At 51.2% G+C, this 70,321-nt stretch overlaps 2 protein-coding genes across 2 annotated transcripts; both read left to right on the top strand.

The window, feature by feature from the left end:
• Positions 1-13,615: 13,615 nt before the first annotated feature.
• VAX2 (ventral anterior homeobox 2) lies at positions 13,616-39,272 on the top strand. The gene is made up of 3 exons (XM_007175561.2): positions 13,616-13,853; positions 32,466-32,653; positions 38,835-39,272. The coding sequence occupies exons 1-3, from the start codon at positions 13,616-13,618 to the stop codon at positions 39,270-39,272; spliced, it is 864 nt and encodes a 287-aa protein (XP_007175623.2).
• Positions 39,273-41,504: 2,232 nt separating this feature from the next.
• ATP6V1B1 (ATPase H+ transporting V1 subunit B1) lies at positions 41,505-66,226 on the top strand. The gene is made up of 14 exons (XM_007175560.2): positions 41,505-41,676; positions 48,533-48,588; positions 57,943-58,041; positions 58,251-58,344; positions 58,933-59,010; positions 59,866-60,005; positions 60,934-61,035; positions 61,595-61,692; positions 62,670-62,793; positions 62,940-63,090; positions 63,330-63,412; positions 64,258-64,362; positions 64,559-64,688; positions 64,779-66,226. The coding sequence occupies exons 1-14, from the start codon at positions 41,559-41,561 to the stop codon at positions 64,940-64,942; spliced, it is 1,542 nt and encodes a 513-aa protein (XP_007175622.2). The 5' UTR covers positions 41,505-41,558; the 3' UTR covers positions 64,943-66,226.
• The last annotated feature ends 4,095 nt before the right edge of the window (positions 66,227-70,321 follow it).

Below are 70,321 nucleotides of genomic sequence, written 5' to 3'. Positions count from 1 at the left end.
ATGTTCACCACGACTAAAATGATGTAAATTAAACGTGCAGTGAAAAAACACTGCCTGTCTTCCCTCCTTTTTTAAGGAATGAGGAGGAGGATTTTAGGTTTGGGCATAGGGATTTTTTTTTCTTCTTTAAATTATATTACCGTTGCTGTAACCTTTTGAACAGTGTGCAGAGGCTGGAAGCGGCATTAAGAAGAGTCTCAACATTGTTTATGCGATTTAATAACCGAAAGAGGTATCTTCACTTGGAAGAACGCATTTTGCACTTTGACCGGCCAGTGGGGGTCAGGGAGCGGGAATGAGATTCCCAGGGTCTTTCAGAACAGAGCCAGAGTGCACCTGGACGCAGCGGCAGGAAAGGGACCCCTTGCCCACTACCCACCGACCCCGCACCCGCGACCAGAGTCGGGTTGGGCGGAGCTGAATGTCTGTTGGTTGAGTGAGTGGGATTTCTCCAGCCATCGGTCCCTTTAGACCGGCTCCCAGCCTGCTTGTCCCCACCCAGACCAGCCGATCTGCCGAACAAAGATTCAAGAGAAATTGGGGAAAAGGCGGATCACCGTCGGCGGAGACCCGGCGGCGCTTTGTTTGGGTCGCGCGCGGCCTCCGGCTTTCCGGCCCCGCCCCTTCCCCCTCCCCGCGACCCCGGCTCTGGCTCCCGGGCTCCTGGGACCCAGTTTTCTTGGCTTCTCTCCCCTACCTGCCGGCTTCGTCCCCGCTCTCTTTCCCTTTCTGCCATCTTCACACACCCACCCTCCGCCCTCCATCTCCAGGAAGTCCAGCACCGCCTTCACCACCACCGTCACCCCAGGACTGGCAAACTTTGCCCCTGAGGAGCGGACTCTTCTGGAGAGTTCTCTGCGGAAAATCAGCAGAACCCAATCCAGAGAGGCCGGCTTTCGTGGAGATCAGGACATATGCCTGAGCCTCCCGGCTCCCTCTCTCCCGACGGCGCCGGCCTCGCCCTTGGGGAAGGGAAGGCGAAAGGCCGAGGCTGGGGAAGGGAGAAGCAGGTCCCTGCGGAAGGAGTGACCGAATGTGGGGACACTGGAGATGGCGACCGGGGTGGGGCCACTTCCACCAAGTGACTCTGAGAGCCATCCGTTGTCTGTTTATCTACCACCGCCAGAATTTGAGTGGATCACCCACTTCGCATGACGCAATATCCCCAAGTTTATTCTTCACCAGCATCCAGGAGCTCTTTCAGGAGAGCGAACTCAAGTAATATGTAAATACATTCTAATTCTTCTTAAAAAAAAAAAAAAAAAGAGCTTCAAGTCAGGGGCTCCCTGAATGACACACACACCGCCAACACTCACTTCTTTCAGGGAAGAGATGTCTCGCTCTTCTGTCCCTCCAGCTCTCCCTTCATACACTTTCAGGATTCACAGAAGTGTGGGCTGTGGGTGGTGTTTATCTTTACACATAGGTGTGACACTCCGCAATTGTTCCTTAGCAGTGGCCGCAGAAATCTGCCGCGGGAAGGGAGAGAGCCCCGCAAGAAATTCCTTAGCACAGCTCCGAGGAGTTTGTTGAACTATTTGCGTAAGAGATGTTCTTACCTTGCCAGAAAGAAAAAAAAAAAAGTTTATTAAAAATGGGGTTAAAATCTAAGAGAAAAGAAAACATCTAAAAGAAAAGTAGGCTAACCCTGTTCCGCAGATACACGTGCGCGCATCGAGAGATCAGATATATTTGCTCTTTATTCATTGAAATTGTCTGGGGCGGGTCTCCGGGCTCACCTCCCTGCCGGCTCATTCCCCGAGCCCGAGCCGCAAGCTCGGCGGGGTGCTAGTCCCGCGGCCGCCCGAAGGCGAGGCCTGCCCCCGGGAGCCCGCCCAGCCCTTCCGCGCCCTCGGACCTCGGGCTTCCTGGTCCAGCCTCCCCGCGATCTCAGTCCCCCCGCTGCCGTTCCCGCGCCCGGCCCGGAGCCCGCCTCTACCGAGGACCTTGACCTCGCACGGACCTCGTCGCCTCGTTTAGCTCTCCCTGACCTGCTTTTGAACCCGCTAATCCTGTCCCGAACTCTCGCCCCGTGGCGATCCCTCGCCCCGGCCCCGGCGCGCTAATTCCCGCTGACCCCGCCGCCCCGCCGCCACTCTCCGCTCTCCCGGCTTTGAAGCGCGCCGAGGGTTGCGGGTCTCCGAAAGCCGGGCGCTTTGATGCGCTGGTTACCACCAACCGGCCTCGCCCTGACCCACGCTTACGCGCCCTCCGAACGCAACAGCCGGGTGTTGGCATTCTTTCCTTCTCTTGCTTTCCCTTGTTTCCCCTTAGATTAATTCGTTTCTTTTAGAAATCTATCAGACCCACAAAGATCAAAATTTTAGGTAACACCCTAAACTGGCGACGTTGTGGGGAAGCCACAAGAGGCTGGCAAGCAGTAAGGGCGCAGAAAGGGTAAGGCGGAGGCGGACTGCCAGGAGCAAGCGCTGGGGCGCGGGCGAAGGAGGAAAAGGCAGGACCAAGAACAGAGGACCGGGTGACTTAATTCCTTTTTTAAGGGGGGGGGGGGGTAGATATTTGTCCGATACGGGACAACAACTTGGGACTTCCAGCGATGGGGCTGAGGGTCTGGAAGACACTCACTTGTCATTTTATAATCCTTTGTGCTGTTTAGAATTTTTTCCCTCAGATGCATGTTTTCCTTTCTGAAGATCAAACTGATTGTTTAAAGAGTTAATGAAATTAGTGCACACCGTATGCACTTACAAACACAAGCCCACATGCACACCCAAGGCGTGGGTCCGCATGTTTGTTTGGGGGGAGGGGGGTTGTTCGTATGCTTGTTTGTTTTGTTTTGTTTCGTTTGTTTTGTCAGCCAACTGAACCAGAAATGAGACCATGTGTTCCCTTTCTTGGCCCTTAGTTTAGTATAGGGCGGCTGAGGCTGCTCTAAGGCGTCTCTTTAAGGAGAGTTATTTTCAGAGGCGGTTCTCTAGCCAGGAAAACAAATCAGCTGGCATGCGTACCTCTGAACCACCAGGTGGATTGGCCTCGCAAGATCAAACTCCAAGGTCCCCTGTCCTGACCGCGGAGATTTGTGTCTGTTCGTTTCACAACTGTCTCCCAGTGCCTTGCACCGTGCCCGGCATATAGTAGTAGCTCAATAAATATTTGTTGAATGAAAAATATTCCAAAGAGTGTGGCAGCAGCTCCTGGAGAATTGCTCCCAGTAGATAAAAATTACTGGCGACATCTCCGGAGTAAGGGGCCAGGCTACCTAAGGGACGATCACGGGATCACGAGGGGGTCTCAGCTACTGGTCAGGGCATTCTCATCATTCCCACAGAGGCCAACAGTTAGCCACCCAACACCCACTGCCAGGCGGCTCCTCCTCTTTCCCTTCGGAAGTCCTTTCCCTGGGTCAGGTGATGGAGAATTCCTCCAGCCTCACCCTACCCCTGTCCCTAGGTAATCCCATCTTTCACCGCACTCCTAACTGGACCCGACCCACCCAGAGAGCAAGGAAGCCTTGGGCCCGCGAGGTAGGGGAGACTCCAGAGCCAAGGTGGCCACGGAAGGGGTGCCAGTGACACCGCTCTTCCTCCCTTCCCTGCCAAGCTCAGTTCGAAACCCCACCTACAGGTGACGCTGATCGCAGATGATCACTTTTTGGGACAACAGGGCCCAAGGCTCGCGGGTTCCCCTGCGCTGGGAACTGGGGTAAAAAGGCACCTGTCTACACGATACGTCGCTTCCGGCCAGCTACCCGAGGCACAAAGTCGGGGAGGGAAGGCGAGCAGCTAGCTGCCCTTGATGGAAGCATGGAAACGAAACGCTTCTTCAAACCTATTCTAACAACATTTAAGAAGTTGTTTTTCTAGGTGTGTTTGAATTGCATCATCCCACAAATTCAAAAGAAATCAAACGGTATAAAAGGCAGTCCCTGGGCCGCTGGCACTCTCTCCTGGGCGTGCCTCGTGGGAAGTGCCCGGGAAAGGGTGAAAGGCCTGGACCCTGCCCACCGCGAAGCCCCCTGCCTCTAGGCAGGACTGGGAACCTTCCGGGCTCGTGCTGCTGTTCCTCGACGCATCCCTGAGTCGTTCTTCCCTGGGCGTCTGGCGATCGGGAGAATCTGGCTTGGGAGCCACACGAGTTTATAGTGGCACGAGTGGCACTATAAACACGCAACGCTCGGCAGTGTTGGCGCCAGCGTTCCGAGCTGGAGGACTGAAGGCAGGGCTGAGTCCGGGTCTCACCGCTCACTGTCTTCTCTCAATGGCCGCTTTTGAAGGAAGGTTGGGCTACAGCAGCAAGATTCCTGTCCCGCGGCTCTGGCAGCGAGTCTGGTTTCTCTGCACCCCGACGCCGACTCCAACCGTGGAAGCTGAGGCTGAGGGCCTGGAATCTGGGCTCACAACCCACAGAGCAGACAACCTCCCCCTGTCCCCCTGGGCAGCTCGAGGAGAAGGACAACTACCAACTAGTGCTCTCGGCTTTAAGCCTTAAACGATAAAAGAAAGTGTGAATATTCTTTCCTCTGGCACCCACGGAGTGCCAGATCCTGGATAAAGTGCTCTACACAGACTAACTTACTCCTCATAACAGCTTCAGGTGGTTGGTACTAATATTATCCCCATTTAAGGGATGAGGACACTGAAGCAGAGAGAGGTTAAACAACCCATTAAGAATGAGTTCTCAGTAGAGCCAGGATTCCAACCCTGCCTAGCAGAGAGCCAAGGCTCTGAATCTTTACTCCAGAGTCTATAATTCCTACAAGTCTCCCAGTCCTGCCTTGCCCTCCTCTTTAGATAGAAGTGGAAAGGACGCTTCTGGAAGGTGATCGATTAGCTGGGGACACACAGCCAGTGGATGGCTCTTCCCTGAGACTCACCAGTCTCCTCCATCTGCTCCCAGAAAACTTCCTCCCTCTTCTGGCCAAGCAGGGCACCCTAGGCCAGGGGAGCACCCACATTCTCACCCAGGTAAGATGGAAACAACCCAGATGTCTGTCAGTAATGAATGCATAAACAAATATGGTATAAACGTACAATGGAATGTTATTTGACCATAAAAAAATGAAGTACTGATACATGCTACAACATGAATGAAACTCAAAACGTTAAGTGAAAGAAGCCAGACACAAAGGTCACATATTATATTATGATTCCATTTATATGAAATTTCCATACTAGCCAATTCCATAGAAACAAAAAGTAGACTTGTGGTTGCTTAGGGCTGAGGGGGCATGGGAAGTTATGGGTGATAGATAAAGGTACAGGTTTCTTTTTTTTCCATTTTTAAATTGAGATATAATTGACATATAACATATTTGTTTCAGGTGTTCAAGATATGATTCCATATTTGTATATATTGCAAAATGATCACCACAATAAGTGTAGTTAACATCCATCATAACACATGATTATAATTTCTTTTTCTTGTGATGAAAACTTTTAAGGTTGACCCCCTTAGCAACTTTCAAATATACAATACAGTATCATTAACTATAGTCACCAACAACTTTCTTTTTGAGGTGGTAAAAATGTTCTAAAATTGACTGTGGTGATGTCTGCACTGTATATCTGTGCCTATACTATATATTTTAGTATACCTGTGAATACACAAAAACTATTGAATTGTACACCGTAAAGGTGTGAATTGTATGATACATTAATTATATCTCGATAAAGCTATCACCAAAACAGCAAAAACAAAACACATACACAGGACTTCCCTGGTAGCACAGTGGTTAAGAATCCGCCTGCCAATGCAGGGAATACGGGTTCGAGCCCTGGTCTAGGAAGATCCCACATGCCGCGGAGCAACTAAGCCTGTGCACCACAACTACTGAGCCTGCGCCCTAGAGCCCGTGAGCCACAGTACTGAGCCCACGTGCCACAACTACTGAAGCCTGTGTGCCTAGGGCCCCTGCTCCGCAACAAGAGAAGCCACCACAATAAGCCCGCGCACCGCAATGAAGAGTAGCCCCCGCTTGCTGCAACTAGAGAAAGCCGGCGCCCAGCAATGAAGACCCAACGCAGCCAAAACTAATAAAGAAATTAAAAAAAAAAAAACACATACACAGTTCTAGGAGGTCAGTTCACTGTCCACATCAACCCAGGCTCTGCTCTGCCAGAGTCTACATCCTCGAAGTCCAGATTTCCTTCAGTCACCACAGAGGCTACAGCTCCCTGCGAGGGTGCTTTGCCCCTCAGTCCAAAAGCCCCTCCCCAAAGCTCTGGCCCAGGTGTACTTTCCTGTGTTTGGGAGGGAGCCGGGTTCTCAGAGTGAAGGAAGAGTGAGGGCAAGAGATTTTTGCCTTGGCTGAGCCCCAAGATCTGGCACCCAGGTTTGAATCCACTGTTTGACCTTGGTTTCGGTTTCCTTCTCTGCAAAATGGAGCAACTGAGTCACCACCCTAAGACTTGTGACTATTTCATGAAATTATAAGCCTAGCACAGCTTCGGACAGTTAGCCACATATCCCCTGGTAGAAAAGCAAATGAAGGTGCAGTCGTTTTAGGGGATGATCCAAATAAAATCAGAATGTGGTAGGAGTGAAGGGGTTTTGTTAAGAAAGAAGGAAAATGTTTTAGAAGATTCTCTCAAGTCACTGGTGTCTTTTCGTTGATTTTAACTCCGCGTGCATGTCAGGATCGTAATTTCCAAAGACAGACAAGTAGAAGAGGGCACTCCTGCTGCAGCAGGGAGAGGGCTGAAGAGAAGAGGGAAAATAAGGGCTTGTGAGAGGCAGAGGGGGTGGGAGAGAGGATGGGGAGGAGGATGGAGGGAGACTGCCATGGTCCTGAGACTGCCATGGTCCAGAGGCTGGCCTGGTGGGGAGGACAACAGTGCAGGGAACTGATGGCCCAGAGAAGGGAGGAAAGCTGAAGAACCTGAAGGAGAAAAGAAGCAAATGGAGAAGGAAGAGGCGGCAAAATCATCAGAGGAGGGGGAGCAAGAAAGATTCACAGAGAACTATGTGGGGAAGAGAAGCAGGAAGCCAAGAAACTTTTCTCGTGGAATCTGCCTGGAGGAAAGCAAATGGGAAGAGAAGATCGCCAAATCCTGAGTCACCAAGCTCCTGTCCTAGAACCTAGGGACATCCACCTAGCCTTACCCGGCCTTTTCCCTCACCCTTGGGTGGCCTCTACCCAAGAGAATCCTGAGTCCTATCGGGGGGAGTTTTCAGATCAAGTTGGACACTTCGAGTTGGGTCCAGTTGTGTCCTGCCCAGGCCTATTCACCCTCTCTGATGCCCCTCCATGAAATTGCCCCCACCCTCCAGCCCCAAGCATGCTGGCTTCCCCTCCCCCACTCCACCCAAGGTCTTGGCTGAAACAACCATTTCTCATTCCCTGATCTGCCACATCCAGACCTTTAAGCCCACCTTTCTCTCAGCCAGCAATGCCTGCTTCCCCCACTCTTGGCCCAGTTCAGTGGTTTCCAACCAGGCTTCACCTGGAAGCCTTTCAAACATGGGGAGCCCTCTCACAACCAGATTTTAAGCCACTTGGTCTGTGGCCAAGCAGAAATTTTATTCTCTGAATTCTCCAGGTAATTTAATACATGGCAGGTGTTGAGAACTCCTTTGTGTCCTCCCTTAAGCCTTCTTGGCCCTGGGCCAAGGCCAGAGTCAAGGCACAAGCCACCCACTGTGTGGTAGGTATCTGGAGAATCTCATCAGACCTGATGAGGGTCACTCCAAGGGGCTCCTCCTTACATTCTGGCCAAACCCACAGCTTCCCCTGAGCAGCCCTCCCAGACAGAACCCTGGACTCACAGGTTCAGGAAAGGCATCAGCAAGTTCTACCAGGACCAGGGTGGGTGGCAGAACTTGATGGCCCTGGAGCTCAAGACAGCCCAGCTGGGATCCCTGCCCAAGCAGAGGAGGGGACAGAGCCAAGCAGGAGAGTGCTGCCTTGGGGAGGGTCCAGGCTGTGCCTAGGAGGTGACTTTGGGAGTCCAGACCATATCCCAGGACTCAGAACTGGACAAGGTGGGGTGGGGAAAAGGATTCAGCAACCACCCAAGCTACCTGGAATGGGGAGCAACCAGGTGCCGGAGAGGAAATGCCAGGCAGCTGGACAGGCAGCCCCAGAAGGTGGTGCAGCAGCAGGTGGTGCAGCAGGAGGTGGTCCCCCATCTCACCTGTACCACGGCCCTGGCCCAGCCCACCGGGTTCCCTGCTCTCCCGACGGGGTGACCTCCACCCCCATGGTGGGCACCTCTAGCACCCCAAGCATCCTGCTCCCTGCAGAATTCTCAGAGTGCAACACTGGCATCCAGCACAGACAAGCCTCAGTCATCTTGCGTTGCCTGAAATAAGACAATGACACTGCAGTGACTGAGCCTGTGGGCAGCTACCGATCTAGGAGTGGCCTAAGCACTGGAATTTGAAGAGCCTCACTCTGGCCCTAACACCTCTCTCAACATCCCATCATTAGAACTGCCCTCCTTGGGTTTCAGCACTGCTGATGTTCTCAGAAACAGATACATTAGATTGTGTTTTACAAAAATAATAATGCTCATTATAAACAACAACAACAACATCCCACCTCCTTTTAAAATGCCAACCCCTCCCTACCTGGGGGTGGGACAGTGGCTCCCTCCCTAATGTGCCAGGGCAGGGATCCAGCTCCCAGGCATGTGGGGTGGGGCACAGGTGGGTTGAGGGAAGGAAGTGATGAATGAGCTATTTCTACAAGCTGGGTCTTGTGCCCCCCAGCTGAGTGTGTGAAGAGTGTCCTTCCCTGTTCACCCCAAATTCCCAGTGCCCTTCAGCTACAGAGAAACCCCCATCCCAGCAGTGATGGCTGAGCAGATTCAATCACCTGGGGGAACTAGATTCCCTGGGAGCAGAGCAAATGCTGCCCAGGATCTCCCACGGACATTTGGGTAGGGCCCCAAAACCAGCAGGAAGAAAGGTGGACAGGAGATCCAGAGAGGGGGTGAATCAGGGCAGAGGAAGACAGACCCCCTGAGCCTGTGGGCACCAGGAATGGGCTGGAGAGATGCACAGGCTGAGAGAGGGAAGTGGCACGGTAGAGACAGAGAGGCCAAGAGGGAGGACAGGAAAGAAAAGGAAGTCATCTGGGGAAGGCATCTGAACTGGCTGTAAGCTCAACTCAGGCTCACCAGCAGTCGTGGGGGAGTGGCCCGGCCCCAGCCTCAGCAAGGACAAGAGGCATAAGGAGTGGGTTGAGCTGGGACCAGAGGTCCACGTCTGGAGACCTGGTCTGGTACGCCTGCCAGAGCACCCAAGGGATTTGAAAGATGGAAGAATAACCAGACACAGGACCAGACCTTTGAGGTTCCAGGTTCTGAGCACCAGAAGAGGATGCTGAAGGCTCCTGCCAGAGGCCAGAGCTGCAGGCCAACTGGCAGTGGAGGACTTGAGGGCTGGGCAGGCAGGTATAGGTAGCTCCTGGGGGAACCCAGGCTCTGACTCCCATCCACCCACATACACACCTTGGCTCCCCTAGAACCCCACTTCTGATCCTAGAAAGCCCTGATGCTGGGTGTGAGAGGAGGCTGCTATTTACCCGCAGGTGGCTGGGACCCAGCTCTCAGCAGCCCAGCGGCTCGGGAAGTCAATCTCACCCATTGAGGCGCCAAAAGGCATGGAGAAGGTGGGTGGGGAGGGACTGAAAGGTTCTTGGAGAAAGAGTGGAATAGGCTTACTCCCTGGCAAAGTGGCAGGAGTTGGAAGGAATTGGAGACTTATGGTACTGAGCGAGGCAAGGGGGTTCTTTCCCTAACTCAGGGGGTTCCTTGAAGAGACTCTCTGGAAACCTAGTCCTAAGGGGCATCTGAGGGGAGCTGGGGTTGGTGGCCCCTTCCTGATGACCCTCTCCCCACTTCATCTGCTGTGAGTGGAGGACCTGGACCACCACGTGTCCGAGGAACTCCTAGTGGCAAAGTGTCACCCGACTTCAGCCCAGGACTCAGCAGCTCTCTGTGCCCAGACCCGCTCATCCCCTAATGCCCAAGGCCACTAATTCCCGGGGACCTGCTGAGGCCGGAAGGGAGACTGATAGAGCAGATCGAGCTGGGCCTCGAGCTGCCAGGGCCCTCCGGAACCCCGGAAGGGACGGATCAGTACCTGGGGTTTGTCTACACTCAGCCGCCTCGGGACCCGAGCCACTGAAAAAGCAGTTTAGGTTATCGCCCCGCCCCCTATCGGCTGGGATCGCCCCACATCTCCCAAGCTAAGGTTCTTCAATCGCTTTACAAAAAGGGTAAGGGTGTGGGTGGGGGCAGAGAAGCAGAGGAAATTCTCGGGGTTCCTAGCGCCTTGGCCGGGTCGACATGTGTCAGATGGCGGTTGGAGACTGGCGGTGAGGGTGAGGACAGCAGGCATAGGCCAAGGGCCCTCTGGTCCCCGCTGCCGGGTGAGGAATCCAGGATCCACCCGGATCCTCGAAAATTCGCGCCAGGCGGACTCAGGACATCTGGAGCTCTGCGTCCCACTTACCCTCCTGGGCGCGAGGGTCCCGGCAGAGCCAAACAGCGTTCCAACCTGTCCACAGGCGCGCACGCACGCGCACACACACACACACGCACACTCAACAAGACCGATCCTACACATCCCTGCCACGTGGCCATACAGAGCACTGGCGCTCCCAGCCTTCCTCAGCCGGGACTCACAGGATGTAGTCCGGCAGGGCACGGGTGGGAGCCCAGTGGACTCGCTTCCCGGGCGGGGAACTGGGCAGCCTAGGCAGTGTGCCCCAGGAGGGTTCAAGAGCCTGGGTTTAAGGGTCGCCCAGGCTCCGGGATCGGCTTGGTCAAGGTCTCTGCTGGGCCAGAGCGGGGGATTGACGAGGAGCTCCAGCCCACCACCATCCCGAGCCATACACACACGCACACCACAAACTCCGCCTCAGGGAGCAGAAGCCCTGCGTTCCTCACTGGATCCCCGCTCGCACAATTACGGAGGCCGTGATCCCATTTCCCAGGCCTGCAGAGGAGAGAGAGCCGGGACTTCTGCGGGACGCCAAATCCCTTACTGCCAAGAGAGAAGGAGAGGAAAGAAGAAAGGGCGCGGGAGGAAGACTGGGAACTCCCAAGAGTCAACTGGGGCTGGCCTGTAGCCCCCTCCCGTGCTCCCTGCCGGGCTCTCCCCAGACAGGAAAGGGGAGGCGGCCCCAACACCCCAGGTCACGGTTCCACGGGACCCTGCGGAAGGCCACCGGCGTCTCTAGGGGAACGGCCCGGCTCCCCCGGAAGTGTGTGCATGCCCGGAAGCCCATCGACTAACTTTGGAAGAGGACGCCTGGACGTAGACCTGAGTTCCTGGCACGTAAGCCATCATTCATAAAATGAAAATTTAGAGGGGTGAAAACAAACAAAACCTGGTAGGGTTCAGCAGGTGCTGTTCTATTTTTCTTCGAACAGAAACCCGGGCCTCCCATGTGGTCGACGGAACAGCGAGGACTTGGGGGCCGGGGAGATTCCAGCCGAATGTTTGCTTTCTGCTTAGAATTTTTCTACACCAGACACGTCTTACTTGAATAATAAAAATAAACTTGAGAGAGCCAGAGAGGAAAGACTGAAGTGCAGAGCGAAGATGACGGGCTGGATCAAGCGACCAGCGTCCTACGGGGCTGGGGTGGAGGGCGGGCGCCCTGGCCCATTGAGGCGGGGGGAGGTTCACAGAGGAGTCCGGCATCCCCTCCGGGCACCAGGCTCCGAGAGACCAAAAGCAAGTGCAGGGCTCACGGTGCCACGCGGCATGGGTCCTTCCAGCCGAGCTGGGTCCCTCTGGGTTACACTCCCTAGAGCCCTTCTGTAACTATAGCCCTCCTTTTTTCCGTCTGAGAGTTAGGGCGCCACAAATTCTCAGGCCCCGCAGCTGGTCCGCGCTGCTCGCACTCTGCACACCCTGCCCTACACCCTGGGCGCGATCCCGCCGCTCCCCTCCCCCACCCAAACTACCCTGCGGCCGTTTCCTTCCTTTCGCCCTCTCTCCCTCCCTCCCTCCCTCCCTTCCTTCCTTCCTTCCTTCCTTCCTTCCTTCCTTCCTTCCTTCCCTCCTTTCCATTAGTACGGACCAGCAGGCCTCCTCCCCTGCCCCCTTTACCCTCCCTTTTTCCCGTCCCCAACCCTGTGGGGAGGCGCCATTAGTCACCCAATTAAATAATTGGTGCGCCCCTCCCACTTCGCCTTCAGTTGGGGACATTTGAGATTGGACACATACACACGCTCAACCGCGCACATGCACACTGGACACCCACTAAGGCACTGACTCACACGCTGCTCACTCATTTACCCGCTCCTCCGGCTCAGGGAGTCATGGAGGCTGCACCAGCAACGCACTTTGCCACCCCACAGCCACTGGCACCCAGCACAGCCATGGGCCCTGCCCCCAGACGCTCTCGATCGGACCCTCGGACACACCGAAGCACCCTCGCTCGCTAGCATGCGGCGCAGAAAAGGGAAGCCAAGTCTGAAGCTATAGCGTTTTAGGGAAGGGCGTCAAGGGCCCTCCCGCGCGCACACACAGGTTTGCACACACGTCTTCGCTGGGGTCACTCAATCTTTTTTCCAAGCCCCTTTCTGAGTCAAAGGAAGGGAAATCCGGGCCTGGCCTCTCCAGGCGCTGTCCAAGGAGAAGCTCGACTCAGGAGAACGCTGGGATCCTCATAAAGTGCTTGGGACTCGGAGGGCCCAGGGACCCCATTGCTCAGCTTCAAAACCCAGCTCGGCTTCCAGCCGCGCTCACCTCCGCCCTTCCCCTCTCCCCAGCCCGGCGAAGCGGAACTGGGACCCGGGAAAACCTCCTCGGGGCCGGGAGTGGGGTGGGGGAGACAGGGAGATTTTCACCTTCTATCTCAGTCTGAGATCCCCCGTGTGAAGGCCTCAGAGCCGCAGGGGACCTGGGCGTTTGCAGCCTACCACAGTCTCGGCCTCACTCGACCCTCTCGGCTCCCGGACCCGGCTATCCGTCTGCAAATCTGTCTTCTCACCCCGGCGAGTGCGGGTCATTCCCTCAGTACCCATGCCTCACTGTCTCGGGCTCTTTTTACCACAGTCTTGGCCTTGCCCTGCAAGGAGCGACGGGAGGGGCCTGCCTTCTGTGTTCCTGAGTGTGGGCAGAGGTATGAGTCTGGAGGCGAGGGCGGGCCACTGAACCCCAGCCCCCCCACCCCGCCAAGCGCCCGAGCAAGACCAACTTCCGGTTTTCTGCTCGGTCTCGTAGGTGTCGCCTTCCTGGAACACTTGGGTTATTGATCCCGCTGAAAGGGCCGGAGTGCGGAGACAGCGCTTCCCTGGGGATGAAGGGAGTGGGGAGGGGAGTAGGCTGGTGGTCGGGGGAGGGAGTTGATAAAATTTAGGAGAGGACGTAGGGCCTCCCTGGCCTCCCTCTGCCGGGCTGAGTGTGGGGCTAGACTAGGGGTGGGGGAGCAGGGCCAACGAACCCCCATCCCCAGGCGCAGCTCCCTCGCTCACCGCTGGGAGTCGGAGAACCCCGACTCGAGACCAATCAGCAGGGAGGGGTGGAGCGGCCGGGCGGGGGCGGGGCCGGAGGAAGAGGAGAGGGCGGGGGGCGCGGGGGGCGAGGGGGGCGAGGGTGGGCGAGGGGGGCGGGGGGGGCGAGGGGCGGGGAGGCGCGGGCTTGGCCGGCCCAGGCTGGCCAGGCGGTGGCTAAGGCGAAGGTGGCGGCCGGCATGGGCGATGGGGGCGCCGAGTGCGACCGCGGCACCTCACGCCCGGAGTCGCGGAGCGGGCGCGGCGGGGACCGCGGCGGAGCGGAGGACTCGAGTGCTGATGCCGGCGGCCGCAGCCCAAAGGAGACTGCCGGGACTTCCGCCTCCAGCCCCGCGGGCTCCAGGGAGAGCGGCGCCGACAGCGACGGGCAGCCGGGGCTCGGAGAGGCAGACCACTGCCGCCGCATCCTGGTGCGAGGTAAGAGGACAGCTCGAAGCCCTGGCCCACCGGACGCCCCTCCCATCCCCTACTGGCGCCTCCGACCTTCCTGCAGCCTCCACCTCCCGATTCATATATTCATTCATTCAGTCATCATTCAGTCATTCATTCAGCAAACATTGTTTTGAGCGTCTATTGTGTGCTGGACATTGAGCTGAGTGCAGGGCACAAAGCGGAGCCCGGTACCGAAGAAATCCCCATTCCACTGCCTTACGATTCTCAGCTTCCCAGGCCCATGCGGGCGGGTCACTGTGGCGGGGGCGGAGTTGCGAGTGCGGGATGCGGAGAGCCGAGTCCCCGCCCCGCGTCCCTCGCGGCAGGTGCGGAGAAAAGCGTCACGAGCGCTCCGCGGGGTCAGGACGAGGAGGCACCAGTGTCCGGAGCCGTGGGAGGAAGAGGCCAGGCTCCGCTCAGCAGCCGGGGCGCTCCTCCGCCCCCTGCCCAGCCCTGTTTCCCGTTCCCAGCCACGCAGACGCACCGGGCTGCTCCCGGGAGAGGGTACCGGGACGCGGAGGGCGGCGTGCGCCGCGCTCGCCCGCCTGAGCTTCGCCCCGCTCTCCCGCCTGGGCTTCGCTTTCTCGGTTCCCACTTCCTCGCGGCGCCTGGGCCCAGCCGGCTCTCGGCGCGGCCTTCTCCCGGCCGGGCCTTTTGCGTCTCTCCCGTTCTCCCTCACCCTTCGCCCTCCTCTCTTCTTTCCTGGCCATTTCTCTCCGCCGAGCTCGCATTCCCTTCCTGCAAGCGTCCGAGTGCCCAGCTCTGCCTGGCTTCCTCGCCGCGAGGCTGAGGCTACCCCGGCCCCCAAAGCCAGCCTCACGCGAAGCTCTAGGCTCGCCTTTCGCCGGACCCGGGCCTGGCCTAGCGAAATGGGAGAAGAAAGGGAATCTCGGAGTCTTGCCTTCAGCCCGTCCCTAGGCCGTGGTCGGAGCCTGAGGTCTGTTTCCCCCATCATCCCCGAGTCCCAGGACCGGGAGACCCAGCGCCTAGAAGAGGCCACTCGAGAGTAACGGCTGCCCCGGCCTCCTCCTCCAACTCGCTCCCGGCTTCCTCCCGCTGCCTTTTTCTTGCCCCTTCTTTTTGAGCACCTCTCCTGCAATCCTAAGGGCCTAGAAAGAAATCAGCCAGAGCTGATTTCCTCGGCCACCGCCTAGGGAAGGGAAACCAGCCTGACTGACACTGGCTCGAGCTCACTCCAGCGCCAGGACCCCGAGTTTGTCTGATCTGGGCTGGGCTGTGTGTGAGCTACCCACACACAGACTGGGACACCTTGGCCTGGTCGGGCACAGCCTCCTCACAGCCGCTGGGTTTGGGTGGCTCTGGGAAAAGGGGCTAAGGTAGAGCATGGAGGCGGCCCAATGTGAAGTTGACTGATGACCATCTTGGACACAGACTCAGGGACCCTGGTCTTCAGAAAACACAGGAAACTCCAGGCCAGGTATGGTCATCCAGCGCTGTTCTGGGTCAGGCTTGGGTCAAAGGACAGGTCATGGGGAGGTGGTCCCCACCCAACAGGGATTCCAACCGGTATGTGAACCTGTTGGGCACCTGGGATTAAATTAGATCTCATTCCGTAGACTGTGGGATGTCCTGGGTACAAGGCGTTAGCAGCCAGCTTGGAGTTCCATTAAGGAACTCTGCAGGGCTTCCAGAAACAGAGAAATCAGCCCACTAAGCCCACACTCCCAAATTTAGGACCTCAAGTCCCTGCAGGACACTCACCACCTCACAATCCATCTATGGGTAGTCATTTTCTTCTGCCTGGACAATTGTGAGTTCTGTGTCTACCTACCACCCCTTCTGCTCTACTAACTCCACATGTAGATGGAATAGATTTTGTGTATAGATGTCAGTCAAATAACTCCCAGATGTAGACTCACAAAAGGTAGGAGTAAAAAATTACCCTCCAAGAGACCACCCACTCTAGGAGCAATCCACAGCCAGGAAGAGATGGACCCCCCACTGTATGTGGGGCAGCTTGTGTACATTGTCAGGTGTACTTTTACAAATGTGTGTAGGAAATACAGCAGTGCCATTACACTTATACAGTATAAAGGAAATAGAGCACAGAGGAGGTATTTACGCACCTAAAAGAAATAAAAGGTAAACAGGGCCCTCATAAATCCCTCTGTCCTTTCCATTTAATGACAAGGAGATTATTACAGGCCTGAGATACCAGGGACATCATTTACCGCTAATCCCTCCTAGCCAGGGTCACCTGTGTCACTCCGGCCCCACTGGGCCCAGGGCAGAGGCTCTGACAGATGAAAGGCCCTGCACTGGTGAAGGGAAGTCTGCAGCATCTTGGCCCCTGGCTGAATGTCCCTCCAGTATGCTCTAAGCGAAGAGTACATTTTACCCTTGACCTCCAAGGACACATCCTCCCAAAGTACCCTTGGAGGAAACCATAAAAAGGGGGAAGGTAGGCGGTTAGCATCTCAGCTGTCAGGTTGCTGGTGGGGTGAAGATTCTGGGAAAGAGCCCCACTCTCTCTGGGTCTTTCTTTCTGTCTCTTTTCCACTCAGCACTTGCTCCCTTGAGGGCTCTACCCCAGGGTAGCAGATCTGCTGGGGGAGTCCCAAGGTGCAGGGGAAGAAGAGGAAAGCCTGGTGCTGGAATTAAGCGAAGTTGGTTTGGAATACAGGCCTTACTACAGCCCTTTGAACTTGAACTAGTTTCTTTGCCTCTCCATGCCCCAGTTTCCTCATCTGTACAAAGAAAGCATAGTGCTTCCCTTGAAGGGCTATGCTAAGGGTCAGAGATGGTGTCTCTAAAACTGCAAACAACCAACAGGATCTCCATAAATATTCCATTGAATGAAAGGGGGGAGAACTCTGAGGAGACTCAAACTGCTTCAGGCGGTGGGCCTCCCTCCTCAGAGGCCTCCCCAACTGCACCCCCTGGGCCCAGAGGCTGTGTTAAGTGTTGGGAGGTGAACGGCCAAGGGGTCAAGGACCGGCTGATGAAAGGAGGCCCAGTGCCACCTTGCAGACCACACAGTGCGGCCTTCCCCAATCCCCTTTGAGGAACCCTCGCTCAACCAATCACTCAAGTTTCCCTGCCTCTGCAAAATGTGGGTCGGGGATCCAGGGAGGCCGACCTTGCTGCATCCCCTGCCTCAAAATGGAGGCTGCTTCGTGCCACACATGGGCACAAACAAGGCCACTGGGATGACGGATGTACACGCAACAGGCACCCCACACACCCCACCAGGGACACAGCTAGGCTTCCACAGGGACTTTAAAGCCGCCTAGGCTGCCCCACACCTCTGCTTGCACAGCCCGTTGACTGATGAGGAGAAGGGGTGGGAGATCCTTTTGTTTTATGTTTGGAAAGGACAAGCGGCGGGCAGGAAGCAGATGGAAGGAGAGCCATGGGTGTAAGTTAGCTGCAGCCTTGGGTGCTATGGCTTTTTCGGTGGAGCCGGGATCCCTGCAATGAGAAGAGGTGGGACAACTCTCACCCCAAAACTCCCAAACCTCACAGTCTACGCACACTCCGATGCACCTACGTGATTCTCAAATTAATCCAGAGTCGAATTCAACACGCCCTCTGGATAGAGCCGGGAATGGCTGTCTGCCAGCGTCACCCCACCCAGCAGATGTTATGAACAATGCCTAGCGCTGGTCCCAGCTCACCCAAAGCGTCCCTCTGACCTGCCAGTCTCAAAACCCCAATCGGGCCTCACCAACTCTGTGCTGCCACCTTGGCCTGAGTGGAGCAGGATTTAGAGGCTGCCGGCCGGGCAGTCCAGCACCTTGAGGCCTGCGGCACTCCGGGCCTGGCTCAGCACCCCTCTGTCCGGGAGCAGGGGGAAAGGAAAACTGTGGAATCCTTTGACTGAGTGAATGGCTACCCCCCTCACCCTGTAGCACCAACACCCATTAGCGGAAATGCTTTCATCTGGGAGCCTGATGTATGTGACCAGTGGCTGGGGATGTGGGAGGACACAGGAAGGCCAGGGCCTCTGGCTGTGGCTGAACAATTCCCTCTGTGGATGTGGGTTTGGGGCAGGGGGTCATTGAATTTAGTGGGGTGCAGCCCCCTGAGAATCTGAGTGCAGTGCTGGACCCGCGCTGCAGAAATGCATCGGTCGAAACACAGACAGCACAATGGTGTACACCAGGCAGGGCGCTGGATGGATGCTGCAGACATGTCTGAGGACGCTGGGCAAGGGGCCAAGCCCTCCGGGGCTTGAGCTAGTAGCAACCCATGGGAACAGACAACCCCCTTCTGCAGCCAGGTCTGGGCTCAGCGTTGACCAGCGTCGCCTCCCTTTCTACTTGGATTTACAGCAGCCCCTGGACCTAGGAGGACTCTGCCCAGACCTAGCAGTCCTCCCCCGGCAGATCGTGGCAGGTCCACAAGGGCACACCTGCCATCTTCCTGATGTGGTGTTTTGGCAGTGGAGTCGGTGAGGCAGAGTGTTGTATTGGAAGGAGCACTGGATTGCGAGTCGCAGCGCCTGGGCCCTCCAGACACCGGACCTTGGGACTATAGCCTCAGTATAAGTCTGTTAAGAGAGGAGATAACCCAGGACCAGCCCGCCAGGCAGTGGTTGAAAGGTTTAAATGATTCATGCAGGGGATTGTACTTTGGGGTTTTTGGTTTCAGTTTTAGTTTGGGGGCTTGTGGGGGGTATTAGGTTTATTTTATATTTTCCTGGGATTGTTTTTGTTTTATGTTTATGCTTTGTTTTTGGCAGAAGGACCCACATTCTCAGGCAGGTCTGTGCTGAGCCCTTTCATTTTTGCTCTTTATTTTTCTCCTTTATATCCATGCCCCCACCCCACACCCAACACACACAAGCAGAAGCAGACCTGCAGCCAAATGCATACATAGTCTTGTTGATGTGACTTGCGTGCACCGTTTCATTTTCAGGGAACTGTGCAGGGCGTTTGGCGGCTCCTTATGTTCTCAGCTCTTGCTGCCGCCCTGGGTGGTCTCTTGAACTCGGGTGCCGGTGGACCTGCTGCCGCATCCCGCTCGCGCGCGCACACCTGAAAGGTCTGAGCTTCCAGGTGGCCCACAGGTGACCCAGCCGGGCAGGGAGGCTGGGACTGCACGTGGGCACTCGGAACTGGAGGTGAGGGAACGGACTGCAGCAGCGTGTGTCCCTGGGCCTTTGTACGGTGACACCAAACAGATTGGGTCTCCGCACACTGTGCACCCGCTGTGGCGACAGAGGGCTTCTAAGGCTCCTGTTGGCCCTACGCTCTTTCCTCAATTACGCCGGACTCAAGTCTGGGGCCGTAGTAAACAACCCAAGCTCCCTCTCAGTTCGCAGTTTCTTTGATTTGTATTTTAAATGGGCGTGGGGCCGGCGGGGACGGTATAGGGCAAAGCATGTGAATTTTGCCTTTTATTTCCTGTTTGCTTAATGTAAACTAAAGATTGGCCTGACTCTCCTCGGAAAGCGGGTAGCGGATTGCTCTCAGTGCATCCGCGGAGCTGCGTACCCCAGTTTGAACATCGCTGATAGAGGACGCCGAGGCAGAGTAGGCCTGCGCAGGGATCCCCAGGACCAGGGGTGGTCAGTGCGCTTGGTTTGCCCCCCACCCCGCGCCCATCCAGGAGGGAGGTTGGAGGGTCTCGGCTAGGGTGCCGGGGTGGCAGTGGACACTGCGGAAAGAGGTGGCAGTGCCAGGACCGAATCTGGCCTACAAAGCCGAGGATTGGGAGGACCCGGAAAAGCCAGGGCTGCGAGCGCGGCCGGGGGGTGGGGGCGACCGTGGGATGCTGCTTGCCACCCCTCCCCCCAGGCCCAGTAAAATCCCCTGAACCAACTCTCCCACGTTCTCCCATGATCTTGCCCTTCGCTTGCTAGTTGATTCATTCCACAAACATTAATGAGTACTTACCTACTACGTGCCAGACTGACCCGGTGGGGCTGCTGGTGCTCAGCTTACCAACCGAGAGACCGCCTCGCAAGCGGGGACTTGCCGGGGTCCTGACCCGCCCCGGCGGCGCGGCCCGGGTGGCGAAGGAGCGATGTCGGCGCTAAACGCAAGGGAAGCGGGCGCCGGAGCCCGGTTCCCTTTATGCCCCGCGGGGACCACGTAGGAGGTAGTCACCGCACTCGCCAAACCCACGCGATCTCCCCAGAGGCGTTCCGTACGCATACAGTAGGCACTCAGTAAATATTTGCCGAAAGAATGAGAGGAGGCGAAACCATCCACAGCTCGTGTTTCACTAGGTGGGAGGCCGCAGCGCCCCTCCCTGGGAAGAACGTCTGTTGTGAAGTGACCTCCTTATTTTTTGACGTTACAGAGTCGTTCCTTACATGAAATGGTGATGATGCCAGAGCACAGAATAATTGTTAAAATATAAAGTTGACGACGCCATATTTCTGGAATATCGTGCAATCCTCAACTTGGGAACCACTGAAATACAAAACGTGAAAAAGCTCAAATATGGTTTCTTTTACTGGTTCCTTGGATCCCCAAGGCCGGGGAGGCCCCCCAGAGGAGCAGGAGGCCGAGGGAAGCACAGGGCCGAAAGGGCGGTAGTGAGTCTCCCGGCTCTCTGCAGCTGCTTAAGGTGAGGTTTCACCCGCAAAGCCAACCAGGTAGATAAATCCGCGCTCCTCCTCCCCGCCCAATCCACACGTCTCCAGTCCTCTGTTGGAGCTTGAAATAACCGGGTATTTAAAGTCACGGTTGGTTCTGTGTTTTGCTTGTCCCGCCGCCCACGGCGGAGCTGCGGGGAGCCAGGGCGCGGCGGGTGGAGGACCCCCCCGGAGGAATGTTAAGGCCACGCTCACAATGTAGACAGGAAGATAGAGAAATTAAATTCAAAAAGTAATACGTGCTCAAGGTAAAAACAAACAAACAAACCGAAGTGGTAGAAGCCAGCATTCCCAGTTTCAGGTGTGTTTCAGGAGATTTCCTCGCTCTTCTATGCAGACAGTAGCGAAAGCGGAATCATATTACATAAGCTGTCTTGCGACTTACCATTTTAAAAAAAATTCAGTCCGCAGGGGTCATCTCTTTGGCCCAACCATTTCACACAGTTCCGTGACTGTACAGTAAGTACTCCTCTGTTGGGGGAATGCCGGATTCTCCTATCCTCTGGGAGGATATTCCTGTTATTTTTCCCTGGTACAGTGAAGCATTGTTTGTAATTGTGAAAAAGTAGAACCAACCTAAATATCCATCAACAAGGGACTGGTTAAATTAAATTTTATTATATCTGCTTAATGCAGTACTGTGCAGTGGTTAGAGCACTTCTAGATACAAAGATTTATTAAATAAATTTTACCAAATAAAAAAATGTAGTTTACAAAAAATCTTACTTTTGTAATATATAACTTACATATTTATGTTTTTCAATTACTAGGGAAGGTCTGGGAGATTGTGAAATGAGCTCCCAATGCCCGGGTCTTTGCGCCCTTGAGTGTTTCCAAAGGATAAATTCCTAGCAGTGGAATTGCTGCTTCAAAAGGTTTACACACACTAAAAAAATTTTTAATGTGTTTCCTTTAATTTTAAAATAGTAATTATTTCATTTGATTCAAACATCAAAAAGTTGTTTTAAGCACACAGTGAAAAATCTCTCTCCCATCCGTGTCCCCCATCCTTCAGTTCCCACCCGGCTCAAAGGCAGCCATTATTTACTGCTTTCCAATATGTTCTTCGGAATAATTTCTATGCTTATGCAAGTCAGTGCAGCTATATTGCTTTTTTTCCTTTTGTTTTTTACTCATATGGTGACATCTCTATATATTTTTCGCACCTTGTTATTTTCACTTACCAGTGTATCTTGGGATGTTAAGAACTTCTTGTTAGTTTTTTTACAGATGCATAGTATTCCATTTATAGAGACTGGATGGACCATAATGTATATTATATAACCCATGCCCTCATGGCAGACATTTAGGTTTTTTCTTATCTTCTGATATTACATACAATGCTGCAATAAATAAACTTGTTCCTTGGTCATTTCCACATGTGTGGGTATATCTGTCAGAGAAGTTCCTGAAAGTAGGTTACTGGGTCAAAGAGTATCTGTGTTTGTAATTTGAAAGACAGTGCCCAGGAGCCCTCCACAAGATGGTACCCACCCACTGCCCAGCAATGCCTGAAAGTGCTTGTATCCCCAAATCTTGCTATCACAGTTCACACTTTATATCTCGATGGATGTTAAATTGTTCTTCCAGGGGAAAAAAATGTTTAGCAATTTATACCCCCGCCTTTTGCCCTTTCCCCATATTAGACATTGTATATCTTACATACTTTTGCTAAGAAGTAACTCACTGACATTTTAATTTTTATTTCTTTGATTATTAGTGAAGTTGAGCATTTTTGCATTTTTATTGGCCAGTTGTATTTCTTCTGCTATCTATTAATTCATTTCATTTGACCATTTTAATTTTCAAATATTCCTTTCCTTACTGATATGTAGAAATTACGTATTATGGACAGTAGCTCATTACTTTCAATATGTGTTGCAATTATTTTTTAGTTTATAAATTGTTCTCTAATTTTGTTTCTGATGTCTTTTGTTTTCTGAAATACAAAATATCTTTCTAATTACAAAACTAATCTGTGCTGTTTTGCTGTATCATGCAAAAATGGAAAGTTCTTCATTTCTTCCACATAATACACTTCTACTCCCAATATGCAATCTCCTAAACTTTCCCTAGTAATTGGAAAATTGGAAAAATTCTGTGAATTTTTCATTCATATACTTTGCTCATTGTTTTCTTATAGTAGTAAACATTATTTATACATATTTATGTATCAATATATGTTATATAAATATACTTATGTAAACATACAAACATATACATATTTTAAAATATTTTATAGAAGGGAAATGATCCCTTTTTCTGTGACGTGTTGCAAACATCCCCAGATCTTTTTCTTTTTCTTTTGACTTTGCTGTGAGTTGGGGGGTTTTCTGAAGTCAAATTTAAACTTTAATCACATCTAATGGTCATTTCCTTCTGGGCCTCTACATTTTAGTTCTCAACTAGAAAGTTCTTCTCCAACATAAGGTAACAATATTATATATATTATATATAATGTATATCTTATATATATTTATAATACAATACTCTTAAATTTTGTTACAAAAAATTCAGTATGCATTACAATTTTTTCAGTTTATAATTTATCTTTTATTTTTCTTTCTACTGTCTCTTCATTTTTGAAGTATAAAATATCCATTAAAATTTTTTTTAATTTTATATTGGAGTATAGTTGATTAACAATGTGTTAGTTTCAGGTGTTCAGCTAAGTGATTCAGTTATACACATACATGTATCTATTCTTCTTCAAATTATTTTCCCCTTTAGGTTGTTACATAATATTGAGCAGATACTAGGGAGTTTGGGATTGACATGTACACGTTGCTATATTTAAAATGGATAACCAACAAAGACCTACTGTATAGCACAGGGAACTCTGCTCAATATTGGTAAAATATCCTTTTAATTACAAAACCAATCCATGCTGAAATCATGTGAAAGTTGAAAATTTTTCATTTCCCTCACACGATACACTTCCACTCCCAAGACGTAACCTCCCAAAATTTCCCTAGTAATTGAAAAACATAAATATGTAAGTTATATATTACAAAAGTGGGATATTTTTGCACACTGCTAAAATAGTCTGTTCACAGACAGTGATAGTCTTTGCAACAAACCAAATAATAAAGAAGTGCAAAAAAAAAAAAAGTGCATAAAGTAAGATGGGAGAAATCTTTTCTCCCTGACCAGCTCCCACTCCACAGAGCAAACAGAAAAGAGAGGTGTTCAACCTGCCAGACTTAATTCTATGTAGGTACAAGCACGCACGCACACAAAGTTTAGTTTTACATTTTGTTCTTTATAAAACTAGGTTTGTACACGTGTACTTGTTGTTTTCACGTAGCAGGTTTTAATGGACATCTGTTCAGGTCAGTATATGAAGATGTACCTCATTCTTGTTAATGTCTACATAACAGCCAAAGGCATGACCATACTGTGACTTCATCAACAGTATTCCTGTTGATAAACATTCAGCATTTTCCTTTTTTTTTTTTTTCCTCTTACAAACTGCTGCAAACAGTGAGTCTATCTTTATGAAGGTATACCAATATTTCTCTGGGGTAGAAACCTCTATAAAATTTCTGAAACAAAGGAACTATGCATTTTTTAATTTAGCTAGGCATTGTGAAATTACCCTCCAAGAAAAGCTTATTTTGTATTAATTTGTATTCTCAGCAATAGAGCTTGAGAAACCTATTTTCCCTCACATTTGCCAGCACAACTTTCCCAGCCTGATAGATAAAATATGATAACTGAAAAAAAATTTATCTCATTGCTGTTCTAACTTTCATTTTCTCTAAGTCCCTCTGAGCTTGAGTATTTTTTCATATATTTTAGCCATTAGTATTTCTTCTCCTCTGAATAACCCTTTCATTTAATTTGTTAAGTTTCCCACTGGACTGCTTGACTTTATTTATTAGACTATAGAGGCTGTGTGTGTACTAGACATTAAGACTGTTATGCATGTATTATTAACATTTTCTCCCAATCTGTCACTTGTCTTTTAACTGTCTCTCATCCTGCAGAAGATTTGATTTCTAGGTACTCAAATCTGCCATTTATTTTTTTAAATTCTTCAGAGTTTTTATTCCATTTTTAGAGCTTTGTTTTTTACATCTAAAGTTTTAATCCATCTTGTGTATATTTTTGCATGCAGTGTGAGATAAATTACTTTATTCCAGGTAATGAGCTAATCGTCCAAAAACCAGGTCTTTAATAATCTTGTCTTTCCTCCAACTAATTTGAAATATCTTTATAATATACCAAGTTCTCATATAGGCATGGATTTGCTTCATAACTCTTGTGTCATCATCATACCATTTTAGTTGCTGTAGATATGTAATATATTTTGCTGTAATGGTAATACAAGTATTCTCTCCTCATTCTTTACATTTTTTTCTCAACTGTTCTTCCATTTTAAATTTTCCCAATAAACTTGAGAATGAATTTTTTATAAGGAATTTTTATAGTGATCACATTATATTTGTTAAGGCAGGAAGGACCTTGTCACACTTAAAAATCAGCACAGGACTTCCCTGGTGGCACAGTGGTTAAGAATCCACCTGCCCATGCTGGGGACATGGGTTCGATCCCTGGTCTGGGAAGGTCCCACATGCCACGGAGCAACTAAAACCATGCGCCACAACTACTAAGCCTGCGCTCTAGAACCCGTGCACCACAACTACTGAGCCTGCGCTCTAGAACCCGTGAGCCACAACTACTGAGCCCGTGTGCCACAACTACTGGAACCCATGCACCTAGAGCCCATGCTCCGTAACAAGAGAAGCCCCGCTCCTCAACAAAGAGAAGCCCCGCTCCTTGCAAATAGAGAAAGCCCGTGCACATCAACGGAGACCCAATGCAGCCAAAAAAAAAAAAAAAACAGCATGTTAACAGCTTATCATGTAAAGGAACTACCTGGGTGCTACCTGGATGAAGTTGGGTAGGACTTTGAGGGGGTCTGTTGGGAGAGGTAGGTGGAGAGGGTAATTTTTGGTCCTGGAGGTCAAGAGCATTAGCTATCTGTTATCAAGCAGGGGTCGTCACCTCTCCCATGGCAAAGCCTCTTTGGATGGAACACACTCTCCCCTGTACCCCTAGGGCTCACCCCTCTTTGAGGAGATCTGAAGGACAGCAAAACTCAGCCTTCATTCCAGTTACACTCATGCATTTCACCCTAACAAAACCCTACCCACAAAGAGGCTCTGCAGTTAAGCTGCCCCTCCTTCCCGGTGCTTCCCCCGCAACCCCACCTAGAAAAGGAACAATTCCGGGAAGGGGGCTCTGTCAGTAGGATGGACTAGATTTTGCTGCAGAGACAACCCTAAACTTCAGAGGTTTAGCAAAACACAAGTATATTTCTAACTCACTTGATAAGTCCATCACAAGTGGGCAGGGGCTGGTCTTGGTACTCAGAAACCCATGCTCCAGCTTGACTCCTGCCTCTATGACCATCACAGTAGGGGGAAGGCGGTGTGGCAAATCACTAACCAGCTCTTAGTGTGTTCTCCTGAAAGTGCCCACATCCTTTCCTCTTGACTAAAACAAATCATATGGCCACATCTGATTGCAAAAGGCAGACAGTTAGTGCAACCCTATCATGTGCCTGGAAGGAGTTGGAAACGCTGGCGAACAGCATTCATGGCTTATACATTAACTTGACTTTGATGAGTGGCCTTCTCTGCCACTCCTGGCTAAAATAGCAAATACAAAAACACACACTGACTTTTTTTTTTTTTTTTTTTTTTTATAGCTGCCTCGGGTCTTCGTTACTGGGCTCAGGCTTTCTCTAGTTGTGATGAGTGGGGGCTACTCTTCGTTGCGGTGCTCAGGCTCTAGGCGCACGGGCTTCAGTAGTTGCAGCGCGCAGGCTCAGTACTTGTGGCTCTCAGGCTCAGTAGTTGTGGTGCACGGGCTTAGTTGCTCTGTGGCATTTGGGATCTTCCCCAACCAGGGATCAAACCCACGTCCCCTGCATTGGCAGGCGGATTTTTAACCACTGCGCCACCAGGGAAGTCCCACACACTATGACTCTTGTATGTTAGCTATTTGGAGAGGGTCAGTAATATCCCCTTATCTTGTTTTATTTTCTTCACAGCATTTATCAGTACCTTTCATATTAGTTTTTAAATTTATTATCCGTCTTTCTCCCTAACACAAGGTCTATGGGAACAGGGACCTTGTCAATTTTGCTCATTTCTATATCCTCAGACCCGAGAATACTATTTGGCATATAGTAGGCGCTTATTAAATTTATGTTGAATGGTTGAATAGACACAGTTGTTTTATTTACATAAATGGGGTAGTACTACTTACTTTCTTTCACTTAATGTCAGTTCATATAGATATTGCCTCATTCTTTTAAATTGCTACATGGTATTTTATAAAATATGAATGGTATGAATGTACCACAGTTTGTTCAGCCATTTCCCTTACAGGGAACACTCAGGATGCTTTCAAATTTTCAACATTTTGAACAATGCTGCAGCAAACATCCTTATATATACCTTGGAGCACATGAGCCTGTGCTTTTCTGGATAAATACCTACTAAAATAAAATTGCTGGGGCAGTAGCTGTGTGCATCTTTAAACTTGACAAATGCAGCCTTAAACGTTGTGACAATTTATGGTTTTACCAGCAGTGAATGGGAGTGTGGATTCTCCAACAGTGCATCATTGCTTTATTAATCATCTGCTAATGTCTTTCCAATCTTAAGGGAGATAAATGATTATCCATTGTTGCTTGAACTTGCATTATCCTGATTACTGTGAAGCTGTGCTCATCTTTTCATATATTTACTGGCCATTTGAATATCTTTTCTGTGAATGGCTCACATAAATTACCTGACCATTTTTTCTGTTAGATTATTGCCCTTTTTAAAAAATTTGTGTATTCATAATTGCATTTTATATATTCTGGATATTATTTCTTTGCCTTTAAAAAAAAGATTTTCTTCAATTCTGTCTTTCGTATTTTCTTGGTTTTGGTGCCTTTGCCATACAAAAGTTTTCAGCTTTTTTTTTTTTTTTTTTAATTAATTTATTTATTTATTTATGGCTGTGTTGGGTCTTCGTTTCTGTGCGAGGGCTTTCTCTAGTTGTGGCAAGCGGAGGCCACTCTTCATCGCGGTGCGCGGGCCTCTCACTATCGCGGCCTCTCTTGTTGCGGAGCACAGGCTCCAGACGCGCAGGCTCAGTAGTTGTGGCTCACGGGCCCAGTTGCTCTGCGGCATGTGGGATCTTCCCAGACCAGGGCTCGAACCCGTGTCCCCTGCATTGGCAGGCAGATTCTCAACCACTGCGCCACCAGGGAAGCCCAGTTTTCAGCTTTAATGTAGTCAAATACATCCTTTATTTTTCCTTTACAGTACAGGTTTGCATTTTGCTTGGAAAGCTCTTCCCAAGCTTAGGATTCTAAAAATAGCCTCCTATATTTTCTTGTAATCCCTTTATCATATTATAGTCTATGATTTGCTCTCTAATCCATTTGAAACATTGTTCTTTATGTGAGATGTGAATTTAACTTGATTTTATTCCAAACGGATAATTTATGGTCATCAGTCTACTTAACTCCACTGATAGACTAGACCAACCCGTCCCCATATAGAATGTTCCCTTTATCATAAACTCTGTCACTATATGTACATGGCTCTATTGTGTACTCCTTATTCCATTTTGTTTCCCAATATTCACTTATTTGAATACCAACTTTACCATTTCTATTATATCCATGTTTCATTTATTTACTTAATATTTTAGCATAATATATTTTAAAATGAAATACCTACTTTAGCTTCATGCTAAGCATATAAAATCATAGATTTAATTTTTCCTAGTAAACCCTAAAAGAAGTGCATATCTTTTGAAATGGCAAAGGTTTATTTATGTACCATTTTAAATCATCTTACAAACCACAAGTGAAATGCAAAGGCATTTGGGGAAACACTATTGTATTCTTTCCACTAATGGATTTGTCAGTTTCTGTGACAAAACATCATTCTAGCTTCATGGCATGTTTTGTTGTTATTGTTGTTGTTAATGTTTTATTTTGAAATAGCTGGAGAATCACAAGAAGTTGAAAAAATGGTAGGGAAATCCCATGTATCTACAACCTAGCGTCTCACAATGGTGACAGCCTATATAACTATAATAATGATCAAAATCTGGAAATTGACATTACTACAATGTAATTAACTAGACCACTGACCTTCCTCAGATTTCACCCATTTTTTGCATGCACTTTTTTCTTTGTATATAGTACTGTGACATTTTATCACAGTTATAGATCCATATAACTACCACCCCAGTCAAGATACAGAACTGTTCTGTCACCACCAAGAAACCCCTATATAGTCACAGCCTCCCTTCCCTAACCCCTGGCAAGCACAGATCTGTTCTCCACCTCTGTAACTTTGTCATTTTGATAATGTAATATAAATGGAATCATACAGTACATAATCTGAAGGACTGCCTTGGTTTTTTTCACTCAGTATAATTTCCCTGGAGATGTATCCAATTTGTTGTGTCTATCAATCAATAGTCATTGTTGTACCACGGTTTGTTTATCCATTCACCTGTTGAGGGACATCTGGATTGTTTCCATTTGGGAGCTACCACAAATAATGCTACTATGAACATCCCCGTGTAGGTTTTGATGTGAACCTAATATTTCATTTCTCTGGGATAAATGCCCAGGAATGAGGTCACGGGGTGGCTAATATAAGTTTAACTGCCAGGTCAGTTTCCAGAGTGGCTGCACCGCTTTACATTCCCACCAGCAATGAATGAGAGATCTAGTTTCTTGGCATCCTCACCAGCCTTTTGACACCCATTTTTTTTAAAATTGAGATGCAATTCACGTAACATAAAACTTGACTTTTTTTTTTTTTTTTTTTTTTTGCTGCGTTGGGTCTTCGTTGCTGCATGCAGGCTTTCTCCCATTGCGGAGAGCGGGGGCTACTCTTCGTTGCAGTGTGTGGGCTTCTCATTGCAGTGGCTTCTCTTGTTGCAGAGCATGGGCTCTAGGCGCGTGGGCTTCAGTAGTTGTGGCGCACGGGCTTCAGTGGTTGTGGCGCACGGGCTTAGTTGCTCCGCAGCATGTGGGATCTTCCTGGAGCAGGGCTCGAACCCCAGTCTCCTGCATTGGCAGGCAGATTCTTAACCACTGCGCCAACAGGGAACTCCCTCAGTCTTTTAATTTTTGCTACTCTGATACGTATTTCTCCTGGTTTTCATTTGTTTTCCCCTAATGGCTCGTGATGTTGAACATCTTTTCATGTGCTGATTTGTAGGGCCTGTTTGGGTATCTGGGGACAAGTCTGAGGTGCCTTTGTTCCATGCTCCTGCCTCTCCTGGCCCTGAGGAGGAGGGCTGCCTTTGGCTGCTCCAAGGCAGGAATGCTCCTCTTAGCTCCTCCACAAAGAGGAAAGGTGGGGGGGGGGCCTATATGGTTTGACCTCAGTGGTCAGGAGCACAGGCTCAGAGCTTCAGGTGGGCTCCAGGAGGCTTACCTGGAAGAGGATATGAAGCTTGCAGCACCACGTATGACACCCCTCACCTTGTCTCCTGTTCACGCCCCCCAAGACACTTTTAATAAAATCAGTGCCTTTGGAGATGGGCTCACTTGAGTGTTGTGAGGAAAGTTCTGAGACTGGTTTCACAGTTGTAGACAGTAGAACCTGTGCAAAGGGGACACAGTCACAATGGGGTCACAAATATTACGCCACTATTTTAAAATGTAGAAAGTATCAGGGTGGGGGGGAAGCTTGAGTTGTCCCCAAAGGCCTATGGTTCTACCAAGCCTCCAAGAGCAGGGGTCCCATCCGTGTGCTGTGCTCTGCCCAGCGCCCTGGCAAGACTAGACCAGTGGTGGGGGAGGGCAGCCTCAGGGCCATGACTCTGTCCCCCACCCAGGCTCACCTTCTCCCTGAGGGTTGACTGAGAACACGAAGGTGCTCGAAACTCTGAGATCGGGGGCAGGACCTTCGAGCTAGGAGCCCATGAAGAGCTGAATTGCACCCTGGAGGAGTGAACATTAGCTGGCCCTAGCAGGAGGCAGGAAGAACCGATCTCATAAAATACACTGAGGGACTTGGAGGGAGAGGTCCCAGGTTCACCCTCTAGAGTAGGGATTCTAAAAGTAGGTTCTACAGTCCTGTGGCTCAGAAGGAGCCTCTTAACAAACAGCACATCCCAAATGCAATTCCTTTCCTGCATCTTCCAGGGCAATGATGAACCCATTCAGAAGATTCCATTTTCTACCCATGACCAAAGTTTTCTTCACTATAACCTATCAATTGAATCACTAAGGATTACTAAAAGAGGCTATTCATCAAGTAAAATGAGGGTGTTTCTAGACCTTATTAAACACTGTCAGTATGAACTTGGGTAAGTGACTTAAAATTTGTCCCTCCATTTCCCCATCTGTAAAATGGGGATAATAACAGTTCCAACTTCACTGAGACATGGGGAGGGTTTAAGTACTTAAAACGGTGCCTGGCCCAGAGCAAGCATTGCAGAGATGTCAGCTATTATTATGAGCGGCCACGGCCACTAATGCTTCTGATCGCATTGCAAAGTTCGACTGTGCATGCCCCCTGGAGATGGGCGGAGCTCCTGCAAGCTTGGAGGTTTGCTTTGTTACCTGTGCTTGGTAACAAGTGCTGCCTTGAGTGGGTAAGTTTCCCAGTGACACTAACCTTCCTATGTAACAGCAAGTTACTCTTAGTTTAGCTTTATCATTATTAACAGCACGTGTTGGGAGAGGTTTGGTAAATCCTACAGAATATGATGCTGCATATTTCCACACTTTAATTTTTTTTTTAAAGGAACTTTATTTATTTATTTATTTATTTATTTATTTATTTATTTATTTATTTATGTCTGTGTTGGGTCTTCGTTTCTGTGCGAGGGCTCTCTCCAGTTGCAGCAAGCGGGGGCCACTCTTCATCGCGGTGCACGTTCCTCTCACTATTGCGGCCTCTCTTGTTGCGGAGCACAGGCTCCAGATGCGCAGGCTCAGTAGTTGTGGCTCACGGGCCCAGCCGTTCCGCGGCATGTGGGATCCTCCCAGACCAGGGCTCAAACCCGTGTCCCCTGCATTGGCAGGCAGATTCCCAACCACTGCGCCACCAGGGAAGCCCCCACACTTTAATTTTTGAAATAAAACTTTTCTAATAACTAGATTTCAAGCCATCAGTGTATGTGGTTCAAACGTGGATCATCTTTGCCCCTATACTTAAAGCTGATGTGTATATATATAAAACCCCCCACTCCAAGAAATTTTGCTTTTGCTAAGTTCTTTCAGTGGGACTATCTGGTGAATGTGGGCTACAGATTTTTCAACCTTTCCTAAGTAGGCTCCAAAATATTAGAGACCCCATGCATGGAGGACATCAGACCAGGGCCCAGGAGGGTGGCCCTGCTATTCAGGACTAGGCACACGAGGAGTGGCAGAAGTTCCCCCTCTCAAAGGCACCCCAGAAGCTTGATACAGTGGCAATGGTCCTCGGGCTCCTCCTGGGGATCCCAGCTCTACCCCACATCAGCAAGCCTCTTCATGGACCCCAGGAGGGTCTGTGGACAGGGACTGCACCCGTACACACTAGACACACACACACACACACACACACACACACACATAGGGCTTAAGACCTGGCTCTGGACATTTCCTCTGGTAAGCCTTACCTGATTGATCATATCCAATTCTAACCCATCTTTTCCTCTGCACTTGAGGACTTGGTATTTCTCTTTCCATTTGTTTCTTATTCTGCTGAGGGAAGACAATCCTGACTGGGTCAGACTGAGTCCTTTCTGACCAGGCTATGATGACAGACCTGACATTTGTGCTGAGGCCCATTCGCATACATACATTAGATACAACATACTGCATTGGGTGATTAAGGAGGTAAGGCCCAGAGAGGGTAAGCAACTTGTCAGAGGTCACACAGCCAGGCCCAGACATGAGGAGCTCCGCATCAGATCATGCTGCCTCTCATTAAGATGCTCATTTGTGGCTTAAATCCTTAACTAGTGAACTAACTTGCCTCTTTTCATGACCCCTGCAGACGCCAAAGGAACCATCCGGGAAATTATCCTGCCCAAGGGCCTGGACCTGGACCGGCCCAAGCGGAGCCGCACATCCTTCACAGCTGAGCAGCTGTACCGCCTGGAGATGGAGTTCCAGCGCTGCCAGTATGTGGTGGGCCGTGAGCGCACTGAGCTGGCCCGTCAGCTGAACCTCTCGGAGACCCAGGTAAAAGGGCAGGGCCAGGCCACTCCATCCCTGCCCTGGCAGCCCGGGAAGTCCTTGGGGTGTGAGGCCTGTGGGCTGCTGCTCAGAGACCCAGATTTGGAGTTCAGACATGTACTAGGGAAAGGCTTAAAGTTACAGATAAACCAGAGCAAATATATATAGTTCTGACAAGAGAAAGTTGGTATACTCCAGCAGGGTTTGGGTGAGGGAGTCAGGGTGTGGGGGGCTTCTGGATGTATCAGGTGCTACTTCCGGTGGAGTATGGGAATAGGAGGAAGGGTCATTCAAGTTGCAGGGGGGTGTTTGTTGGTACAGGAGGGAGCCTGCAGGAAGGCATGGTGAGGGGTGGGCTTGCTGGGAGCAAAGACTCAGCGGCGAGATGAGGCGTTACAAAATTGGGTTGGAGACCTCTCATTTCCCCATTCTGGGCCTTTTCCCATCCTCCCTTCATCCCAGTGTGCCTCTGAACCTCCTGTTGGAGAGAAGGGGTCTGAATGCCCCCTTCACCCAGGAAGGGCTTAGCACATAGCACTGAGCACCTACTCTGTGTGAATGGAGGTATTTCAAGCTGGTAATAGAGCTAAATAATAATAATAATAGTAATAGTAATAATAATAATATTAATAATATTATTATTAATAATTAATAATAATAATAATATTGGGCTGGCCAATAAGTTCATTCTGGTTTTTCCCTAACATCTTAGGGAAAAACCTGAATGAAATTTTTGGCCAACACAAAAATACTTCCCCAGTACTTACTGTGCTAAGGCACTGTTCTAAGTTAGTTGTTAGTTAAGTTAAGTTGTAAGTTAGTTAGTTCTAGTTAGTTAGTTTACTAATCCCTCCCAACAACCCTATGATGTAGCTACCAATATTATCCCATTTTACAGATCAGGAGAAGTTATGCCCAAGGTCGTACAATGACTAAGTTCCAGAAGTAGGATTTAGACAAGCAGTCCGGCCTCTTTATGCTGCCTGTAAACTGGGTAACCACCCTGGAGCTTGTCAAAAAAGACTTAGACACTCTTAAGTCCAGCTACAGGTAAACGGCCGAGGGAGGTCAGTCAATAAATGCATGGAAAGGGCCAAACCAGGACACATGAAGGGAAGGGGAGAGGAAGGAGAGGACAAGGAAGCAGACAGTCTGGGGAAAGCTGCCAGAGGATCTGTGAGGCTCTCCGAGCACCGCCTGCTGCCGCCCTGGCCCTGGCCTTGGTACCACTGTCCCGCGGCAGTGAGGTCAGGATCATGGGCTGCTGGGAGCAGCTGCTATCCTGCAGGCCGGGGCATCTCCGCCTGGACTGCTTTCCTCCAGCTGCCCCTGTAGAGCCCCGAACAACCTGGCAGATGGCCTGGGGCAGCTGGGCCCTCCGTCCAGCTGAGTCACTGGGGCTGGAAACCAGGCTGTGTTCAGGGGGCCTGCGGTGGCCAGGCGGGGCCAGAGCTCGGGTGGGGAGTCAGGGAGACCCCCTCAGACCCTGAGGTCTAGGCACAGAGCCACCCCCCCTCTTTCCCCTAATTTCCCTCTGCCTTGCCTAGCTTTATCCCCAAAGTCTCCCCTGAAACTTTCTTTCCAAGAGCACCTCAGATGCCCAGAGCAGAAGCTCCTTCTCAGTGCTCATCCTTCCCCTGCCCTGCCTGCAGTACAGGCTACATTTATCTGCCCTTGAAGGTCAAGGCCAAGCCCCTCCTCCCCCAGGAAGCCTTCCCTAAGGCTTCTTGACTTCGCTGCAAGACCTATTCCACATGGCTTGACCTGTAAAGTGTGGTGTGTGTGTGTGTGTGTGTGCGCACACGCATGCGTGTGTGTGTGTGTGTGTGTGTGTGTGTGTAATGTGGCGGGCACCAACCAGTATGCACTTCCCAAAAGGAAGAATGTATTTGAAAGCCACATCTGCTCTTCAGGCCTCCCTGGGGAGCCCAGCACACAGCTGGGCACACAGTGGGCCCTCAGTGAATCCTCGACTAACTGATTATTGCTTACCACCCTCCTTCTTCTTTCCCCAGTCCTGGGGTTTTGCAGATAATTTACAGTGTAACTAACACTTACTGAGAGCTTCTGTGCACCCTGCACTGTTCTAAGCGCTAGATGTGTTCTAACTGGTTTAGTCTTCACCACAGCCTCGTGGAATAGGTGTGCAGTTTTTCTTCTGACACCACTTCTCACATTAAATATGTGGTGCTTTCCCACACCAACAGCAACCAATTCTCCAATACCAGCTGGGTTTCCAGCAATGCAATTCCATTCAGTTCTGACCCTAACTCCTGGAGTTAACACAGACACTACAGGTTAAGGGCTCAGCCTCATGGGACAGTCCCACATCAGATGCCAGTAGCAAGTCCCAGGGCCACCCATACTTCTGACCAGCTATAAATGGGGGGGTTCCCACACCCCCCTCCTTAGGCTTGATAATTTCCTAGAATGACTCACAGAACTCAGGAAAACACTTTACACTGTATTTACTTTTATGGATTTATTATAAAGAATACAACTCAGAAATAGGCAGATGGAAGAGATGCATAGAGCCAGGTATAGTGGGGAGAGTTCATGGAGCGAACCTCATTGTTCAAGAGACTTTATAACCCGGTCTCCAGCCAACTCCGATCCCTGGAGGGGTGGGGCTGAAAGTTCCAACCCTCTAGTCACAGGTCTGGTCTTTCTGCGACCAACCCCCATTCTGAAACTAGGGGTCCACCCTGAGTCACCTTATTAGCATAAACTCAGGTGTGCTCAGAAGGAGCTGGTTATGGATGACAAAAAGCTCTGGGCCAAGAACCAGGTACAAAGACCAGGTGTATTTTTTCAGTACACCAGAATGGTTCTTCATTATTTGTACGTTAAAGAGAAGGAAACTGAGGCACGCAGAAATTAAATAACATGCTCAAAATGTAAAGCAGGCACATTCATTAGCTCTTCTAATCTTTATAAAGAGATGACTTTCAGGACTTCCCTGGTGGTCCAGTGATTAAGACTCCACGCTTCCAACGCAGGGGGTGCGGGGAACTAAGATCCCACATGCCGTGTGGCATGGCCAAAAAATTAAAACAAAAAAAAAGATGACTTTATGGGTAATATTATCCCCATTTCAGAAAGCTGAGCCTCAGAGAGGCTAATTAACTTGCCCAAGTTTATATGGCTAGAATTTTGTGGAATTCTCAGTATATTCACCCATACTTTGGGGTGAATATATTACTGAATGCCTGCTATGTACCAGGTGCTGTTCTAGGCATGCCCTCCCCTCTCTGTTACACCCAGAGCTGCAACAGGACTGGACGGGTAGGAGATCACTGGTGAAATCTTCCCTCATCATTGGTGGCACCCCTGTTACTGCCACTCGCTTTATACCTACTTGCCCTCCGTTTGCTGGGAGTGGTCAGTGCCACTCTCCACTACATCCTCAGTTTCCTGAGGCAAGGAACCATGACTTCTGAGTCTGTCCCCTCCCTCTAGTTCAGAGGTAGGAACAGAGAAAGTGAGCAATAAACAATACCTCACACTGAGTGTGGGCCAGGCTAAGCCCTCTACAGGGATTTCCTATTTGATCCCTGCCACAGCCCAGGTTTTCTGTTTTGTTTTGGTTTGGTTTTGGCTGCATTGGGTCTTCATTGCTGCACAGGGGCTACTCTTCGTTGCGGTGCGCAGGCTTCTCATTGTGGTGGCTTCTCTTGTTGTGGAGCACGGGCTCTAAGTGCACGGGCTTCAGTAGTTGTGGCACACGGGCTCAGTATTTGTGGCTCGCAGGCTATAGAGCGCAGGCTCAGTAGTTGTGGCACACGGGCTTAGTTGCTCCGCGGCATGTGGGATCCTCCCAGACCAGGGCTCGAACCTGTGTCCCCTGCATTGGCAGGCAGATTCTTAACCACTGCACCACCAGGGAAGTCCAGCCCAGGTATTTTTATCCTCATTATAGAGATGAGAAACTGAGACTCAGGGGTTCTTGGGGGTGGTGTCTGGCCCGAGGTAGGCGCTAGCCTGGCCGAGAACCCAGGAGGCTTCCCAGCAGGGGAAAGGATTGCAGTGACACGCAGAGCCACGGTCCCCACGGATCTGGTGGGACCACTTCCTGGAGCAATCAAATTCCAGAGTGACTAATAGTCACTTCCTTCAGCCAGACTTGGTTGAATCTTCCTCGACCATCCCTTACCGATATCACCTTCAAATGTCACCTCTTCAGAGGTGCTGTGTTTGCCACCTCACTGATAAGATAGTCACCTCCCCGCCTCTCCCCTCCTTATTGTGTCCCCAAAGTGCCAGCCCACAAACTGTTATCTGTGCATGCCAAGTTAAGTACAGAAATGGAGAATAAGTGTTTAGAAATACACATAGCAATTTTTCTAGTAACTCATTTTAATTGTATTTTACAAAAGTATCGGTCCACGACAGATTGGAAACTTAAATAAAAAGTGGTTCCTCACCACGAATAATTTGAGAGACACTGCTCAAAGCACTTATTGCCACCCGACAGCCACGCCTGTTTGTTTTTATTGGTTGTTTATCTTCTATCCCCCCCCTCCCCGTCCACTCCACGCGGCAAGGATTTGCTCTGCTTTGTGCACTGCTGATTCCGCCCGCCTAGAACAGCGCCTGGCACAGAGTGGGCACTCAATACCTATCTGCTGAATGATGAGTGAGTGAGTGAATGCAGCAATCAACCTCAAGCAGATCCCGTAACTCCCTGGTTACTTCCAGTTATTGGAACTCAATCCAATCCCGTTGAAAACACCCACCTCACATCTGTTTCAAATCTTTTCTTCCCTCCCCCCTTCGCCCACTCAGAACAGGACTGACTCACTGCTGGAGGGACCTGCAGGGGAAGAGCCCCTCCCATCACGGCCGCTAGAAGGGAGCGTGCTCTGTCTGAGCCCCCTGCTCACCCTCGCCCCCCAGCGACCTCCCCCAGGGTAGGAGGGCAAGCAGAGCGGCACCTTCTGGCCTGAGGAGCCTCATGGCTGGACGCCTTTGCTAGAGGGCCAGTTGCTCCCACAGGTGGCATGGCAGGCATGGCCCCAGGCAGCCTTAGCTCTGCCCTCGTCCTGCCCAGGCCAGCCTCCGCCCATGCTCCTTCTCTCCACCTCTCCTTCACCCGGGGCCACATGAGTTGCAGCTTCCCTTACGTCCTCCGAGCTTGGAGGGAAACAGCGGGTCTCCCCGTGCTTTTCTTTCTGGGCCCTCCACTCCGTGGTCCCTCCTCGTCCTGCTGGCACAGACTACCCAGCCAGCTGCCAGCCTCCGGAAACCTCCGGGCCGGAAGCAGGGCCAGCCTCTATGCTCCTGGGGACACGGGTCTGGGTGCTGCAGTGATTGACAGGTTTTCCAGCTGGGGAGCAACTGTCAGTCTCTCCTTCTCTCGGGCATTTGCAGGCCCTGCAAGTGATTCAGGACCCCCAAGCTGCCTCCTGGGGGGAGCACCCTGTCCTTCCCAGAGAGGGGAGAAAATCCCATCACTGTCAGGGGGCTCGCAGAACTGACCACTGAGCTCCTCCCCGACCCCCAGCCTTCTTTTCCTTCTACAGACTAGGACGGGGTTGGAGTGCTGGGTGCCAGGTGCCGGGTGCTGGCAGAGGGCAAGTTCTCCTCCTCTCAAAGGCCTTGAAAAAGGTCTCTGCCCTTTGGTTGGTGGCTGCATTTAGGATGTCCCCAGCTTTGGGCGTGTGGCCGTTGGAAGTGTCCCTCACCATCCTGACACGTCTTCTTACACTTGGTATCACGTTGAGAAGCCCTTATAGGTGATGGGGTGGGAGGGAACTGCTGAGAGTTTCAAACAGGGGGATGGCCAGATGGGCTAAGGAGCTCCCTTCAGAGGCAGCAATGGGGGCCGAGACAGGAGGAGGCGGGTGGCTAAGAGTGGAAGGAGTGTGGGCCAAGAGGGGAACTCATCTGTGCCCTCCCACCTCCACCCTCCAGCTGCCAATCCACCCCTCCATCCTAGGGTCAGCGTAGCAGTGGAGGGGTGCCCATGATTTGGGGGGCAAGTGTCTCTTATCAGTTCCCCCAGTCAGCTTGATTATGGGAAGATCTTAATGACAGTCTGATTGCTCTTCTTTCCTCTCTCACTGCACCCCTGCTCCCCCCTCCCCACTCCCCTGCCCCTTCCTTTCCTCGCCCCCACCCCTGCCGCCACTTTGCTCTGCTTTTCCCCTCTCCCTCGCTGACACCCCTCCCCTTGCTCCACCCCAAGGTGAAGGTCTGGTTCCAGAACCGCCGCACCAAGCAGAAGAAAGACCAGAGCAGAGACCTGGAGAAGCGGGCGTCCTCCTCCGCCTCCAAGGCCTTCGCCACCCCCGACATCCTGCGGCTGCTGGAGCAGGGCCGGCTGCTGTCCCCGTCCAGCGCCCCCAGCCTTCTGACGCTGACCCCCGGCCCGCCGCGCCTGCCTGCCAGCCACAGGGGCGCCTCCTTGGGTGACCCCAGGACCTCGTCCCCGCACCTCACCCCACTGACCTCAGCCTCAGCGTCGCCCCCGCTGCCGCCCCCTCCGCCCGCCCTCTGCTTCTGCACCGCCCCGCTCCCGGACCTGCCTGCCGCCTACGAACTGGGCTCCTCGGCCTTCGAGCCCTACAGCCGGCTGGACGGGAGAGTAGGCAGCCCCGGCGGCGGCAAGAAGGCCAGCGCTTAAGTCTTCACCCCCCCGTGCGACACTTGAGTCCCCAAGCACAGCACCAGCCCTGCCTCCTGGGCCCAGAGACGAGAAGGGGCGGCCACACACCCTGCCCCGCCCACCCTGCAGCTCAGAGACTCTCCAGTGGATGACGTTGGTACCGCAGCTTGTGTGTGAGTGCAGTGTGTGTGCGTGTGTCTCTAACTGAAATAAAAGGAAAACAATGACAAGAAGGGAAACGGAGTCCCCACAGCACTGCCACTGTCCCTCCATCCCCTCTCCCTCTCCTCACTGGGAAGGCAAAGGGGCTACAGTCAGGGGGACCTCTGATGGGAGAGGCGGAAGCTGGGGCCACGTTCGCAACTGGGGGGATCGGGGTACCCACCTGACGCCCGCTGCCAGTTAGAGCTCCGACCCGGGCGTTACACGTCCCATGGTACCACCATCGATGCTTTCATTGGTAAGCATTGCCCTTTGCAAGCTTCTCTTTCAAACGTGTACTCGACAGGGGGGATGTCAAGGCCTTGGAGAGGGTGACCAATGAAAGGTGAGACCAGGATCCAGAGAGCTGGAGAGAGGGCATCACAGGTAAACCCAGGCAAGACTGCACAATGCTTTAGAGGACCCACCCATTACAAACAACCCAATTTTGAATCACTTTTAAAAATTTTTTCTTGCTCAAAGAAGACACTTTTATTTAACTTTTTATTTTGCAATAACTGTAGACTTATAGGGAGTTGCAAAGATAGACCAGAGAAATCTGAGTATCCTTCACCCAGTTCCCCCCAATGGTTGCATCTTCCATAACTACAGTATAGTATCAAAACTGGGAAATTGGCATTGGTGCTGTGTGTGTGTGTGTAGTTCCATGTCACTTTATCACCTGTGTAAGATTCGTGGACCCACCATCACAAACAAGATACAGAACTGTCGATCACCACAAAGATCTCCCCCGTGCTGCCCTTCAAAGTCACACCCGTCCCCCACCCCAGCCCAAGAGAGTTCTTTGGAAGACTAGGAATCGTGAGGGGGTTGAACCTGAAGTGGGAGAGGGAGAACCCTGAAATGGGTTCTCAGGTCGGAGGATGCAGGGTGAGATTTTGACTCCGAAGGAAGAAAAGGCAAGCACCATCAGCTCCAGTCTCCTCTGGGAAGCGTATTTGGTTTCAGGCTGGCTGCCCTGAGTCACCCAGAGGAGGGTGCTGGGAGACAGGGAGCCCCAGACAGCTGTGCTTCCCCTTTGCCTTGGTGGGGCAGTGTAGTTTGGGGAGGTCCTTAGAGATGCTGGGAGATCCTGAGTCTGCAAGGAGACACGCAGGTCACCGGAGCAGCCAAACACCGGTGCCCACGATGCCTTGCCCAACAGACCTGTGCATGCTCCACGGCCCAGGGGACAACTTCTTTAGCCACCAGGCATGAAGAGGGATCCTCCATTTGTACTTTCTACCTTGGGTTGAAAATGTCAGGGCAGACCTGCTGTCTGGGACCCTGGAGGTGAAGTATAAGGTGAGACAGGGTCCTGCCATCAGATGGAGAGAGACGTGCCCTGGTTCTCAGGGAATCCTCAATATTATGAGACAGAAAGGCTTAAGGAGACCCAAGTCTGATGGAACAACACAAGCTGAGCTCGTGGGGGCTCAGAGCCAAGTGGTGGCAATGAGAGAACTCCCCAAAAGGCAGGACATAGGAAAGAGATCAGAAGTGTGGTGAATCCAGGGTGCTGGAGGATCCAGGGAAGGCTTCCTGTAGGAGGTGGCACTGAAGCTGGCCCAAGAATGATCCTCTATAGATGTGCGAAAAAAGATGATGATGGAATTTTGCGGGGGAAGAGGTACCCAGATGTGGTCAGGGCAAGGAGGGCAGGGTGAGGGCAGGTTGGGAGGATAGTGAGAAGACCTGAGGAGATGGCAGCCTGCCGGAAGCGGGGTGTGGGAGGGAGCCCAGGAGGAGATGTGAGGGGCATGGGGCTGTCGGAGCACCTGAGGTTCCGGGGGAAGTGCTGAGTTCACACCGGCTGCAGGGCCGGGGCGGGAATGGAGGAACAGACAGAGGTGGGAAAAGCCTGTTTTACCCCTCTGCCCCTCCCCCAGCCTCCCACTCCCTGGTGGCCTAGGACACCTCCCAGATCTGGAAGAGCTCAGAGCCAAAGCGCCAGGTTTCCGTGTTTACAGTCAACCCCGGGGGAGGAGAGGAGGGTGGAAGGGAGGGGTGGCCGCATGGGGAGGCCGGCCGGCTCTCTCCAGCTCCAGCTGGGCCAGAAGTATTGGAGGCTCAGGCACTCAGCTCCCAGCCCTCCACCTCACCATGGCCGCAAAGGTAGACAGTAGCCCCGGGGGGGTCCCCAGCAGTGGCTCCAACCTGGGTGCCACCCGAGAGCACATGCAGGCGGTCACCCGAAACTACATCACCCACCCCCGTGTCAGTGAGTATGACCCCCAGTGGGTGAGGTCGGGTGGGCTGCTGGGTCTCCAGGTCCTCCTTCTTAGCCTCAGGGAAAGCGGAGGACCCGAGACCTGGCGAGACCTAAGGGGCTTTCGGTCCTGCGGAGTGATGCGGGTGGGGGAATGGGGGTCCCCAGCCCAGGGTACCCCAGAAGAAAGGGCAGGGGAGTAGCTGCAGGAACCTTCCTGTCGACAGTGATCTTGCACTGAGACCCCAAGTCCACAGAGAGCTCCTAACTGCCCCCAAGAGTGTGTGTGTGTGTGCACTCTTGTGTGATTATGTGTGTTTGGGGTGTGTGCATGTGTACACCAGAATACTCAGTGTCAGTATAATCAAGTTTCCCTGGGGGATGTATGTGGCAACGCAGAGTGCGTGTGCATTCTCAGGATGGGGAACAAGTGACACCGTGTGTGTCATGTCATGTGTGCATTCTGGGGGAGGGTGCCTGGGTGTGGAACCAGGGGAAGGCGTGTGCCTGGGTGGGCGTGTGCTCCCACCTTCACTTGGGTGATGACATATGTGTGTGAATATGTATGTGACAGCTTGAGCGTGTGTGTGATCAGAAAGGAAATGTGTGAGACTGTGTGTGCATGCTTGTACACTCAGGGTGGAGGGTGTGTGTGTGCAAGCATGTGTGCTCACGGGGAGAACATGGATGAGTGTGTGGTCAGATGATGTCACATGTCCGTGTGAGCAGCTAGGAGAAGGGCTCATGCCTGGCATCCAGGGGTAGGGGTGTGGGGACCACGGGCGCTGGAGTGGACCCTTGTGGGCTTCCGAGGGGGCATCGGGGGCGTCTGTGGGTGTGGCTCGAGTGCCCGTCCTGCAGGGGTGGGCCGAGTCTGGGTGTCTGGGACAGAAAACCCGGGAAGTCCCCAGGACCAAAGTCCCCAGGACCAAGCACCCCTGCTTCGGCCATCTTTCCTTGTCCAAGGTCACATTCCCTGGTGTGGCGAATTCTTGAATTCTCAGACAGCCCCGTTCACTGGAGTAAACCGGCCTGGCCGGCACCGGCTAAGCAGAGCCAGAGGCTCCTAAGAGGGTGTGTATGGGGAGAAGCTGGCCTAGCACGGCCGCCCCTCCCTCTGCAGCCAGCCAGCCCCACCGGGCCAGGGGGAGTGTCCGGAGAGGCAGCTGAGAGCCGGGTGTGCGGCGGGGCCCACACCACGGAGAGCAGAGCGGGAGCAGAACGGCCAGGCCCAGGGCTCGGGGCAGCAGCGCCCCGGCTGGGCGGGCCACCACCTGAGGCCCGAGGCAGGCACCGAGGGGTGTGGAACACTCCAGCTAAGGAGGAACTGAGAGCGAGTGGGGTCGGATTTATCAAGAAGGCCCCGCGGGCCCGGGAAGGACGAAGGTCCAGATCCTCCCCGACTGCAAAGCCGGGGTCACCAAGACCCAGAAATATGCAGTGACCGTGCCCCCCCGGGGTCCAGAGCCCCAGCCCGGAGACCTGAGTAGAGTCGGCTGACCTTTGTCCAGGCCCGGTGACGGCCACCCCCGCAGGCTCCTCCCCCATCTTCCCCTCCCCCTGTGAGAAAGGGAGAGCCGCCTGGGTGCTGAGTGGGGGGTGGGGTCTGAGGTCTGGACCTACGGCTCGGCTTTCCTCCTCCCTGGAATGTGCCCTCCCAGGGTGCAACCTTACCCGGGATCCCCTCCCAGCCGGCCTCTTATTTATAGTCCACAAGCCCTGGCACTGGGGCCAACGCCCAGGAGGTTTGACCCCGGCTGCAAGCAGCAACAGCAGTGTCCCCCCGTTGGCACCATGAGGCTCCCAGCCAGGCAACTGTGTTCACACCCAACAGCCCACCCAGAGTCACGGGTCAGCGCGAGGTGAGCCCCTCGCCCAGTGCCCACGTTAAAGATGTTATTGTGAAGACAGAGGCCACTCCTGTGCTTTCGCTGCACCCCAGTGTCCTCACAGGTCCACCCAGGGGCCGGGGCCGGCCGGCACCCCCCGCCCGAGGGAGGCTGGATTCCTCAGCGTGCTTCTGCACCTGCGGCTTTCTCCAACACCCCCCTTCCTCCTCGGGGGCCTGGGCAGGTGGACTCCTGTGGCCCTCTCTGCCCTCCTCCCCCACCAGGGGACTCTAAGTACTTCCAGGCAGGAGAACTTTGTGTAGAGGCAGAAGGAGTCTAGGAGGAGAGCTGGGGGACCAGAGGGCCAGGGGATGGGGCAGCTGACTCCCAGCCCCAGAGCTCGCTTGGCCATGGGCATGGGTCCAGGGGAAGACTTCCTGGAGGAGGAGGTGGACTAAACAGGCCTGAGGCATTAAAGGTGATTTCTCTGCAGTGGCTGAAGGAGGGAATAAGGCAGAAGGGGGGCTGGGTAGAATCAGGATGGGGAGGGACCCCAGCAGTATCCCCCCTGGGAAGGAAGGGCCCCCTTTGCCTTCCTCAGAGCTGGAGTTTTTCTCCACGGAGAGGAGGCGGCAGGAGCTCTATCTGGTTGTGTGGGGCAGAAGGGGTTGGGTGAGGGGTCGGGGCGCCCCGCAGGAGCAGAGGTTAGGACGGACGGGCTGGCGGTCTGGCTGGAGGGCTGGAGCCTGGTCCGATGGCCCAGGGCCCTGAGTGCCAAACCGCTGGCTGCCTTGGTTTCCTCAACCGAAAGGCAAGGGAGGTGGCACGGAGAGCGTTCTACCGTCAGGGTCTCGGGCCGATTCTAAGAACCCTCCGCCCCTGCCCTCCCTCCCCTAATCCCTCCAGCGGGGATCTGGGAGGAGGTGCAGGGCCTGCTGCCCCGGGCCTGCCCACCCCCCGGCCTCACGCATGGACGCCCGCCTCAGCCGGCTCCCAGGACGCTGCAGGTGTGGCTGGGCCGGCCCTAATTAGCGGAGCCCCGCTGAGCTTTTGCCGGGGAAGGCGGTGGGGAGGTGGGAGCAGGAGGGGCCCGCAGCCCGAAGAGCAACCCGAAGTGTCAGCTAGGACAATGGAGAGGGGGTGGGCAGAGCAGCTGGAGGGAGTGTCTGCAATGTGTCCGTGCCCCTCAGGGGTCTTCTCGTCCAGCCCTTGCCTCCAGCACCACCTCCGGGGTCAGGGACGTGCCCCGGCCTGGGGTAGGGCCATAGTCTCGAGTGCCACAGGCCACTGTCCTGACTTGCGGTGGGCCCTAGGAGAAATCCGCCGACGTCCTGGGCCTCAGTTTGCCACTCCGTGCGCTGGACACCATCAGAGTTGGGGGTGGGTGCAGACAAAAGGCCTGGCTTCCAGTCAAGGACACCTTTGTTGCTCAGCCATCACCTTGGCTGTGTCCAAACCAGACAGCCTCTCCGAAAAGATATTGTCTAGTCCTGCAGAGGAGACACCCTGGTCTGAAGGGAGAGACACAATCTGTCTCCAGTAACGGACAAGCTGGAGAGCAGGGCACCCACTTGGGTGCCCGCTGTGGGACTTCAGAGGGGAAAGGACCCAGCGAGCTGCCGTAGTTAGTCAAGGGCGAGGCCTCGGTCAAAGGAAGGCAATAGCCAGAGACTGAACCGAAATGGCCACGTAAGTGGATTATCTGCGATGAAAGGTCCAGGCTGTGGAGCGATGTATTCACCCAGCAACTAGAGCCAAGAACCGTGTCCGCGGGAATCCTGGGAAGGCAGCTTATGGATGAGGCTGGTGTGATGAGATGGGGACTTAGAGACCTCATGCTGCGTAGAACTGAGAAGTGCCGAGCACCCAGCTCTGCTGCAGGCAAGCACTTTGCCTGGGCTCCCCGCAGACCAGCCCCTCCTTGGGAGCTGGAGGGCCCCCCCACATCCAGATCGCTCCCCTCTTTGTGCCCGTGACCTTCACCGCTCCTCCCCTTTGCAGGTAGAGTTGTTGGGTGTCAAGGTTAATGCATTTCACTTGGCAGAAGCTGTGAAATGGGGGGAGCCAGCTGTGAAGAGCCCTTCCCCTCCAGCACCCCCATTTCCTTACCCGGCCCACCCACTCTGTGTCTTTCTTCTGGCTGGTCTTGGTATTTTCTCCACAGGGCCAGGAAAATGCCAGCTCTTCCCTAGGGCTATTGAAAACGCGGGTCTCCCTGCCCCGTGCTCCTTCCCCTGTTCTCACAACCCTCCACCCTCCCTCTGCTGGGCTCCCTGGCTCCTCTCTACTTCACACTGTCCTAGTAACCCAGAGTGTTTGATCAAAATGCCCCCTGGGCAGGAAGGGCTGTTTGGTGATTTTCTTGGTGGGCAGGTTGATGCCCTGGCCTCTGCCCTCACCCTGCGGAGGCTGGGGTCTTCCTGTGCCTACAACCCCTTTAGCCTGTGTATTCGCTTTCTCATCCCTTCCATTCTACCTTCACAGGGGTGGCAGGAGCCAGAGTAGGTGACAGGATCCTCATTTGGTTTGGGGATGGGAAGGTGTGTGTGTATATGTAGGGGGAACACATAGGTCCTGATGTGGGAAATACGGGAATGGGCTGGTGGGACAAGGTGACGCCTTCCATAATTCATCCAACAAATATTTACTGTCTATCATAGGCCCACACTCTTCTAAGAGGTGGAATCCAGCAGTGAACACTACAGACACTCCCGCCCTCACGTGTCTTGGAACTGATGTGTCCTCTTGCACAAGGGAAGTGAGCCTGTGCACGCCAGACACGCTGCCCTTCTTTCTGTTCCCCAAAGGCCCCGCGTTCTTTCTCTGGGCCCCTGGGCCTCCTTATCTCTGCCAGATGTACCCTTTGTCCAGCTGTCTGGGGGCGGCCTGGATGACCCCACTTGACCTTGGAGCCTCAGCTCAGATGGCCCTTCCTGCAAGGCGCCTCCTCCATGAGCTCCAAGCCTGGTGTTCAAGCCCATTCCCGCCCACCCTGCTCTTTCCCTTCAGAGCAGTTGGCAATTATTTCATCTTTATCCCCTTTTAAATTGTAGGCTCCATGTTTTATTTGCCTCCTTTATTTGCCTCGCCCAGTATTGCGAAGGCATCTGAGAGGCAGGCTTGAAGATAGGACGGGAGGAGGGAGGAGGGAGGAGGGAGGAGGGAAGCAGAGCTTGGAGGGCAGGAGTGAGATGTCAAGAGCCAGGTCCCAGCCTTGAGGTCTCAGCATCCAATGGTATGAAAATAGGCTGAGGAGTAGCCAGAGAGGTGGGGGGGGGGGGAGGGGCAGGGCAGGGCCTCCAGGGACCTGCAGGAGAGAGTGCATCCAGGCCCTGGTCCCTTCCAGGGGCAAAGCCAGACTGGAAGGTGAGGTGTGGGTGGCAGGTGGAGGGAGAGGGCAGTGGAGCCGGGCTGTGATCGTCGCTGGACAAGGATTGGGGTGGAGGGCGTGATTTTAAGATGGAAAGTACCAGAACTTGCTTGATGAGAAGGCCACAGAGAGAAGGAGCGCTGGCCCATCACCCCAGTGCTCAGCCTTCTCTGGGGCCTGGTTCCCAGTGCCAGGGAGGGGCTGGCTTAGATGGAAGGTGGGACACCACCTCCGTGGGAAAAGGACAAGAGAGTGGCTCAGGTGCACGTGGGGGCTGGTAGTATGAGGGCAGGAAGGCAGGGGAAGTGCCCCAGCTCTGGGCCCAAGTCCAAGAAGAACTTAGCTTTCTTGAGTTTTCCTAATAGTCCTTAAGCTCCGGAGAACATAGAAAACATCTGTGCAAGGATCACCTTGCCCAGTCGGTCTTCCTAGACTAAGTCCCCAGAAAAGGAACTTCGATCTGACAAAAATAAGGGGTTGACCACTGAGCCCCGCTTAGGTTCACCTGGCGAGAGCAGCTGGGCAGCAGGCGTGCTGAAACCATGAGGGCGGGTGGGAGCCCATGTGGTCTGATAGGAAGCAAGAGGGGGGCCCCGCCCCTGTTCTGCCACAAGGGTCTGTGTCCCTGGGCGGGCTTTCCAGCCCTCTGAGCCCCATTCTCCTGGCCTGTTGAGGGGAGGGCTGGACCGCTCTCCTGTCGGAGGCCCTTGCAGCCTGGGAGTGACCCAGCGACCTCACAGACACCCCTGACCATCCTGCCCTGCCAGGTTCCTTCACCCCAGTTGTCCCTTTGGCACTTCAAGAGGGCCCTGGGGAAGGGCTACCATGTCCCAGGGTCATGGGTGATGGAAGGACCCAGGGTCCCTCAGCTAGCGCCTCACAGAACCAAAGTAAGCTTCCTGTCTGCCAGTCTGTGCTTCTCCTACTGGGGTCCCCGGCACTGGAGCTGGGAAGTATTTCCTGACGTCTAACCCAATCCCTCCCTGTAAGCCGAGCTCACATCCCCATCTGTGGCTCTGTCCAGCCATCAGGACGGGGGCAATCTGCTTCACCCTCCTTTGTGGCTCTGCTCTCTCCCCGCTCCCACAGGCGCCCAGTGAGGCCGGCCTCGTGGCAGAGCAGGGCCCTGGCTGACTTTTCTCACTGATGCCTGCACCCCCAACACACACACACACACACACACACACACAGAGTGCCCAGTCAGTGTGGGGTGATGGAGAGAAGTGTGGTCCTGCTGAGGGGCAGGGAGGGCAGCTCTCATCACATCTCTAGCTTTTGGAAAATGCTGTGGGTCAGAGAGGAGGGTGTAGTGGGTAAGTGGGGGCCGAGGCCAGACGGGAAGTAGCCTCAGAGATGAGAAAGGCCTCTGATGGCTGGGGGGTGGGAGGGGAGGACTCAAAGGGCCTCTGCCCTTGCCCTGGCCCTCCCCCAGCCTCCTGCAGGTGTCCGAGGCAGCGGGGGCCCTGCCGGCAGGGGCATGACCCTTACAGCAATGGTGGCTGGCCCTGTCACAGCTAATGACCCTGACGGCCCGGGCTCCAGAGAGGGGAGGGGGTGGTGCTTAGAGGGAGGGAAGGTGGAGGATGCTTGTGTGTGTGTGTGTGTGTGTGTCTCTCTGTCTGTCCGGGTGTCGGTGTGAGACCCTCACCCACCCCCACCCCTCCCCCAGCCTACAGGACCGTGTGCAGCGTCAATGGGCCCCTGGTGGTGCTGGACCAGGTCAAGGTAAGACCTCTGTCTCTTCCCAGGCACCACGGCCAAATCCCAGAGCTCCCGGCCCCTATACTGATCTCTTCTAAATTGCCCTGCCCCTCGGTGACCCCCATGCTCCCACCCCCTTCTTCCTGACCCCCAGACACCCACCTCCACATTCTCCCTCCCTGGCCACCCGAGGTTTTCTTTTCCCGCCTTTTCTGTGGGTCGCGCTGTGGGCCTTAAGAGACCTGCTCCTACCAGCAATGAACAGGGGTATTGCAGCTATTGTGCCTCTTTCTTCACCAGTAGAATGGCTGTGTCTAACTTCCCCGGAAGGCAGGACTCTGCCACCTGCCTTTCACGGGTCTTCTTTTAAAAGGAAGAGGAGGAGGCGGCAGGCAGATGGATACCAGCTAACTCTCCAGAGCTTGAGGTTTTCAAAGGTCTTTGGACTGTCTCAGCCCGGGAGCCGGCAGCTTGAGTGGGAAGTGAGGCGGGCCTCACGTTGGAGGTGGGGTGCGGACGACTTGGTGTCCTCGGGGAACCATAGGACCATGGCAGACACTGTCAGTATTCTGAGTCCCGGGGTTGGGGATTCTCGAGGCGTCAAGAGCTCTGCAAAGCTACCCGATCACTCTGCTTCCCCCCCCAACCAGTTCTACCCCTGTCTCCCACCCCACGCCACCCAACCCCAAACTGGAAATCTGAGTGCCACATTGATTCCTCCCTTCCTGGCCCATGTTCTGTCGGCAGTCTCCCACCCACCACACCCTTATCATGGCCATGGCCTCTGGGGCCCCAGCCTGGCGCCCTCCCATCCTCTACCCTGCAGCCATGCAGCCCTGAGCCCTTCCCTCTGCTGCTCCAAACTCACTAGTTCTCCCCATGGCTTCACCTTACAGGCCCTCTGTCCTATAAGGGTCCTGCATACCTCTCCACATCTCATCACTCTCCCTTCCGCACTTAGAAACCCACACTGTCTCTGTGTGAAGCTGCCGTTTGATGTCTCTGGGCCTTTGCACATACTCTGCCTTCTCCACTACCTCTCCCCCCCCCCACCCCCCCACCCCCGTCCCTTCTTCTGACTCCCCTTCTCCTGGAAGCAGTGAGCCTGACCCTGCTCTCGGCTTTGTGTACTGTCTTGCTGGCAACATCCATCGAGGCATTTGGTCACCACCTGGCCACATGTCTTCTCCCTGCCCCTCCCCACCCACCACAATGTGCCCTCCTATTGGACTTGGATGGTGTCTATAAATCCCAAGCTCCCAGAGCCCCACATTGCAGTTTTACTGAACACCTAGCCCATAATGGGGGCTCAGTTTGTTCAAAGGAAAGGTGAGTGAATGAATGAATGAATGAGAGCATGAATAAGTATGGGCCTGTCAAAATCTGAGCCAACTATATTAAAGAGATCAGACCCACTCATTTCTGGAAAACAGATTCCAAGGTCATGGAGACCTCACAGTTGGGCCCATTAGTGTCAGGGACGCCCTGGGAAGAAGTGTGGCGGAGCTGGTCTGCACGTGCGCACTGGAACCAGACCATGTGATTCAGGCTTCTTGAACTTTAATCCCAGATCCATCCCACCCTTTCTATTAACTACCTGTCAATTCTAGATCAACAGCATCAGCACCACCGGGGAACTTGTTAGAAATACAGATTCTTGGTCTCTACCGGAGGCTGACAGAATCAGAAACTCTGAGGGCCCAGAAGTTTGTTTTCACAGCCCTCCGGGTGATCTGATGCTCCCTGAAGTCTGAGAACCATCTGTCTAGGACTGTAAATCCCGGTTTCCTCATCCATTAAATGACAATAGGGGACTTCCTTGGTGGTCCAGTGGTTAAGACTCTGCATTTCCACTGCAGGGGGCATGGGTTTGATCCCTGGTTGGGGAACTAATATCCCGTATGCCCTGCAGCAAGGCCAAAAAAAAAAAAAAAAATGACAATAGGATTGTTGTGAGGATCAAATCAGATAAATGTATTGTTATTATTCCTCCTTGAGAACAGCTAGCGAGAGCCCTGCCTGGATGAGGAAATGCTAATATGCCTGATTAAATAAACAGCTGGTGAATCTCATGCCCCTTTGCCCACCTCTGCCACACTCCCTGTCAGTCTATATAGGACTCTGTATGGAGAGTCAGTACCTATGCAGACATCCATTTTCCAGCTGTAAGGTGGGGCTGGACTACGAAACTGGAGATAGATTCCCAGGCTATGGTTCTGTGAGTATTGGACACATCGGTAACTCGTGTAGAACGGAGTAACTGGGTGATGGAGACACCCAGAAAATCCTGGGCTTGCAGAGGGAAAGATAGGAATCAGAATTTGACAGTCTCATAAGTGCAGGAGATGAAGGCACCTTTATGCACCCTTCTCCACTCTCCCACACTCCTTGTTCCAGAGTTGCTTGGGCAAAAATGCCACAATTCTGTCTCTATAGCGCCACCTTCTGCCCGAATTGAATCACACAGGCAACAACGCTTTCTGCTTCCATCCTTCTCAAATGGAAAAAAATTGGGGGGAAGAATTTTGCATAGATCCAAAGTTCTTAGACAGGTAATCAGGGCCTTGAAATTGTATGAAAACCTCTTAAGGTAGCAGCCTGGGTTGAGGCCCAATAATGTGCATTCCTGACAAGCTCCCGGTGGCCAATGCGGCTGGGAGGGTTGGATCACCCTCAGAACCGCTGTTCTAGAGGATCTTCCGCCTGCTATATTCTGTGATTCAAACCGGCCCTTGTTTGAGATTCACATTACCCACCAGTCTTGGTTCCAAATGTCTGTGGCTGCTCCCAAACTCTTCAGGGAAAAAGCTTTCAAAATTGTGTGCATCAGCTCCAAAAACAATTTCCAAAGAGGAGTTCCCAAACTGCCCTGGACCTTGTCAGGGGGAGAAGCCTTGGAAGCAGCAAGCCCTGTCCAAGTCCTGCCAGGCTTGCTAAGGACTTCCCAGGCTCCTGAGTGGATGCGACAGCACCCCTGTGCCTGACCCCTGGCTGGTTGGGAACTCGGTTGAATCTCCAGCAGAGGAGGTGGGCTACACTGAACAATCCACACTCCCTGCAATTCTCTTAGTAACCAACAATGAGAGCTGAGAGAATCAGGTCTGCGGCTGGGAAACGGGGTATAAATAAAAGCTCACTGCTGCACATTGGAATTCTCCCGCTGCACACACTGCTCTAAGTGGCTAAACCCACCCTTCCCACCAGACAAGTAACTGGCTTTCTCTTCCTAAAGGATTCCAGACAACACCCTCCATGCTTGGGCGCCATGGTTCTGAGAGTTCTTCCTCCTGTCTGGCTGTAACCTCTCTGCTGTTTAGAGTTCATTTTCTGTGATGTTTCATCTTTCAGGGACACACAGTGTGCCACCTCTTCTCCCCTCTCCATCACCCACACAAACCCACATACCAACGATGGCTTTTTTTTTTAAGGTAATAGAGAATTTTAAAAATATATTTATTTTGACTGTGCCGGGTCTTAGTTGAGGCATGCGGGATCTTTAGTTGCGGCACGCATGTGGGATCTAGTTCCTAGAGCGTGGAGTCTTACCCACTGGACCACCAGGGAAGTTCCCAAAGGATAGATTTTTATCAGCCTGCTGCCTGTTTTTCATTGGGCCCACTGCCTAATTGCTTTGGGGCCCGCTCAGGCCGGTGTTCCGTCCAGCATTTTTCCTCCTGAGGTTAGCAGCCCCCCATCTGCGTCCCAGACAATGAGGCCAGTGGCCATTTCAGAGAGAGAGAGACACAGGCCCACAGAGAGCGGAAGAGGGGTTGGAGCCAGGACCTGTATTTAACTTGTTTCCCGGGGCCTCGCAGCCCTTGCTCTTGGGCTCCCTCTTGTGGTTGTGAAGCCAAAGGCTGTCTGGCATCAGCCCCTCTGCAGACCTCAGCACTCCTCTTGGGGCGAACCCCTTCCCCCAGTGACCCCATTCAGCGGGGCCTGACAGTGGTTTAGGAGGGAACAAGATGGCCTTCCTGGCATCCTCTTCACAGGACAAGGAGGGGCCCAAGCCAGAGCTTCTCTCAGTGACTATCAGAGCTGGGAATCCTCTTGTCTCAGGTTCAACCTCCGGTCTCAGGGAGCCCTGGGGGGAGGACTCCACCTTGCTCACACCCCTTTGGGGAATTGAGCCATCCACCCCTCTTCCCTGGCCCTGAAGGTTACTGGTTTGTGGACAGCAGGGGATATAATGATGGTGACAACGACGTCACTGTACTTGAACATCTTCCCCTACCCCCCTTTGTTTTTTGGCCGCACTGCGCAGCTTGCCGGATCTTAGTTCCCCGCCAGGCATGGAACCCCGGCCCCCTGCAGAGAAAGCGCGGAGTCTTAGCCCCTGGACCGCCAGGGAATTCCCCCCCATTTTTTTTTTTTTTTACATTTTAATTACACGCACATACAAAACACGCTTTTTGTAACTAGTGAAATAAAAGACACAAAGTTAACTATTTGCCCCTAACCTCTTTATTCCCAACCTCTTGTGATAACCAATGTAAATATCGTGCTGTATATGGGCAAATATAAGCAAGTTAGATGTTTACGTTGGTGTTAGTCTCTTAAAATGTATCGAGTATTTCTTCCATGTCAGTAGATACACATTTTACTCATTCTTTTTGATAGCGACTATGGTTTGGACATAACCGTGGTATGGATGTACCGTGATGTATTCCATTTTTGATAGACAATCAGCATGTTTCCAGGTTTTGCTATTACAAATAGTATAGCAATATATATCCCTTTTATACTGGTGCCCTTATTGCTACAGGATAGATTCCCCCAAAATGAAATTGCTGGTTCAAAGTGTATATTTATTTTTTAATAGATACTGACAATTTGGAGCAAAATTGCTTGCCCAGCAAGGTTGTGGTAATTCATATTCCAACCAGCCATGCATGAGAGGACCCACTTCCCAGCATCCTTGCCAGCACTGAATATGTGCTCTCCAGTAATTTTGCCTAATGGTTAAGACTAGTCCTATCTTGCTTTTTTTTGCATTTCCCTGATGACTAGTGGAGTTGAGTATCTTTTTATCTGTTGAGATCTCACTTCCTCCTCTGTGACCGTTTCCTACACATTGAGTTGTACGTTTTGCTTTCTTTATTGTTCACCTTTGTTTATGGTATGCCATACAGAAATTTCAAATATTTATATTATCAAAGATTTCTATTTCTTTGTTTATGGCTTCTAGATTTCTTATCTTGCTTAAAGATGTCTCTCTTATCCAGCTTTTAACTGGATTATTCCATAAAAAAGGAAAGAAGAAAAGCTCTTCTGGTATTTTGTTTGTTTTAGTTTTATATTTAAATTTTTATATGCCTGGAATGCGTTTGTGTTTATGATAGGGATAGATACCCAGTGTATTAGCACCATTTGTACAGTAAATTCTTTTACCCTATGAACTTATATGCCACATTTGTTCTCTAATAGTCTCCTAAAATCTGGGATCTGTTTCTGGACTCTAGTCTTCCAACATCTCCGTTCATCTGCCTCACGCCAATACTGATCACTTGACCTCAGCAGCTTTAGAGCACGTTTTAATATCTGACAAGGCAAGCCCTCCACCCCTGATCTTTTCCATAACTGTTTTTGGATATTCTCAGACATTTACATGAATTTTAAGATCATTTTATCAAGTTCCAGGAGAAACAATCCATTGGGAAAGCATTGAATTTATACTTTGAAAAGGATTTATATTTTTATGATAGTAAGTCATTCTGTCTTGGAAAACACTATTGCTCTCCATTTGCTCAGGGCTTGTTTTCTGTCCATTAGTAAGATTTTATTATTTTCTTGTACCTTTCTTGTTAAATTTATTTCCAGATATTTTATGGGTTTTGGCCCTATTGTGGATGAAATATTTTTCTCCATTTCCTCTTCCGTTTACTGCTGGAATAGAAAAAAAAAGAGATTGTTTCTTTTTCACTTTTTGCATAAGTTTTGTTTAATGATACGTTTTAATATTCTGTGATTCTTTTGGGGGGAACACTCTTCTTAGTTGAAGTATAGTTGATTTACAATATTGTGTTAGTTTCAGGTATACAGCAAAGTGATTCAGTTTTTTATATATATATATTTTTTTAATGAGAAGCTTTTTAAAAAAATAAATTTATTTATTTTTGGCTGCATTGGGTCTTCATTGCTGCATGCGGGCTTTCTTTAGTTGCGGTAAGCGGGGGCTACTCTTTGTGGTGGTGCGCGGTCTTCTCATTGTGGTGGCTTCTCTTGTTGCGGAGCACGGGCTCTAGGCGTGCGGGCTTCAGTAGTTGTGGCACGTGGGCTCAGTAGTTGTGGCTCATGGGCTCTAGAGTGCAGGCTCAGTAGTTGTGGCGCACGGGCTTAGTTGCTCCGCGGCATGTGGGATCTTCCTGGACCAGGGTTCGAACCAGTGTCCCCTGCACTGGCAGGAGGATTCTTAAGTGCTGCGCCACCAGGGAAGCCCTATATATATATATATTTTCAGATTATGAGATAAATTAGGAGTGTGGGATTAACAGGTACAAGCTACTTAAATAAAATAGATAAGCAACAAAGATTTACTCTATAACACAGGGAACTATACTCAATATCTTATAATAACATAATGGAAAATAATCTGAGATTGATTTTTATGTATTTATCTTGTATACAGCCAAATTCTCTTATTAATCCTGGGTGGGGCTGTTTTTGTTTTTAACTAGATTCTCTTAGGGTTTTTTAGATATACAATATCATCTGCAAATAAAGGGAATCATGTCTCTTTTTCCACTGGCATACTTTAATTTGACTTTTTATTGAAACAATTTCAAATTTATAAAAAGTTGCAAAAATAAAAATAGTACAAGGAATATCCATCTACCCATTTGTTCTATCATTGCTCTTAGTGTATATGCATGTGTGTGTGTGTGTGTGTGTGTGCTTAATTTTTTTTTTTTTTTAGATATTTTGAGGGTAAGTTATGCCCAAAACTCTAGTGTGTATTTCCGAAGAATAAGGATATTCTCTTACACAACCACAGTAGTTATCAACTTTAGAAATTTACACTGATACTTTAATCTACAGTCTATATTCCAATTTGTAAGCTGACCTAATAAAGTCTTTTATAGCATTTTTCTCCCTCCAGTATAGGATCCAGTCTAGGGCCTGGTATCACATTTAATCATCATGTCTGTTTAGCCTGGAATATTTCCACAGCCTTTATTTATTTTTTTAAGTTTTAGTTTTTTATTTTTATTTTTTATTTTTATGGCTGTGTTGGGTCTTCATTTCTGTGCGAGGGCTTTCTCTAGTTGCGGCAAGCGGGGACCGCTCTTCATCGCGGTGCGCAGGCCTCTCACTATCGCGGCCTCTCTTGTTGCGGAGCACAGGCTCCAGACGTGCAGATTCAGTAGCTGCGGCTCACGGGCCCAGTTGCTCCGCGGCCTGTGGGATCCTCCCAGACCAGGGCTCGAACCCGTGTCCCCTGCATTGGCAGGCAGATTCTCAACCACTGCGCCACCAGGGAAGCCCCTGATTGGTTTTTAAAATTGAGTTATAATGTGTATACCATAAACTTCACTCTTTTCAAGTGTATAGTTCAGTGGGTTTTAGTCTATACACAGAGTTGTGCAACCATCACCTCACCACTACTTGATTCCAGAACATTTTCATCACCTCAGAAAGAAACCCTGAACCCGTTAGTTGTCACCCCCAATCCTCCCTCCTCCAGTCCCCAGCAACCACTAATCTTTTTGTTTTGTGGATTTGACCAGTCTGGACATTTCATATCAGTGGAATTATATACTTTGTGGCCTGTTGTGTCTGGCTTCTTTCACTTAGCATGATGTTTTCAAGGTTCATCCATGTTGTATTATGGATCAGTACTTCGTCCCTTTTTTTTTTTTAATTTCTTTATTTTTGGCTGCGTTGCACGCAGGCTTTCTCTAGTCCTGGCAAGTGGGGGCTACTCTTCCTTGCGGTGCTCGGGCTTCTCATTTCTCATTGCGGTGGCTTCTCTTGTCATGGAGCATGGGCTCTAGGCGCGCAGGCTTCAGTAGTTGCAGCACACGGGCTCAGTAGTTGTGGTGCACGGGCTTAGTTGCTCTGCGGCATGTGGGATCTTCCTGGACCAGGGCTCAAACCCGTGTCCCCTGCATTGGCAGGCGGATTCTTAACCACTCTGCCACCAGGGAAGTCCCCTTCATCCCTTTTTAAAGCTGACATATTCCACTGCCTGGATATCCCACCTTTTGTTTATCCATTTGTCAGTTTGTGGACATTTGGGTTATTTTCACTTTTTGCCTATAATGAATAATGCTGCTATCAGCCTTCATATGCAAGTTTTTATGTGGACATGTGTTTCCATTTCTCTTGGGTATACACCTGGGAGTGGAATTGCTGGGTCATATTGTAACTCTATATTTAACCTTTTGAGAAACCACCGGACTATTTTCCAAAGTGACCACACAATTTTACATTCACATCATCAGTGTCTGAACGTTCCAGTTTCTCCACAACCTTAACACTTGTTATTATCTGTCTTTTTTATTATGGCCATATTAATGAGTGTGAAGTGCTGTCTCATTGTGTGATTTTGTGTTTCTTTAGTGACTAATTAGTTGAGCATCTGTGTGCTTATTGGGCACGTGTCTATCTTCATTTAGATCCTTTGCCATTTTTAAAATAGGGTATTTGCCTTTTTATTGTTGAGTTGTAAGATTTCTTTATATATTCCACATGTCGGCCTGATGCTTTCTACACTGATAAGAATGAATACTTCACTTGATCTTAGCCAAAAGCAAAGTGATTGCCTGATTCTTTTTATTCCTGAAGCCTGTGAGGACTACATGTGAATTGATCCCAGCCCCACGGCTAGGGAAAGATTGCCACTGGTAGATGGGGACACCTGGGAGCTGAGGAGAGAACTTTGCCAGTGTGTTCACCATTAGTCCACAGGGGCAGAAACAACCGTGCTGTCAGGAGACCTAAACAGCCATAATAGCTACTACATTTTATTGAGCTGTTGTAAGGTCCCGGCACCAGTTAATGACTTTCCATATATTTCCTCCCCACAGCAGCCTTATGAAACAGGTGTTAGTATTATTCTCATTTTAAAGATGAGGAAAGTAAGGCTCAGAGACATTAAGTAACTTCCACAAGGTCACACAGCTTCTAAGTGTCAGAGCTTCAATTCTAACCCTGGTCTTCCAACTCTAAAGTCGGTGCTCCTACCCACCCAGGTATACTGCCTCCCAAACAGAATTCAAACTTTCCACTTACCAGTCCCTGAAGTTCATTTCCAAGAGTATCTGGGCACAAGATGGGAGAAAGGAGCTTGAGACTGGGTCAAGGAAGTCTGGGGAGGAGACAGGGACTTCACCTCTGGTCTCACTGACACTCTGGGCTGCTCTCCCCTCCTGCCAGTTTGCCCAGTATGCTGAGATCGTCAACTTCACCCTCCCCAATGGGACTCAGAGGAGCGGGCAAGTGCTTGAGGTGGCTGGGACCAAGGCGATTGTTCAGGTAAGTGGTGTCAATAAGATGTTGGCTGGTTGAATAAATGAATGAATCCACAAAGTTTCCACACTATCTTATAAACTCCAAAGACAGAAAATGTTCTATTTCCCCTGAGAGAGCTTTGCCCAGAGCTGGACACAAAGGGAGCCTAGAATGCGAGGCCCCGTTCTCCCCAGCAAACCGCTTATTAGACTGACTAACCTCTTACCCTGTAGGTGTTTGAAGGGACCTCTGGGATCGATGCCCAGAAGACCACCTGCGAATTCACAGGGGACATCCTACGGACTCCAGTGTCGGAGGACATGCTGGGTGAGGGGTAGGGATGGGCAGGGTGAGGGCGTCCCTCTGTCCGGCCAGCCCAGCTTCCCTGACCAAGTGCTTACCTAGCAGATCATACTGTCATTGCCTCTTTACCTAGTCTGCCTCCCCTGGGAGCCCTTTAAGGTCAGAGGTTGTGCCTTGTCTTTGACCCCCAACCCCAGCTCAGGGCCTGACATACAGCAGGTGTTCAATACATGAGGCAGGCAGCTTCAATAAATTAGAGGCAGAGGAGGTAACCATCTATTTGGGGTCAAGCTGAAACGAACTGCACATCCCCTAATTTTCTCCCAAGGTCTGCCATACCTGGCCCTCCTCCTTCCAGCCCTAAAACTCCCCATTAGAGTCATTTTCCTGGGCCAAGGCCTTGCCTGTAAAGGTTTCCAGGAGAGGAGGGAAGACCGCCAAGGAGGCAGTCACTGTAGCCAGCTCCCTGGGGGTAACCAAGGGCTGAAGGGAGGGGGACATGGGGCAATTGGGACGCGAGGGCTGGGTGAGAGCTGGTGGTGTGGAGGGTGAGCAGCCGTGAGACCCAGGGCTGTGCCTGAGCGTCACCCATCCCCTCTCACCCACTCCCAGGCCGGGTTTTCAATGGCTCTGGCAAACCCATCGACAAGGGGCCAGTGGTCATGGCAGAGGACTTCCTGGATATCAATGGTAAGTGACCGGAGGCTCGGGACGGCTCTCGGGACCCAGCCCCCAACTACCTTCCCCACTCCAATCACTGCCTCTGTCACCTCGCCCCTTGGAAATTCTGCCCCAGATAAAGGCCAGGGCCGTTGCCCAGGGCTCACCCCCAGGACTGGTCATACTAACAGGCAGGTCAGGTGAGATACGAGAGCAGCAAAGGCACCTCTGTCTGGGGCGAGCTGCATTTCATGTCCCATTCCTATAAAATGCTATCATCGTTGTGCAAAGTTCCCCAGGTGCCCAAGACCCTCAATCTCCTGCCTTCCGGCATCCACCTGCCTGCCACTTCTAATGTGCCTGGGGGGCACCGTCCAAGGGAGCACTGGACTGTGGCTATTTAAATACAAACTAATTCAAATGAAATAAAAGTTCATTTCAAAACCACATCGCGGGGCTTCCCTGGTGGCGCAGTGGTTAAGAACCCGCCTGCCAATGCAGGGGACACAGGTTCGAGCCCTGGTCCGGGAAGATCCCACATGCCGCGGAGCAACTAAGCCCGCGAGCCACAACTACTGAGCCCGCATGCCTAGAGCCCGTGCTCCGCGACAAGAGAAACCACCGCAAGGAGAAGCCCCCTCGCAGTAAGGAAGACCCAACACAGCCAAAAATAAAATAAATTAATTAAAAAAAAAAAAGCCCACATTGTGCATGCTCAATAGCCACATGTGGCCAGGGCTACGTTTTGGGCAGCGCAGTTAGAGCACATTTCCATCACGGAAGAAAATTCTGTTAAACAGTGCTGCTCCGGAGTCTGGGGCAGGGGTGGGGGAGGGCGGGCAAGGCCTGGACCCTTGAGCAGGGTCCATGGTCACCGTCTCCCAGGCCAGCCCATCAACCCCCACGACCGCATCTACCCGGAGGAGATGATTCAGACAGGCATCTCGCCCATCGACGTCATGAACAGCATTGCCCGTGGCCAGAAGATCCCCATCTTCTCAGCAGCTGGGCTCCCCCACAATGAGGTGAGGACGTCGAGGGGCCTGTGGGCACGACCAAGGGGAAGGGACGGAGCAGAGGCAGGGGCTGGTGGGCCAGCGAGGAAGGCCTCCTGGGCCGAGCAGGCTGGGGTCACCGGCAGCTGTCTCCTGGCAGCTCAGGGACTCAGGGCCCCCAGACAGATCGCCAAGCCTCCATCCTGAGTGAGTGGGGCTCGCACTGGCTCACGAGAGAGCCCACGGGTAGCCTCAGTGTTGAATGTCCTGCGCAGCTGAGCCCACGGCTCTACCACTGGTCCTTGCAATGGTCTTTACTTGCCTGCACTGAGCGAACCCCACCTCAGACCAGCCCCACGGCCGTCTGAAGCCTCCCTGTGCAGGTTTCCTGCCTTACCCCCTCTACCCAGAGTGGACAGCCCATTTCTTCCCAGAGCAGCTGGTGTGACAAGGTTTCTAGATGCTCCCCCCCCCGACCACCCCCACTCCTCTACTCCCGGATGCGCCCCGGCTCACCCTCGAAACGCTCAGAGGGATTAGACGGCGTAAGCGTCCCTGCCTTCCCCCCACACACACTCATCCTGGATCTGGACATGGCGACTGGAAGCTCCACACGCTGCAGACCTGGGGCAAACCCCAGAGATACCCCTAGCAGGCTGGGGGGCAGAGGGGACTCTGAAGGGCCAGTTGCCCCTAACCCGTGGTAGGCAGTTGCTCTCTGGAACTGTTTTTCCGCCCTCCTCCTCATGACAGGCACCCTGGGTCCTCAGGTGCCACAGAATAAGGCAGCCCTCCCCTGAGAGCGGCTGTAGGACCCGGGGCAGCCCTTCCACCTTGCTGACCTTGGGTCCCTCCCACCGAAGGCCTTGGCGGGAGGATGGGCTGGGAATTACCCTGTCCATGCTCCTCAGTGGGCTGGCTCGAGTTCTGGTTCTGATGTCCTTCCTCCCGTCCCCAGATCGCCGCCCAGATCTGCCGCCAGGCTGGGCTGGTGAAGAAGTCCAAGGCCGTGCTGGACTATCACGATGACAACTTTGCCATCGTCTTTGCAGCCATGGGGGTAAGAGGGGCTGGGCCAATTGGCAAGTTCTGGAAGCTATGGGCGGGCAGCCTTGGCCCCTGGCACACCCAGTCTTATGGGGGAGGCATTATCCTTCTTCTTGAGAAGCTGTCAAAGTCGGAGCCTGTCTGGTAGGAGAGGCAAGAGCGTGACTGGAGGAGCGGGCAGTGTGTGCCCCACAGAAGCCCAGAGGCCACAGCAGCTATGAGATGAGCCCAGGACAGCTGGGGGAGGAGGGAATTTAGGGAGACAAGACAGCTTCAGAAAGGGGATCCCAGGGGCCCTTAGAGGGCCCAAGGCAGAGACGGGGAGTTTAGCAGGGAAGCAGCGGGTAGGGTGAGGGGCAGGGGTGGCACTGAGCAGAGCTGAGCCTGAAGTCTGAACCTCTCTCTGGGGATCTGATGAGATCCTATCCCGGACTGGGCAGCAAACCCAGCCCCTGCCCTCTCAAGCCCCAGGTTCACCCCAGTGACCGTTAGCAGGTCAGTCAATAGGCTTTACTGAGAAGAGAGGGAAGGAGCCTGGGCCCCGCCTCCAGCCCTCCCTGCTGTGTGTCCAGGTGAACATGGAGACAGCCAGGTTCTTCAAGTCCGACTTCGAGCAGAACGGTACCATGGGCAATGTGTGCCTCTTCCTGAACTTGGCCAACGACCCCACGTGAGCCATCCCCTGGCACCCATACTGCCCTTAGGCAGCAGGCCCTGTCCCCTTCCAAGACCCAGAGTACCAGATCTCAGGCATCCCAGAACTACAGCCATGGGCCAGAGCTGGGAGAACAACCCCTCATTGTGGAGATGGGGACACCGAGGCTGGGGAAGAGGTAGGGACAGCACACGGAGAGACAGGGAGCCGGGCCACAGCCCGCCTGCCACCTGCCGCCCCTCCGCCCTGCCCACAACCTGCATCCAGCCGCCATCCCAAGTCAGGGCTCCTCCTCCGAGGCTCACTTCCACAAGGTCACCACTAAAGAGATATTTCCCTAAAGCATTCGCTTAGAAAAACTGCTATTTTAAAAGTTGAGAAAATCTGAGTTTAAATCTGTAGGTTAGGTGATGAAAAAAAAAAATCTAATAAACTGTCCTGGGAACTGAAGGTACTCAGAAGGAACTCAAACCAGGTAGCAGAGCTCAGGGGGCCCAGATGACATCACCAGAGAAAAGTGCCACAGGCACAGAGCCCGGGGACTGAGGGTGCCCCCAGTGGAAGGGGCTGCCAGGTCAGGCCAGCCTCTGACCCATGCCCAGCAAGGAATAGTGAGAGGAACAGTAAGGAAAGAACCCCGAGGACACAGAGTGTGTGAGCACTCCAGCTGACCAAGCTCGGGTGCCCTGGGGGACGAGGGACACTGTCCTCCTCATCAGTCACTCCTGGCCCTGCCTGTCCCTCTCTCACCCGGCTCCCTGCCCGTCCCAGCCTCTGTGCTCATTCCTACCTTGAATAGCAGGACGTGATCGAGGGCCCACTCCCAGGAACCATGGCCTGGATCTGGGGGCTGGGGCCTGGGGCTCATCTTACCCAGTCCTCTGCTGCTGTGCACTGTACCAGCTTCCCAGTTCACCACCCACTCAGCACTGGGGCCAAATGGAGCACAGGCCTGGGCCTCCAGGCTCTCTAAACATTGGCCGTACCTGCAGGATCGAGAGGATCATCACCCCGCGCCTGGCACTGACCACGGCTGAATTCCTTGCCTACCAGTGTGAGAAGCACGTGCTGGTCATACTGACGGACATGAGTTCCTACGCAGAGGCTTTGCGGGAGGTGAGGGGGCTGTAGTCACTTTGCCCAGAGCTGACCCACACAGGCCTGTCCCCACCCCTTTCCTCATGGTCACTGAGCCCCCCACTCCCCTTCCTTGTGTCAGCCTCTTGCCCCCTTTCTTACCCCAAGGCCCACAAATATTGCAGGTCTCAGCTGCCAGAGAGGAGGTGCCCGGGCGCCGAGGCTTCCCCGGGTACATGTACACAGACCTGGCCACCATCTACGAGCGGGCAGGCCGCGTGGAGGGCCGGGGTGGATCCATCACTCAGATCCCCATCCTCACCATGCCCAATGACGGTGAGCCGCCTCCCTGCCCACTACCCTCTGCAGCCCTCCTGCCCTCCCATCCTACCCAGACACTTAAAGGACCCATGCTTCTTTATATAGATGTGCAGTAGCTCTGTTCCTCCATCAGGGTAGACACTGTCCCTTCCTTGCCTCCCTCGATCACCCACTCCCGTGAGGGAATAGAACCTACATGGCCCTGAGTGGGTGGAGACCTGGATCTACACTGACACCAGTGCCTTTCCTTGCAGACATCACCCACCCGATTCCAGACCTGACAGGCTTCATCACAGAGGGACAGATCTACGTGGACAGACAGCTTCATAACAGACAGGTACTGTCCCCTCCTTACCCACTTCCTGCTCTCTCCACCATCTCCAAGGACACTGACTAATAACTAGTGTCCCACCACCCCCTGTACTTCATCTCCCTGTGAATGAGGAGGGGCCAGACAAGGCTAACACCTAACAGGAGATAATCCCCAGGAAGACTGTTTGGTTCCCAGACAGAAGACAAGTCTGGGTGGAATCCAGCCTACCTGGATGTGGGGCCTTGAGAAAATCATTTCATCTCTCTGATCCTAGGTTTCCTCATCTATAAAATGGGAATGATAATATATATCACACAGTTGCATTGTGGAGAATAAAATAAGTTGGCCCACAGAAAGCATCTAGCAGCTCGTAGATACAAAATAAATATCATTTCTCTTTCCTTTCTAGTAATTTGCTTTGGTGAACAAAAACAATAGGTAACTGACACAAGTAGGTGGTGAATAATGTACCAAAGGGTTAGTAAATGTGTCTGTCCCATCTTAGGCCACCCCCTTACTCTTTCCTCTTTGTTTGGCAGCTTTTCTTTGCAACTATGAACTGTTAAGTTTCTACCTGGCTTTTGTCCAAATAATCAGAAGTTTTGAAATAGCGAGACTTTCATGAACTAATGTCATGTCATCTCCCCCCTCCACTCTCCTGTCTAGGTGCGCACATGTAGACACCTGTATACCCAAGCCCTAGAATTTGTGGGCGATAGAGGAGGGCGGGGTGTGACCAGCCGACCTCTCTGTGGGATGAATAAGGACCAGTCTCCTGAGAACCACAGGGGGTGGGAAGACAAGTAGAGGTGGGAAAGAAGGGAAAGTTTGGACCCTGCCTTCTGACACGCCTTCTTCGCCCCGCCCAGATCTACCCCCCCATCAACGTCCTCCCTTCCCTGTCGCGGCTGATGAAGTCCGCCATTGGGGAGGGCATGACGAGAAAGGACCATGGAGATGTCTCCAACCAGCTGGTAAGGAGAGAGCCCAAGGGCTGGTGGGGAAGATAGTTTCAGAAGCTGGAGGTTGGAGCCCTAGCTGGACCACGAACTTTTCTCCTGGAAGAAAAAAATTCCTCCCCTTTTGGGGTCCCCGCACAGTCACATGGGGGAACATGGGACTCCTGCGGTAAGCCTGCCGTGACCGCTAACCCCCTCACCCCTTCACCAGTATGCCTGCTACGCCGTCGGGAAGGACGTGCAAGCCATGAAGGCAGTGGTGGGGGAGGAGGCGCTCACTTCCGAGGACCTGCTCTACCTGGAATTCCTGCAGAAATTTGAGAAGAACTTCATCAACCAGGGTGAGGCGCGTTGGGGGCGTTCAGGCAGCAACCCCCTTAGTCCGACACCCACACACGCACACACCCTTAACACTCCTGCTCTGTCCCTAGGTCCCTACGAGAAACGCTCGGTGTTCGAGTCTTTGGACCTGGGGTGGAAGCTGTTGCGCATCTTCCCCAAGGAGATGCTGAAGCGCATCCCGCAGAACATTATCGATGAGTTCTACTCCCGCGAGGGGGCGCCGCCGGACCCCGAGCCCGACACGGCGCTTTAGCCCCGCGGGAAGCCTGGCCCCGGAGCCAGGTCCTGGCACCGCCCTCGCCGGGCGCCCGATCTACACGCCCCGCCCCATCGTCTTGGTCCTCACACCTTAACCCATCGCTCCGTGCCCACCCTCAGTCCCCCACAGGTTATGGGGGGGCTCCTACGCTCCAGTCCTCTCCCTGGATTCCCCGACATGGGAAACAGAAGGTGGTTAAGCCTATATTCTCTGTCTTGTTCTGATAGGAGCATTTGTATTTTAAAAGTACCACCGCCCTCTCCCAAGAATTTATCTCATGTAAATACAAGATTGGCAAAACACTGATAATTGTTGGAGCTGCGGGGGTACATGAGGTTCATTAAACTATTCTCTCCACCTAAAAAAAAAAAAAAGAAAAGGCTACATTAGTGTCTTAACAGGTGACAACAGAATTCTTCTTAGGGAGGTATTTATCTTTGTTAAAAAATATCTTGATAAATTTCTTGGGTGGAATGTGAGCTCATGGGCCATAGAAAGGACAATCTCAAGGCCACAAAAGATGTGTCTGATTCTAAACAGCTCTGCCTAAGAGATGCTAGGAAGGAATTTGGTTTGCTCCAGACGGGGAGGGGAGTTGCTGGGGAGATGGCCTGAGGAACAGTGGGGGCAGTGTGCAAAGGCTGAGGAAAGGCCCCCCAGTTAAGAAATGGGCGAAGAGCATCCTAAAAACCAGGATACCTGATGTTCCTTTGAAAGCTGCCTGCTCTTCTGTAATGCCATCCCTTCCTGTCTCCTCTGCCCCACCTACAATGAAGTCATGAATGCTTCCTAAGAGGTAGGGCAGGTTGGGAAGATAGAACTTCAGCAAAAGGCTGAGTTCCATTTCTGGGTCAATGTGTTATGGGACCAGGCCAGAATTCTTGGATCAAGAGCTGACACCAAAGGAGGCCTTGAGAATAAAATTCCCATCCCCAAGACAATTTACAGCCATTTTAGGGAAAGCTTTTGGGTGTCCACAGGACATAGGGTTGTTTTTACTTAATAACAGCTTTATTGAGATGTGATTCACGTACCATACAGTTTACCTATTTATAATTGTACAATTCAACAACTTTTAGTATATTCACAGAGTTGTGCAATCATCACCACAATCAATTTTAGAACATTTTCATTACCTTAAAAAGAAACCCTGTACCCCAAGTTATCACTCCTCAAACCACTCTTCCGCCCCCTCCCCAGCCCAAGACAATCATTAACCTTTCTATCTCTGTAACTTTGCCTACGCTGGTCAACTCATATAAATGGAATCATACAATATGTGGTCTTTTGTGTCTGGCTTCTTTCATTTAGTGCAATATTTTAAAGGTTCATCCATGTTGTAGCCTGTGTCAGTACTTCATTCCTTTTTATTGCTAAATAATATTTCACAGTATGGATACACCTTTTATCTATTCATCAGTATAGGGACATGTGGTTGAAGCAACTTTTCAGTCATAAATAATGCTGCTAAGTACAATCATGTACAAGTTTTTGTGTGGATGTATGTTTTTATTTCTATTGCGTACATGCCTAGGAGTGAAATAACTGGGTGTCAGATGGTGACTCCCTGTTTAACCATTTGTGGAACTGCCAGACGGCAAAGCTACTTCCAAAAGTGGCTGCACCACGTTACGTTCCCCAACAATGCAAGAGGGTTCCAATTTCTCTACATCCTCAAGCACACTTATCTTTTTTCCCCCTTTTTTAAATTGAAGTATGATTAACTTCCAATATTATATTAGCTTCAAGTGTACAACCTAGTGACTCGATATTTTTATACATTACAAAATGATCATCACAAAAGTCTGATTACTGTCTGTCACCATACAAAGTTGTTACAATATTATTGACTATATTTCCTATGTTGTACATTACATTCCCGTGACTTATTTATTGTATCTGGAAGTTTGTACCTTTTTATCTCCCTGACCTATTTCACTCATCTTCCCCTACTCCCCTCCGGCAACCACCAGTTTGCTTTCTGTATCTATGAGTCTGTTTCTGTTTTCTTGTGGGTTTTTTTTTAGATTTCATATATAAGTGAAATCATACAGTGTTTGTCTTTCTCTGTCTGACATTTCACTTAGCATAATACCTTCTAGATCCATCCATGTTGTTGCAAATGGCAAGATTTCTTTCTTTTTATAGCTGAGTAATATTCCATTGTGTATATACATATATATGTATATACCACATCATCTTGATCCATTCATCCATCAATGGACACTTAGTTTGCTTCCATATCTTGGCAACTGTAAATAATCCTGCAGTGAACATAAGGGTTCATGTATCTTTTTGAATTAGTATTATTGTTTTCTTCAGAGAAATACCCAGATGCGGAATTGTTGGATCATATGGTAGTTCTATTTTTAATGTCCTGAGGAATCTCTGTACTGTTTTCCATAATGACTGCACCAATTTACATTCCCACCAACAGCACACGAGGGTTCCTTTTTCTCCACATCCTTGCCAATTCTTGTTATTTGTTGTCTTTTTGAAATTAGCCATTCTGGCAGGTGTGAGGTGATATCTCATTGTGGTTTTGATTTGCATTTCCCTGATAATTAATGATGTGAACATCTTTTCATGTGTCTCTTGGCCATCTGTACTCTTTGGAAAAATATCTGTTCAGGTCCTCTACCGTTTTTTAATCAGGGGAAAATGTCTATTCAGCTATTCTGCCCATTTTTCAATTGGGTTGTTTGTTTTTCTGATGTTGAGTTGTATGAGTTCTTTGTGTATATTGTTTTGGTTTTTGGTTTTTTTTGGCTGCACTGGGTCTTCATTGTGCCGCACAGGCCCTCTAGTTGCGGCATGTGGGATCTTAGTTCCCCGACCAGGGATCGAACCCGCGTCCCCTGCATTGGAAGGCGGATTCTTAACCACTGGACCACCAGGGAAGTCCCTCTTTGTGTATTTTTGGATATTAACTCCTTAGATTTATCATTTGCAAATATCTTCTCCCATTCAAGGCAGTCTTTTCATTTTGTTAATAGTTTCCTTCGCTGTGTTAATCTTTTTAGTTTGATGTAGACCCAATTTGTTTATTTTTGCTTTTGTGTCCCTTGCCTGAGTAGAATATTGCTAAAACCGACGGCAGAGAGCATACTGCCTGTTTTCTCTAGGAGTTTCACAGTTTCAGGTCTTACATTTAAGTCTTTAACCCATTTTGAGTTTATTTTTTTATATGGTATGAGTCCAGTTTGATTCTTTTGCATGTAGCTGTACAGTTATTGTGTCTTTTTGATTAATAGCCATCCCAGGGGGTGTGAAATGATATCTCATTTTTGCTTTTGATTTGCATTTCCCTGATGACAAATGATATTGAGCATATTATCTTTTCATGTGCTTATTGGCCATTTGTATATTTTCTTTGGAGAAATGTCTGTTCAGATCCTTTGCCCATTTTTAAATTAGGTTGTCTTTTTTATTGTTGAATGTAAGAGTTTTTTATATTTTCTAGACACAAGTCCTTAATCAGTAATTTGTAAATATTTTCTCTCATTCTGTAGGTTGTCCTTTCACTTTTTGGATGGTATCTTTTGAAGCACAAAGGATTTTAATTTCAGTAATGTCCAGTTTGTTTGCTTCTTTCGATGTCATATCTAAGAACCCATTACCTAATCCAAGGTCACAAAGCTTTACACTTATGATTTTTTTTCTAAGAGTTCTATGGTTTTAGCTCTTACGTTTAGATCTTCCTTCATTTTGAGTTAATTTTTGTTATGATATGAAGTGAGGTCCAGCTTCACTCTTTTGCGTGTGGATATTCAGTTGTCCCAGCACCATTTGTTGAAAAGACTATTCTTGCCCCCATTGAATTATCTTGGCACTTTCATAAAAACTCAATTGACCAGGGGCTTCCCTAGTGGCGCAGTGGTTAAGAATCTGCTTGCCAGTGCAGGGGACACAGGTTCGATCCCTGCTCCAGGGAGATCCCACATGCCACGGAGCAACTAAGCCCATGCACTACAACTACTGAGCCTGCACTCTAGAGCCCGCGAGCCACAACTACTAAGCCCGCGTGCCACAACTACTGAAGCCCGCACGCCTAGAGCCCATGCTCTGCAACAAGAGAAGCCACCGCAATGAGAAGCCCACACACAGCAAAGAAGAGTAGCCCCCTTTCGCAGAGAAAAGCCTGCGCGCAGCAACGAAGACCTAACACAGCCAAAAATAAATAAATAAAATTAATTAATTAAAAAAAAAACTCGATTGACCATTAACGTGAGGGGTTTTTTCCCCTGGATTCCAGATCTATCCCATGGATCTGTATGTCTATCCTTTTGCCAGTACCAGGTTCCTTAAGATTTTCAATATACAAGATCATATCATCTGTAGAGATAGTTCTACTTCTTTCTTTTGAATGTGGATGCCTTTTATTTCATTTCCTTGCCTCATTTCCCTGGCTATAACCTTCAATACAATGTTGAATAGAAGTGACAAGAGTGGACATCATTGTCTTGTTCCTGATCTTAAAGAGAAACCAATCTTTCACCATTAAGTATGATGTTAGCTGTGGATTTTACACAAATACTCTTTATCAAGTTGAGGAATTTCTTTCTACTCCAAGTTTGTTGAGTGCTTTATCTAGAATAGGTGTGGAATTTTGTTAAACACTCTTTCTGTGTCTGTTGAGATGATCATGGGTTTTGTCTTTTATTCTATTGATATGGTATATTACATTAATTGATTTTCAGATGTTAAGCCAATATTGTATTCCTGGGATAAATTCCACTTTGTCATGGTGTACAATCTTTTTTATATGTTACTAGATTCTGTTTGGTAGTGTTTTGTTGAGAACTTTTGCATTTTTATTCACAAGAGCTATTGGCCTGGAGGATTTTTTTTTTTCTTGTGATGTTTGGTCTGATTTTGATATAAGGATAATACTAGCCTCACAGAATGAGTTGAAATTGTTTGATCTTTTATGTTTTACTTTTGGAAGAGTTTGTAAGTAATTGGTAATAATTCTTCTTTAAATGTTTGGTAGATTCCTCAAATGTCTAAACCTGGGATTTTCTTTGTGGGTAGGTTTTTTAAAGTTTATTATTACTAACAATCTCTTTACTTGTTATAGTTCTATTCATATTTTGTATTTCGTCCTGAGTCTATTTTGGTACTTTTTTTTTTTTAATAAATTTATTTATTTATTTATTTATTTATTTATTTTGGGCTGCATTTGGGTCTTTGTTGCTGTGCGGGCTTTCTCTAGTTGCAGCGAGCGGGGGCTACTCTTCGTTGTGGTGCGCGGGCTTTTCATTGTGGTGGCTTCTCTTGTTGCGGAGCACGGGCTCTAGGCACACAGGCTTCAGTAGTTGCGGCACGTGGGCTCAGTAGTTGTGGCTCGCGGGCTCTAGAGCACAGGCTCAG

The sequence above is a fragment of the Balaenoptera acutorostrata genome, chromosome 12 (genome assembly GCF_949987535.1).
Source record: "Balaenoptera acutorostrata chromosome 12, mBalAcu1.1, whole genome shotgun sequence".
NCBI lineage: Eukaryota > Metazoa > Chordata > Mammalia > Artiodactyla > Balaenopteridae > Balaenoptera > Balaenoptera acutorostrata.
Note: the sequence above shows the minus strand (reverse complement) of the source record. Positions and strands in the feature narration are given on the sequence as shown.

Excerpts from the sequence above, each read along its gene's own strand:
- VAX2 (XM_007175561.2), top strand. The coding sequence starts at position 13,616 with ATGGGCGATGGGGGCGCCGAGTGCGACCGCGGCACCTCACGCCCGGAG. Across the intron at positions 13,854-32,465 it reads CCGCCGCATCCTGGTGCGAG|ACGCCAAAGGAACCATCCGG; the intron begins GTAAGAGGACAG and ends TGACCCCTGCAG. Across the intron at positions 32,654-38,834 it reads TGAACCTCTCGGAGACCCAG|GTGAAGGTCTGGTTCCAGAA; the intron begins GTAAAAGGGCAG and ends CTCCACCCCAAG.
- ATP6V1B1 (XM_007175560.2), top strand. The coding sequence starts at position 41,559 with ATGGCCGCAAAGGTAGACAGTAGCCCCGGGGGGGTCCCCAGCAGTGGC. Across the intron at positions 58,042-58,250 it reads GGACCAAGGCGATTGTTCAG|GTGTTTGAAGGGACCTCTGG; the intron begins GTAAGTGGTGTC and ends CTTACCCTGTAG. Across the intron at positions 64,689-64,778 it reads GAAGAACTTCATCAACCAGG|GTCCCTACGAGAAACGCTCG; the intron begins GTGAGGCGCGTT and ends CTCTGTCCCTAG.